General features: G+C 31.9%; 4 protein-coding genes and 1 long non-coding RNA gene across 6 annotated transcripts in view; 4 read left to right on the top strand and 1 right to left on the bottom strand.

Moving 5' to 3' along the window:
- The first annotated feature begins 4,729 nt into the window (after positions 1–4,729).
- On the top strand, positions 4,730–10,399 carry LOC107618000 (casein kinase 1-like protein HD16). Its single transcript, XM_016319908.3, has 16 exons — positions 4,730–5,590; positions 6,428–6,559; positions 6,662–6,735; positions 6,824–6,893; positions 7,062–7,117; positions 7,220–7,291; positions 7,515–7,609; positions 7,726–7,792; positions 7,896–8,025; positions 8,106–8,324; positions 8,423–8,556; positions 8,830–9,004; positions 9,159–9,249; positions 9,334–9,491; positions 9,592–9,780; positions 9,922–10,399. Exons 1-16 carry the CDS (start codon positions 5,186–5,188, stop codon positions 9,979–9,981), a joined length of 2,127 nt encoding a protein of 708 aa, XP_016175394.1. The 5' UTR covers positions 4,730–5,185; the 3' UTR covers positions 9,982–10,399.
- An 861-nt stretch (positions 10,400–11,260) lies between these two features.
- Positions 11,261–16,646, bottom strand: SHH1 (SAWADEE HOMEODOMAIN protein). The gene is made up of 10 exons (XM_016321320.3): positions 16,317–16,646; positions 15,456–15,585; positions 14,737–14,822; positions 14,583–14,628; positions 14,356–14,494; positions 13,619–13,682; positions 13,229–13,280; positions 12,588–12,731; positions 11,966–12,085; positions 11,261–11,494 (listed from the first exon to the last, which is right to left on the bottom strand). The coding sequence occupies exons 2-10, from the start codon at positions 15,477–15,479 to the stop codon at positions 11,396–11,398; spliced, it is 774 nt and encodes a 257-aa protein (XP_016176806.1). The 5' UTR covers positions 15,480–15,585; positions 16,317–16,646; the 3' UTR covers positions 11,261–11,395.
- A 5,187-nt stretch (positions 16,647–21,833) lies between these two features.
- On the top strand, positions 21,834–22,347 carry LOC148543566 (uncharacterized). Its single transcript, XR_015899365.1, has 3 exons — positions 21,834–21,985; positions 22,076–22,130; positions 22,219–22,347. It is a non-coding gene; the product is annotated as an uncharacterized LOC148543566 (long non-coding RNA).
- Positions 22,348–38,418: 16,071 nt separating this feature from the next.
- On the top strand, positions 38,419–40,462 carry LOC107614829 (FBD-associated F-box protein At4g10400-like). The gene is made up of 3 exons (XM_016316961.3): positions 38,419–39,383; positions 39,783–39,932; positions 40,020–40,462. Exons 1-3 carry the CDS (start codon positions 38,463–38,465, stop codon positions 40,287–40,289), a joined length of 1,341 nt encoding a protein of 446 aa, XP_016172447.1. The 5' UTR covers positions 38,419–38,462; the 3' UTR covers positions 40,290–40,462.
- Positions 40,463–71,590: 31,128 nt separating this feature from the next.
- Positions 71,591–72,089, top strand: part of LOC107614826 (F-box/FBD/LRR-repeat protein At5g56420-like) — a 2,177-nt gene continuing 1,678 nt past the window's right edge. The window contains exon 1 of one of the 2 annotated variants that reach the window (XM_016316959.3): positions 71,591–72,089. This exon is cut by the window's right edge and continues 480 nt beyond it. In XM_016316959.3, the coding sequence (XP_016172445.1) occupies positions 71,691–72,089 (399 nt within the window). In that variant the 5' untranslated portion in view covers positions 71,591–71,690. The other variant, XM_088498338.1, reaches the window with a different exon arrangement.

Below are 72,089 nucleotides of genomic sequence, written 5' to 3' on the forward strand. Positions count from 1 at the left end.
GAAAAAGTTGCCAAACTAATTTAGCAAGTAAAGATATATTAACACACGCAGGATCTCTAACACCCAGGCCACCAAATTTCTTTGGAGTGATCTCGGTCCTCCAATTAACAAGAGAAAGACCTCTACCATCAACTTGACCCTTCCAAAGGAACTGTCTCATCATAGAAGACAATTTATCGCAAACCCAATTTGGAAAAAAAGATACCTGAATATGATAGACAAGAATGGATGTTGCAACAGAATTGATCATGCAAAGTCTCCCTGCTTTATTTAGAAGCCTTCCTTTCCAGTTAGCTAATCTTCCCCTCACCTTTTCAATCACTGAATGAAAATAAGCCCTACTGGTACGGGAATGATTAAGGTTAACTCCAAGATATCTTCCTAAGTCTAAGGCAAAACGTATTGAAGAAACACTAGTAAAAATATCTCTTCTACGAGCAGTCACATTTTTAGAACAAAAAGCTTTAGACTTTTCAAGATTCACTTTCATACCAGATGCCTTGCAAAAAATATTAAGAGAATGCATGACCATTTGGATCTGACTCTTTGTAGCTTGACAGAAAAGTAAGAGATCATCTGCAAACATCAAATGAGAAAATTTTGGGCCACCCCTAGTGATAGAAACTGGTTTCCACACACCCTCGACCACCTTATGAGATATATAGCAACAAGTCTTTCCATACAAAGCACAAATAAGTAAGGAGACATTGGATCTCCCTGTCTAAGCCCCCTTCTATGAGCAAAAATATCCAATCTATTCCCATTCCACATAATAGAAAGAGATGATGCACGAACATAATTCATAATCAAATTAACAGTGATGATAGGAAAACCAAAAGCAATGAGAGTACTCTCCAAAAACCTCCAATCCACCCCTATCATAAGCTTTTTCAAGATAAATTTTAAAAGCAAGAGTACCTTTCTTGGATTTTGTGTGCTTCATGAAATTCAGAATTTCTTCGGCCACAATAATATTATCAGGAGTACCACGACCCGGAATAAAACCTCCTTGTAAAGGACTAGTAATATCTGAAAGAAAAGACCGAAGTCGATTAGTCAATACTTTGGTGATAATTTTATAAACAACATTACACAAGTTAATAGACCTGAAATCCTTCATAAAGATAGGGATATCAATTTTAGGAATAAGCACAATCAGAGTTTTCATGATGCTAGGATTTAAGTACTCTCCCAAAAAATCGTTCCGGATAATATTTCAAATCTCAGTGCCTACTATCTCCAAATAATCTTTAAAAAAATAAGATTGAAAGCCATCTGGACTAGGAGCCTTAAAAGGGCTCATACTAAATACTGCTGACTTGACTTTCGCAAAAGAGATAGGGTCAATTAACCTAGCACAAGCCTCGATGCTTAGAGTGGGCATCGGAACATCCCCTAAACAATCAACCTCAACCTCTTCCGTTGTACCAAAGAGATTCTTGTAAAAAGAGAGGGCTTCTTCCTGGAGAATATCTGGATCAGTAGACCAAGACCCTTCTCTAACATATAATCCATATACTCTATTATGGTTTCTACGCACCAAAATTTGAAGATGAAAGAATTTAGTGTTTCTATCCCCATACTTGACCCACTGCTCTCTAGATTTCTGGTACCAAAAAAGTTCCTCTTACAATAAAAGCCTATTGTAATCTTCCCTCAGTTCAGCTTCTTTAATTCTCAGAGATAACACATCGGTAACCTCCAAACGCCGTTGAATCTGATCAATCTGATATTCCAGCTTACTTTTTTTGCACAAAAATATTTCCAAAATTCTTTGAGTTAAAGTCCAAAGAAGCCTGTTGAACCATGTTAAACCTTTTAGTAATGCCTCCAAACTCTTGATTTCAAGCCTTACTAATAACATGTTTATAAGAAGGATGTGTTGCCCACGCAGCTTGGAATCTAAAAGGACGAGAACCTTTCACTCTGTGGCCACCATGACAACAAACTAAAATAGGACAATGATCAAAATGAAGCCTGCTAAAAATTTCAGAATAATCCTCAGGAAACATTGTCATCCACGCCTCATTAACTAGAGTTATATCCAACTTTTTAGCCAAGTCCCTGCCAGCCTGAACTGCTCTATACCAAGTATATCTCCTACCAGTCACTTTAAGATCAAAGAGCTCACAGTCATCTAGAGTAGCAGCTAATAGACTAGCTCTGTGAGAAGAAAAATAAGCACATGTACTCTCGTCTGGTGCCACAATCTCATTAAAATCACCAACGGCCATCCACGGTCCATTATGGCATGAATTAATAGAACACAAATGATCCCAAAGCATACTTCTTTTTTCGAATTGAGGACTCCCATACACTGCACTACAAAGCCAAACTAAGTTACTCACACTCACTTTCACTGTGATACATTGGTCAATTTGGTCAATAACCACACAAGAAGCATTAGCGATAGAAGATAAAAACCAAATGCCACCCCAGTGTCCTACTGCTTCCTCAATACCAACACAATGAAAACCCAACTTATCCCAAAAATTCCTCAAATTATTAAACATGGTATAAGTCTCAAAGAGAAAGAAGAAAGATGGTTTATATATTCTCATCAAATTTTTGCAAGGCATACGGGCCATCTTGTTAGACGCATCCCTCACATTCCAGGCTATGATATTGAAACTATCCATAAAAAAACAGCAAAAAGGGAGCTCCAATAACAAACTCGAGACTCAACATGATGTCCCTGTCTTCGACGATCCTGCCTTTAATGGACTCTCAAGTTGCAGCACAATTTTCTCCGTCGAAACTTGCGCCACATCCGCCGTCGATGCTCCATCCTTATCTACTGGTGAATTCTGCAAAGAGTTCGGGCGAGGACGCTTTCGCACAGTGCCATTTGTTGTTTCACCTTGCTGCTGATGATGAACATTGTGCCGAGTCCCCGAAGAAACCACACTAACCGGTTTTCCAATATTGATGCCCCTGCTTAATTTTACTTTGGAGCCAGTAGCTTGTGTTGTACGTTGGTGATTAGGCCTTGTTCAAGTATTGGTAGCCTTGTTAGGAGTCTTCTTTGCTTTTAGTTGGACCTGATGGGTGCTAAGAGAAGGCTTTTGACCCATTTTATACTTTCCTTTCCTAATCACTTGAGTCCAGCCTTCCAAATCCTCATGTTGTGCATGGTCTACATGAACAACATGCAAATCACTCTCCACCAAATCCGGGACAGCAACATTTACAGTCTCATCTCAAAGATTCTTGCCAAAATTAAAACTTGCCTTTTTCACATGCACTGGATTTTTTGAATTTGAACTTTTTGGATGCTTTGCTACATCGCCGACCACCTTGGCATTAGCTCCTCCTCCCGCATTGCTGTCAGTCTTGCACACCTTCATATCATGACCAAACTTGAGACAGGAGCCACAAATAAGGTGAAAATTTTCATATTTAACCTCATATTCAACACCTTCAACAAGAATCTTCTTAGTCACTGGCAATCCTAAATCTATTTGAACACAGGCTCGAGCATATCGTCCTCTTTCAGCTAATCCACACTAAAGTTGATCCAAAACAGTTTTCACTTGATCTAAACTCTTGATCCCAAGGCTTCACAGCCACATAATTTCCCTCGATCATCCATGGACCTCCTAAGAGAACCTTTTATCGCTCCTTAGCCACATCAAACTTCACAAGAAAGTAGTCAAACCCCACCTCCCTTAATCTGCCATACCGTTCGGAGTTTATGAGATAATGCAGTGTAGCTATAATGTTTACCTAGCACCTTAATTACTATAGCATCCTTATAAGGTTCTGTCAAACAATTCTTAGCTTCTTGGGTAAACGTGACACTCGATTCGATGGCAAGAGATCTCCTTACTTCCCAGAAACTACCGCAATGTTATTTTCAACGAGTAAAAAAGTTTTAGCAATCTTAGAACCCACAACTTTGTCCTGGAAAGAAACCTTTAAAGGCTTAGAAACCCCTCCCGATGATCCTCCTTTTTCTCTGATGTAAGTCCTCCCCCGCTCTCCTCCTATCTCTTCCGCCGATATTATTGGTTGTCTCCCCGTGTTTCATCCTCAAAGTCTCTTTCCTGTTCATCTTCGATTTTTAAAATTGTACAGAATACAATATTTTTTTAAGAATAGTATTTTTTGTTTTAAGAATTGCAAATATTTTAAAATAATTTATATGCATAAGTAATTAGTCTCTATTAGTCTATATAATACAAAATTATGATTAACAACATATGGATAGAAAATTTATTTATTTATTTATTATATATAAATCAAATACAAATAAAAAAATCTTATTATCTCAATAAAATCATTCTAATTTTAAATTCTTAAAATAATTTTTTAGTGAGTTTAAATTTTTATGTACTTTTACATTCTTAATATAGAAACATTTTATTCACGAATTTTATCATATGTTATTAGATCAATATAAATAACTAATTTACATATATAACCAATCAAATAACAAATTTGAATAAACAATTCTATAAAAGTTTTATAATATTAATAATTAAAATTTATTTAATTATTAAAAATGTTGTTATTTGTTTATAGAGTTTATTTTATAAATAATTTTATATAAATACTTAATTTTATTTATGGGTTAAAATAATATTTAAAAAACAATTTTAAAATGAATTATTTTTACTGAAATAAAAATACAAAATATTATTGTGTAAAACGATTTTAGAGAATAAAAATAAAATTTTTGTAAGATAAAAAAAAGGAGAATATATATAGCTTTCGTAAATTTGCAAATAAACAAATATAAACATCGTGTTCTGTGCACCTGCAAGTACACTCTCTCTCTGTCTCTCTCTGTATTTTCTCTCTCCTCTGCGATCGGTTCTTACTTCTTCCCTCACTCCGTGATCGGAACCCTAAATCTTCCGTCACGATCCCATTTCGCGCGTAGATTCCACTCTTCAGAGTACCCAACCCGCCAACAATCCCATACTCAACCACATTCCTCTCTCTCACCTCCTCTTTTCAACTCATCACTGTTCTAGAAGATTCCCACGAGAGACTAACATTCCCTTTTCGGTGTGTCCTGATCGGAACCCAAAAGGGTCTCAGAAACACGCACAAATTTCATAACTTTTCATATACCATTTTCTCTGTGGGTGTGTGTGCTGTTTTGTGCGTTTGTGGTGGCTTTTTGTATGTCTTGTTTGGGTAATTTTGAGAGAAGAGGATGAGATTTGAAGGATGAACGATGCCTGTGCTGCGTAGCGGAGCGCGCAGGGGCCGGGCAGCAGTGAAGAAGAAGAAGCAGCAAGAACAGCAGGAGGAGCCACAGCTACAGCCACATCAGCAGCAGAGTCCAGTGGTGGAAGAGGAAGCGATTGCTACGAGAACAAGGAGGCGTCGTGCAGCAGCGGCGGCAGCAGAGGTTATTGTGCCAAAGAATAGCAATAAAAGGAAGGAGGAGGCGCAGCTGAAGGTCAATGAGAGGGTAGTTGTTGGGAAGGAAGAAGAGAAGAAGGGAATTGAGGTAGGTGAAGGAGCCGATAAAGAAGAAGTAGGAGAGAAACAGATGGATGATTTCGACAGCGGCGGCCGCAGCAATAAGGCCAATGCTGGTGAAGATGAGGGCAGCACTGCTCCCCTTCCAGAGAAGGTTTGTTACTATTTATGCTTCTTGTGTCTCTTTGGATTATATAATCCAATCAATATGCATGTTGATCAATTTGTTTTTTTTTTTTCTGCTTGATCAAAATCCATCATTTCTTGAATTTTAATTGTGGTTTATTATGCCTTGAGGTTTGAATATAGTTATGTTTCATGATATCGGATACTATGGTGCATGGCAGGGTGTTCTTCAAATTGTTATTAATGTGTAAGTAACTGTTTAGGGTGGCTAGTAGTCAGGGAAGACTGAAACTCAATCTCTTTGAAAACTTCCTATTTTAGTCATTCTAGTTTTGATGATAGTGACACCTTTGTTTTGGTTTAAAAGTTTTCAATCCATTATTTCACTTGCCTTTTCTCAACTTATTGTGATTGTGTATTACTTTTGGGGAACAGTCTTGATGAATTCTCTTTGTTCGGTCTTGATGTCTTTTAAACTGACGAATCTGCATATGATGGTGGCTTGCTTCTTGAGTTTGTTTTCGCAAATCGATAAGGCATTCATACAGTCTGCATCGCAATTGTGTTACTGTAAAATGAAATTATCTGTGCTGATGTCACAAAAAAATTGAAATGATGGTTGCTAACAGTTGTTTCTGCACTCAGTTAGGGTCTTCAATTCTCCCTTTCTTTTGTTTTCTTAGTTCATCAGAGGACGGGAACTGTCTTTTGTTTAATTTTGTTTTACTTATCTTGATGCGTCATTCTATTTTAAATTTCTCCACACGGTGTTGCCTAATAATTAAATAATTATCCGCAAAAACATAGATGACTACTTTTGTTTAATTGATACCTGTGTACTAATCTTTTTGTCACTATGGCACAGATTCAAGTAGGTGGTTCCCCTTTGTATAAATTAGAAAGAAAACTTGGAAAGGGTGGGTTTGGTCAAGTATATGTTGGTCGACGTCTTACTGGTGGAAATTTGAATGAGAGAACTGGACCTGGAGCTGTAGAGGTATGCGCATGCTACCAACCTTGGGTGATAAGTTGTATTTTCACTTTTAGTTGTGCAAGTAATTTTAATTTTTGATATGACAGTTTAAACTTTTGTTCTCAGGTTGCATTAAAATTTGAGCATAGAAGTAGTAAAGGATGTAATTATGGACCACCATACGAGTGGCAAGTGTACAAGTGAGTGCTAGTTTTGACCTCTGTATTTTCTCTTGGCTCGGTTTGTGTACCTTGCTTCTTTTTCAATCTTTTCCCTCTGCTTGCGCAGTACTCTTGGTGGCAGTCATGGTGTGCCTCAAGTACATTACAAGGGCAGGCAAGGTGACTATTATGTTATGGTATGTTTTCGGGTCGTATTCTAGAGCTTTTTTTCTCAATTATTACATTCTGTTCTATAATTTTGAATTTTCAATGGTGCTGCAATATTTCCCTCATCAGTGTTTGCCTTTTTTTTTTTTTTTTTACTTATGAAGAGTCTGTTTGACTTGAGGAATTCATTTTTTCAGGTTATGGATATGCTGGGTCCGAGCTTGTGGGATGTTTGGAATAACAACTCCCACAGGTAAGTGCTTTGGAAAATATTTGCCTGATGCGTGTGAAACCGTGTTTCCCATTGTATTTTTGAGATTCATTTGCCATTCTAATGTGTTTTTTGGTATTCCAGCATGTCCACTGAAATGGTCGCATGTATTGCCATCGAGGCAATATCCATCTTGGAGAAGATGCACTCTCGAGGGTAATCTGTCTATCATCCTTCCTAAACATATTCCTATCAATCTATGTAAACCTAGTTTTTAGTATATTTATTCATTTTATGAATCGACAATTTGGTAGGCAGCTTCTGTAGAAGCTAGATCGATTGCTTTGCTATGCTTTATGTTATGCTTCGCTTGTTTTACTGTCATTCATGTTAGTAATTGAAATTGTGTTTCTTAAACTATATGACTGCTAATTGGCAGGTATGTGCATGGGGATGTGAAGCCTGAAAATTTTCTGCTTGGTCCTCCTGGGACACCTAATGAGAAGAAATTGTTTCTTGTCGATCTTGGTTTGGGTATGATGTAACTGTTGACTACTTACTCATCTATTATACAATGATAACAACCAAGCCTTTTCCCTTATGATTTTGTTAGCTAATTTACTTACTCATCTATTACTCACATTTAACAGCTACTAAATGGCGAGACAGTACAACGGGTTTGCATGTAGAATATGACCAAAGGCCAGATGTTTTCAGGTATTGATAATTGCTTTTGGATTTTGTTGGAAATGCCATATTGTCAAAGGTTTCTATGTATTTATATTAACCTATACCTTCTTGGTTTCTTATGTTATTCCAGGGGCACAGTCCGTTATGCTAGTGCAAATGCCCATTTAGGGAGAACTGGAAGCAGGAGGGATGATTTGGAATCTCTAGCTTATACACTGATTTTTCTTCTTCGAGGTCGTCTTCCTTGGCAGGGTTTCCAGGTTAGACAGTTTTTAAATAACTTAATATCATATCCTAATGCCCAGCTTTGTAATGATGGACCTTGACATCCTTTTCATAGGGAGAAAACAAAGGATTTCTTGTTTGCAAGAAGAAGATGGGAACACCTCCGGACAGCTTATGTTGCTTTTGCCCCCAGCCTTTTAAACTATTTGTTGAACATGTTGTGAACTTAAAGTTCGATGAAGAACCTAACTATGCAAAATACATTTCTTTCTTCGATGGAATTGTTGGTCCAAATCCAGATATCAGGCCAATTAATACAGAAGGAGCACAAAAGGTAATGGTTTTATTATTCTTTTACCCTTTTGTTGCTTTATATGCATCCAAAGTTCATAATCTAATAGACTTGATATTACTATCTTTTTTCCCTTGAAGCTCATTGGTCACAAGAGAGGCCGGCAGGCAATGGAAGATGATGATGATGAACAACCAAAAAAGAAGTATCGTATGGGTTTGCCAGCAACTCAGTGGATAAGCGTTTACAATGCTCGTAGACCTATGAAACAAAGGTATATAGTAGTATGCCGAAAATTTTGTCGTCTCCCTTGTATGATTCTATGCATAAAAATCAGTGGCGAGCATCTGTTTCCCCATCTGTAAGATTATGATGATGGCAAAGACACATGTCATCTAAGTTAATCAATCCGACACGCCTTTTGTGTGTATTTGCTGAATTGTATGTTTGATTTAATCAGACTCTTTTTAAATAACATAAATTAGATGATAATTATCCTATTAGAATGGAACTTGATGCACAAGGAATGATTGTCCTTGTGTTACAGATATCACTACAATGTGTCTGATCAAAGGCTATCCCAGCACATTGAGAAAGGAAACGAGGATGGTTTATATATTAGCAGTGTTGCTTCATGTCAGAACCTGTGGGCCTTAATAATGGATGCAGGAACAGGTTTCACTTCCCAAGTGTATGAACTTTCCTATTACTTTCTCCATAAGGTAACTTTCAATATGTTGCTTTAAATTCTTCTTGTGAATTCTTAGAATTTTCGGTTTAGCATCGTATATGCATGCTTTTAGAACTGTTAATGTTTATTGCTTTAAGCAACACATGCTTAATAAAGAGAAATTAACCGTCTTGGTGTGTTTTAAGGAATGGATCATGGAGCAGTGGGAAAAAAATTACTATATCAGCGCAATTGCCGGAGCTGCAAATGGAAGCTCGCTAGTAGTGATGTCTAAGGGTTAGTTCCTCAAACAAGTGTAGTTGCTGATGTGTTGGCAATTTTCAATTTAGTTTTCTGCTAACAAAGATCATGGATTTCCAGGCACACAGTATCTGCAGCAATCATACAAAGTTAGTGATTCGTTTCCTTTCAAGTGGATCAACAAAAAATGGAGGGAGGGATTTTATGTCACTTCAATGGCTACTTCATTGAACAGATGGGGAGTAGTCATGTCTCGTGGTGCAGGATTTTCAGACCAGGTCACCATTTGATTTTCAGCTTTGCATACCGGTAATTCAGTTGATAATGCAACTTCTTAGCGTGATTAACCGACCTTTATATTCGTCTCCGGGGTTTCAGGTGGTTGAGCTAGATTTCCTGTACCCTAGTGAAGGGATTCACAAGCGGTGGGATTGTGGATACCGAATCACCTCGACTGCCGCAACATGGGACCAAGCGGCTTTTGTCCTGAGTGTGCCCAGGAAGAAGCCTGTGGATGAAACTCAGGAAACACTTCGGACTTCTGCCTTTCCGAGTACGCATGTCAAGGTGGATTATACTTTCATTCGTGCTCTCTCTCCATTACTAGAACCTATGTTATTATCCTCACGGCCGTACTGTGCCTGTGCCGCTACGCCATTACTTTTCGTTGCAGTCTCTGATTCAACTTCTATAATTGGTTTCTTACAGGAGAAGTGGGGGAAGAACCTCTACATTGCTTCTATATGCTATGGACGTACAGTTTCTTGACCCTGCATGTGTCAGTTGTGGTTCTGGTGATTATGGCTGTTCTGCTACCACGCCCCAACTCGAACACGGTGAAGATATGTGAAGTGACACGATTGATGATGGCGCAGTGCAGGCTCCGAGAAATTTTGATGGCGACACGAAAAAGGGCTTAACATTGTTTGTAGGTAGCACATTATCTTGGGTTAAAAGTAATATCTGAAAGTTGCCATTGGGGTGGTAAATTGGTTCATGTCAAAATATCAGTTAATGTTATGCAAAGGAGTCACCTGTTTTTCTTCCCCTTTAATGTGATTTTACTTACCCTGTTAAGGACATGTTTATATAGGTTCATGGTTATTCCATATTTCCACTCCAAGTTTGATCACGAGATCGATATATAATAGTAAAGCTATTAATAGGCGTGTTTGGAAACCAAAAATTGTTCATAAATTATTTTCATTTTAATATTGGGACGGCTGTGTTTCTACGAATATCAATTAATTTTAATTTAATATATTATTGTGCAAGAATTATACAGTTAAATTATATATATAGAGAGAAAGAGAGAGGTAAAAGAAAACGTAAGAGTATTTTGATGTAGTGATAGTGTAAAATATTTTATATAATTTTACGTAATCAATGAAAATAGTAGTTACTTTTTGCTAACTAGGTAATTCGTTATTAGATGCATGTGTGAAATTGTTCTGAATTTACAATGTATCAAAAGTAAACTCTAATAAGATTCTTTTTAATTGAGCAGAAATATTTGTTACATTGTTTATAGCACTAAATATCAAACTAGATACTAAAATAGTTTTATACTCTAAAAAAAACATGGCTGTAATAATTTACCTATATATATGATGGGGATAGATTTGGGACACGGAAGACACACCTTTATTCTGATAATAACATCTTGCAATAATAATAGACATGTGTGTCCACCAATGGTGTGACGTTTTCTTCGCCAAACAATTATGATTGTGCAAAGTTGTCTAGAAAATGGGCTACACTGTTACCTCCACGCTTAGTACAAGTATTCAAGCACTAATCAATGGGAATTCGGAACAAAAAAGGACAACGCAGACATTGCATATGTTCCTACCATATATGCCGGAAAATGTTTCATATGCTAGATGCTACACATCCATGTGATTGATCATCCTTTTCTGTTGTAATTAAATAGCATTAGATTTGGTCTGCTCTTTAAAATTGTAATCATAAGTAGCTTAGACACGAAGTTTATCTTTTTTGCTTGGCCTAAGCCACCCATAATATTATTGATCACTTATAATTTCTCTATCCAAAATTTGTTGATGCTAACCAAATAATATTTTAAAAATATTCAAACAACATCCTTGGATATAACATAACAATATTACCATCATAAAGAAAGAAAGGAAGAAAGGGAAACACAATAAAATTTGGCTCTTATTCATCCCCATAGGTCCTCTAGGGGATTTAGGGGGATTTCTTCAGGGACATGTTCCTCTTGTGTAGGTCTACAGCATAACCTGTTCCACGAAACTCCTTCCTGTCACATGTAAAATAGAAGGATTCAACCACCATATGAAGCAAAATTCGACAAGATTAGTTTTCATGCACCCATGATGTCATCCAATAGAAATTATGGGACTTGACATACCATGAATCATGATAAACTATTACACACGGCACCCCTCGATTTTTCATGCCTATGCTAACCTCATATTTATAAGAAATGTTAGTGTCACATTTTAAAAAATACAAATGTTTCAAGTTTCGCATAATTTAAATGTCAGTTTTAAGTTGGCGTATCGTTTTACAAATGAAAAAGTGTCGTGTGTAACATGCTTAACCACGGGAGAAGTGAATGTAATTTACCGAAAGAATAAATCATGTTGACAATTCCTTTGATTTTGATTGGATAAATTGTGTACAAACACATTTCAAGATTGACAGCATGACTGCTTGTGATATGGGAGAGTTTTGAGAATAGCATTGAAAAAAGAAAAATTGAAGTTACCTCAGTTTTATCATGAACATAACGAACAATGAAGATACACCTACAGTCTGTAGGACCATGGAGCCTTCTGAGGACTCTGACAACACGAGCATCAACATAGAGCGCATAATCATCTTTTTCCTGTGAGGAAGAAGAAACAGAACAAACAAATGCCAAAGAGAGAACTTATAGATGAGTTTTGATGTCTGTACACAAACAATGACTTAGCAACAATTCAATCATGTCACAAGCAAATTGCATAAGATAAATTGAAGATGTAAATATGTTTATAGTCCATATAAATATAAGTAACTTTGATTTTATCACCTCTAGAATTTTCTTTTGAATTTGGTCTCTCTTTTCTTCTATTGATAGGTTCTTAGTCCTGCTCTCTAGATCTGATGTTATCATGTTTATAAGGATCAAAATAAGGTTTGAAAACATGTATATTGACCAGAACAAACTTGCATTCATTACATAGATATTGTGAAGTATTTATAAAGACTACAATTTTGAATGGTCGGGGCTAGAGAGAGAGAGACCAAAACCAACGCAAAATTCTGGATGGATCAAAATTGAAATGACCTATGTTTAGAGTTAACCTTAGCTTGAAATAGAATGAAATAGCTATAGTTCCACTTACCAGGAAACACAGTATAAGATCTCCATCGTTGACCTTGTGACACTCTGAAGGTTCTAAAGGGATGGATCTCTCACGCACCCCCTCTTTTACATTAATCCACTCATCCTGCTCCTTACCAAATCCGGCATATCGAATACGCACTTCCTTAAATGTACGTAGCAAGATCCATTAACTTTAATAGGTTAAAATCCGCAAAATCCAATTAAATTGCACACATAAGCTAGTAGAGCTATCAGAAGACAGCAGGATATAACTTGCAATTTTTCCCTACTTCACATATGACATATGTATACAAACAAAATTTGCATAGATCATTTTCTGACTTTTGCATCCCTTTTTCCAGTGAAAAAAATAACCCAAACAAAAATAGCCTGTTGTTATGCACAAGTTGTTCGAAAGATACTATTGGAGCACACACTGACTAAAACCAAGGTAAATTTCAGTTTACTCGTTAGTTAATTTAATGGAAGGAAACACATCCGTGTACCTCCCACTTAAAAGTTGATAGATATTTTCGAGTAAAAGAAGGCAATTATTGCAGGTGTGAAAGGAACTATCACTCCTCTCTCAATTACAACTTTTAAATAATGCGTCTCAGTTCCTAAAGATGAAAAATACATAAACATATAGCAGAATCTTACAAGTTCGCCTGTGCTCAAAACTCTATAGTTAAGGAATGATGCAACATCATGCCTGTAATTAAGAAATCAAAGATATCAGAAAACAAACTGACGAGACAATAAAAAACCCATTTTATGAAGGAAAGAGTAGTTTTAGCAGTACTTTTTAAAAAAAAAAGGGGGGGGGGGGGGAGGAAAAAAATCACACCTTATAATTCTCAAATGATGAGTTTTAGGAGAGGGGGAGAAAGACAGACTCATATTGGATCGTGCTCTAATAGAATTCCAAAACAAAATTCACCCACACCTTACAATTCTCTTATGATCCAAAATGCATAACAATGCCACACACATTACAGATAGTTAAACACAAGACAAGACATGCATATCAATTAGAAGGTCATTCCTCACCATGCAACATCTTTTGAAGACCTTGCCTCAAATGTCAACTCTGAGATATCTTCTGCTCGTTTGCCTGACATTATAATCATAAATTCTAGTTGAATTGAGAAACGTATAATGACTGAATATAGGGCATAACTCTGTTAATCATCACTTGTCCATTTAGGTTGTCACTGGATCCTATCCTTGCTGAAGTTAATTGAAAAAAGAAACTTTATAGAACTTATGTTGTCCTGTTTAGTATTAATTTCTATAGTTGTTCCTTAAATCTGTCTCAACAAAGCTTCACATGAATGACATCACCTTACAATGTGCACAATTGTTCAGTGATTTCATTTCACATTAATAGAAATCAAGAGTCAGAATTTAGCAGGGAGAGATCTGATCAAAGTACTATTCAGAAAAAATACTTTAGCACTGTAACTTGATATGAGGCAAAACAATAGGAAGTTCAATGTAATATAGAAACTGGAAAGTGTAAATACTAAAAACCCTTATTGATATCAAAAGAAACAAATAACCACAGCAGATTCTTAATATTATTATTTAACTGACAGGTTGTAATACAAAATAATAACATGTAAATACCATTATTGTTCCTAACTTTTTTAAGCTTTGGTAATTGGAGGAGCTAAGAGCAACACAAATCAGGTGAATCCTTTGTTTCCTAAAGAAATGATAGCATGATAAGAATTTTTAGGCTTCACATATACGACTTTAAGAACATAATGAATTTAAGTGAAAACCTTTTGCATTTGAGGAGCTTTTCTGCCCATTTCTTAACACGGATGCTTCCGAAAGATCGATATATAGGTTCATTGAACTGGTAGTGGAAGCAACATTAGTCTCTGACTCTTTCAGTTTATTTTGAAACCAATGCCGCACCTAAACCCCAATGCAACAAATTCATCATTTATAACATCCTCTGCATGAATTCCAAAACATGTATAAATGGTAAAGCAACTGTAACAACCTGTTCCCAAGTTAAAGAAGCTTTACCAGCACGTCTTGATGAGGAACTGCAACATAAAAACAGCTCAATTATGAAATATCAAGTAAAGTGGTAAACGTAGCACAAATTCCTCTTTATTTATTCCTGTAGTTAATACAAGACTGTAATTAATCACCTAAAACTTATGGCAACCGACTTGCAGAAATTCTGGTCAACTGATTTTTCTCCCATCTCCTTATATATTCTCTCCAATTCATTGACCTATGCATCAGTGGCCACAGGAACATAATAGAGGAAGAGGGCATGGTTTAGTCAATATAAGCAAAACGCAGCTAACAGCACCAATATAAAGTGGAACACAAAACATTCAAATAATGCATCATATCTTTTAAAATAAGAAATGACCGTACATAACAGATAACACATCCATAATTCAAAGGGTAAATTATACTGAACTCCAATAAGAATTGGTGACATTACACCCGACAACTCTCCATTCGTAAGAATATACATTGACCTCAACTGAAATTTAGGTTACATGATACTCAATACCTTTAGATTTTATATAACGTGACACTAGTCTCCGCTATAAACATGACTAATCAAGTAGTGTCATGTAAATATGTAATATCACATAACCTCATGTTATGAAATCATGAAGTTTTATATTAATACACCCCTTTTTCACAAGAGCCTGTTTGGGCTTAAAGCATGAAAACAATGCATAGGACCACCCATATTGGGGAACATACAACAACAAAGCCTTATCCCACTAGGTGCGGCTATTGGGAACATGAATGGTTTTCTATCTAATGACTCATGGGAGGCCCATGTAATTTAATAGTCTGCTATGGAAGATAAAACTCCTCAATACAAAGTGAAAAGGGACATTACCTCATCTATGGAGAACCTATCCATTGATGCAAATGGTAACAGAAATGTATATAGACAAAATCAGCCTTCAAGTTTAGGCTTGCTTCAAATTGGTTTTCAAGAATAACAACAGCGAGCAAGGTTGGAATTCCTGCCATATACATACACATCAAGCAAAGAGAAAAAAAAAAATTAGAATAGCTATACCTAATATCACAGTCCCGTACTCCCGTAGAATACAAAATTACATAGCTAATCAGAATTTTACAAAGACATTTAATCATATATTGTTAAAGTTTAAGAATCAATTATAATCAAACAACCTCCAAACATCAGATTATAACCAAACAAAACTCAAGTTTGCAGCGTTGCACTATCATAAAATATTAGAATACAGAAAATCAACGTCTACATAAAAACAAGCTGCATTAAAAACTTTAGGGCAAAAATCAAACAAGTAATTCTAAGAAATCCTTTTAGCCCTTTAAAAAAAATAAAGCAAGCTCATCACTCATCAGATTCTGACATTGCCGTGAATTAAACTATATATCTAGTGGAACCGAGCATAGGAATTGAAATGACAAATTGAAAACCACTTAAAAAGAGGAAATGATGATATCCACAAATCATCAATTGCATTGCCATTTCAAATACAATTTCCATGCCCTCAAATTGCTTCATACACTATGTCACATGTCCTCAATAGACATACATTCTCGAATGGTTGCAGCTATATGTGTCACCTCCTAAACCTAGAATCACACTCAAACATTGATAAATCAAAGAAACCATTTTCCCCTAAACACGAAGCTTAGTTACTCATAATCCTTTAGATAATTCAATTCAATATAATGCGTTTCGATAAATGGAGAAAGAAATTACCGCCAATGGAGAATTGAATAGAGAGAGAGCTGACTAGAAGCAGAGGGTGAAACCGTGAAAGAGGGAGAATGGAAGTGAGAGAAGCGATGGAGGGAAACAAGAACGGGAAACGGAAGCGCAACAGAGGGCGTTAAACGGAGGCAGTGAAGGTCGACGGCGGAGCGACGAACAGCGACGGTGACGCAGAAGGAGGAAAAAAAGAAAAAGGAGAAAATGAAAATAGATGCAAAAGAAGGAGGAGGAGAAGAAGAAGGCGTAGAAGAAGAAGGATTAAAAGAAAAAAAAGAAAGAGCAGCCAGTACTCGGAACGCATGAGTGAAAAAGTAAAACAGAAATATTGGATTTGATTCATTTAGTTACAAATATTAATTACGTGGTTATTCAAATTTTCTTTTTATGTTTTCATACTAATGAATAATGATGATTGCTAATTTTAAGTACATATCAAATAATTGATTTATTACCTAGCAAATAAACTCCTTAATGAATAAAAAGAGAAGGAAAAACAAAAATATACAAATTACAAAAGCTTTCATCATTTTAGGGCAAAACAAGTGTAATAACCCATGTTATGAACGTGATAAAATTAAAATTAAAATTTTAAATTATTTTGTTAAAATTAATTTAAATTATAATTATTTTATTAATAAAAAAATAACATATCATGTGTTGTTCATTTTTTTTAATTTGGTATTAAGTATATCAACTTTAATAGTGAGCATGTGACGACGCGACGGGTGCGCGGCCATGAGTCCATGACAAGCATGACTCAACGGATTTGTTTTTTATGCCATTAAATGATCGCTAGGTTTATTCACTTATTTAGATTTAAGGTTATTTGTGGGCTTTGTTATAACAGGCAACAGTTAGACTCCAATTATGATGAGTTTCACGATCTTGGTCAGGAGAAGAGGGGAATTGTTAGGTAGATTTATGAAAATAGACGAGGTAGTTAAATAGGTGGGTTAATAAGTTTTTTTATTGTGATTGTATTTGAAACTCAATTAAATGAGTTGTGCCTGTATTTGTATTTGTAATATCTATTTAGTTTAATTTTTATTTTTATCATATGTTACAGTTAATTTTAAAATATTTATTTAATACACCATGTGCTAATACTAAGAATATTTTTCAAAAAAATATACATAATAATAGATATAATATGATTACAAATATAAGATAAACAAATATATTAAATAAAAGGTTAAACTAATATACTTATCAATGCATTTGTTAAGTTTTGGAAATTAGAGAATAAGTATGTATTCGATTATTTGGTAAATAATTGAATATTTGGGTTGCAAATTAATCTCACAGTGTGTATCTTATTTTTTTTTTCATTTCTAAATAAAAGTGGAAATTAAGAAAAATAAGTAGTAATATATCATGAAAAAAGATAAAAGATTTTGCATATGAATAGATAATTATTACAAAACAAAATCTCGTTGTGAAATATTAAAATTTTACATCCTGCAAATTATGAAGATCAACCATAATGTAATGACCACTTCTCCCTTTTTTGATCATGATATAAGCTATTCTTTTTCGGTCAAGAGTCCAATAACATCTAATTAAAAAAATTGAATTAAAAGTATTAAATTAAAGACAAATAAATGAATAATATAATAAATTGCTTATAAATTAAAGAGATTTTATCAATTTATTTTATACCAAACGATAAAATTAACAATATATTAATAAAAGGATATACCTTTAAAAAAGTATAATACAATTTCAAACATCTTTACTAAATAACTCTTGATTGAACAATGGATTTTATCACACTTTAAAATAAATTAAATAAATTAAATATAAAAACTATTAACACTTATAAAGCTATTAAAAATATTTATAAATTGGACCTAATATCACTTGAAATAATCATGAAAAATAATCAACTAATATTATCATCCATTAGAACCATTTATATGTAAGCCGTCTTGCTCTTATCAAATTTAGATGTGACTTTCCATAACTTTTTAATTATTACTTTTATTTTCTAAACTTTTTCATCACATAATATACCATAGGTAATACTATTGATAGAATCGTAGTTAGTAGCCATTAGGTATGAAAAATAAAAAACAGAAGAAAAATTATGTCTGAATTATAAATTCTGTAAATGATAAATAATTATAAAATATCACTATTACTCAATGTATATATACACACACACTAATTGTATACGACAATAATTAGGTAATATTTTCAACAGAGATACTTACTACACTTAGGTAAAAATTATGTCGTTACATTTTATTAACCTTTATGATTAATTTAATGGAGATACTTGCTCAGTATATATATTATCTAAGTAGTTAAAGAAGAGAAAAAAGATATAATATTAAATAAATAAATAATTGTCAAATAATATAGAGTAAAAATTTCGTATATACCATAGGTAATACTATTGATAGAATCGTAGTTAGTAGCCATTAGGTATGAAAAATAAAAAACAGAAGAAAAATTATGTCTGAATTATAAATTCTGTAAATGATAAATAATTATAAAATATCACTATTACTCAATGTATATATACACACACACTAATTGTATACGACAATAATTAGGTAATATTTTCAACAGAGATACTTACTACACTTAGGTAAAAATTATGTCGTTACATTTTATTAACCTTTATGATTAATTTAATGGAGATACTTGCTCAATATATATATTATCTAAGTAGTTAAAGAAGAGAAAAAAGATATAATATTAAATAAATAAATAATTGTCAAATAATATAGAGTAAAAATTTCGTATTCTATAAAAAATGATATAATCTCCAATGTATTCATTATATAAAATAAGTAAGTTAAACTTATTATCAAAATTTAAACATAACTAAGAATTATTATTAGACGTATAAAACTTTTAATAAAGATTATTGTTAATTTATTCGGGCCCAATTATTAATTATTTTATTATTTATTTACAATAATTTTATATAATTGATTAAAATAATTGTCATATAAAAAATAATATTTATTATTTGTAGTTTTTTAACTTAACTTTTTTTTTCTTAGTTATACGGAGAGCAAATAAAAGTAGAAATAAAAATAACTTAAAACCCGAAGAAAGAAAAAAAAACTTCATACTAAAAAATTTAAAAATAACATATTAAAGAAGAATAATCGTAATATATCAATTGAGGTAACAATTTAAATTTAAATTAATCTAAAAGTAATTTAATCAAATACCAATATTAGAATTAAATTACTTAAATAATATTTAATCTATTCTAATCCTTAGACACATATATATTAGAGTCATTCTTGTAATGACAACCAACTGAAACAACACCATAAGTTCGAACATTTAGAATTCATGCAAATTCAGACCATTTACAAGTGTAATAACCCGTGCCATGCACGTGATAAAACTGAAATTATAATTTTAAATTATTCTATTAAAATTAATTTGAATTGTAATAATTTAATTAATAAATAAATAATAAGATATGCATTGTTCGCTTTTTTTAAATATAGTATTAAATGTATTAACTCGAATATAGCTATTAAGTGTATAAAAATGATGTTTGAATTATGAATTCTCTAAATGAAATTATCCCGTTTAAAATATTTAAATTATGATTTCAATCATAAATTATAATTATGATTTAAACATTTTTTTATATAATATTACATTTTTTTCTTCATTTTACTATTAATATGTTGATATTGCAAGTCTAAATTACAGTATTTTACTTAATCTTGACTGAAAAAGAAAATAGTTACGTGTTTCTATCATTTAATTTATTTAATACACAATGTGCTAACACTAATGATATTTAAAAAAAATATATTAATAAAAATAGATATAATATAATTACAAATATAACATAAATAAATAAAATATATAAATAAATGCGAAACCAATATGTTTACCAATGTCTTTGTTAAATTTTATAAATTAGAGAATAAATTATGTATTCGGTTGCTTGGTGATCACATAGATGATCAAGTAATTGGATTGTAAATTGATCTCATAGTGTATATCTTATTTTTTTCTCATTTTTGAATGAAAGCGATAATTAAAGGAGTAAGTAGTAATATATAAAGAAAAAAAATTTGCACCACAACACATAATTATAACCTAAAGAAATATTCATATTAAAATTTTACATACTGCAAATCATGAAGATCAATCACAATGTACTGGCCACTTCTCTCTATTTTTGACCATGATATGAGTTTTTCTTTTCTAGTCAAGAATCTAATAACATCTAATTGAACAAAAAAATTGAATTAAAAGTACCAAATTAAGGACAAATGAGTGAATAATATAAGAAATTATAACTTCGAATGTGTATAAAATAAAAAGAATTTACTGATTTATTTTATATTAAACAATAAAACTAACAATAGTATATTAATAAAAGGATATACCTTTAAAAAAGTCACAATACAATTTCAAATATTTTCATAAATAAACGGTTAAAATTTTTGTTATCGATAAAATGATGCTATTATACAATTTTTTGGCAAAACTTAAAATCAAAAGGAAAATAATTTTGTGTGGGTTAACATAAATTAATTACGTACGAAATAAGTAGAATCGTTCATTTGTTTGTTTCAATAGATCAGCATGAGCAAGCAAATTAAAATAATTATCCAGAATTTTACGATCATCGACCAAATGTACTATATCTGACTCCATCTTAAAAGATATTTTGCACGTGTGTACAGTCAGAAGATATATTCCGCTTGATTTCTCGATCTCAAAATTTGAGAAGACATAGACTTTTCTTTCTACCAGAGGCGAAAGCCTTTGGAATTTGAAGAAGGAGAACATGTCTTTTTGAAAGTTACACCAACCACTGGAGTGGGAAGAGCTATTAAGACCAAGAAATTGAATCCCCGTTATATTGGACCGTTTGAGATTCTGAAGAGAATTGGACCAGTAGCTTATAGAATTGCCTTACCGCTGTATCTTTCGAATTTGCACGATGTATTTCATGTATCACAGCTTCGAAAGTATACTCCTGACGCAAGTCATGTTCTGGAACCAGAACCAATCCAAGTAAGAGAAGATCTAACACTTCCGGTAATTCCGGTAATAATTGATGACACCAGCGTTAAACGATTACGAGGAAGGGAAGTATCATTGGTAAAAGTAGCTTGGAGTCGAGTTGGTATCGAGGAACATACCTGGGAGCTCGAATCAGATATGCGAAAGGACTATCCACATCTCTTTTCAGGTAACTAGATTTGAATTTTGAGGGCAAAATTCTTTGTTAGGTGGGTAGAATGTAAACCCCGATTAAATTAGTAGATAATTAGTCAATAAATTAGTTTTTAATAAGGAGGATTAAAAATGTGAATATTATATTAAATTAGGGTAGAGCTCATTGAAACGAGAATTTTGACACTAATTTCGAAGAAAACGGTCCAAAATTGGACCGAAAGGACCGAACCGGTTGAACCGGACCCGAACCGGGCTATCGGTCCAACCGGACCAGCCCTTTTAAGTGAACCCAAGCCCTTCGTCCCCATCATTCCAACAGAAAAGAAAGCTTCCAGGGGAGGGAAGGACGAGAAACATTCCCGTAACCCTCACATAAATTTCCGATCCCCGTAACTTCTCCGTCCGAGCTCCAATCGCCGCACCGTTTGCGGCCACGCGTCCACCGCGTCGAGCTCTACATTTCTACCAGAACAATTTCACTGGTAACTTGTTTAATCACTCTCAGCCTCTTTTCCCCCAATTTTCGAATTTTAAGTGGGAATGTTGAATTTCTTTGATTTCTGATGTTTTAGGATCCAATTAGCTTGAGAAAAACGTTCACTCTTGCTTATGTGAAGCTTGGGTAAGGTGAGGATACGATAATTTTATTTTAATTTCATTAAATTTAAGCTTTGAGTATTAAATTGGGTATGTATGTGTTATGAATGTGTATTAGGTTGAAAATAAATAATTGGAGCTTGAAATTGTGAATACTGGAACTTGGAGGAAGCAGATTAGTTGAGGTTTTGAGGGCTGTGTTCTTTTAGGAAAATTTTCTTGGAATAATACTTGGGAATCGGCTAAGGTATGGTTTAGGTTTCTTGCATTTAATATATAATATTCTGTGAAAACTTAGGCTAGATGACCATAGGATAAGTTGGAATGCAGGTGTATATTTAATATTTAGTAATTTGTCGATGAATATAATTGGTTGAAGTTTATTGGATAATTAGTTATTAATTTTAGATGGTGAATGTTGTTATGTTAATTTGGAGAGAATTATAGTTGAATGTTATTGTTGATGAACATGGTTGGTTTGGTGCTTGTTGATTAATTAACGATTCGATGAATTATTGATTTGAGGTATTTTGTGTTAAAAGCCTAGGATTTGTGAACTATGACTCTTAGTTGAATTTTGGTTGTTGGATTTGAATATTGTATGAGTTTAATTGTTGATCTGAGGTAGATTTTTTGTGGAGATTGTTATGATAATGAGGAAGGAAATGTTGAATTGAAAAGAATACAGGTTTGGACCCGAACAGGGTGGCAAAGTCCGAGTTTTAGAGGAGATGCTGCCGAAATTTTATAAAAATTAGAGATTAGAGATTTTGTTTATATGATTATTTAGAAAGATTTAGATTCAAAGGTTATATGGTTTGATTTAGAGTTATTAAGAAAATGAGCATGTTTTAAGTTTGATTCATTTAGAAAAGAATGAATTATGTTTTGAATTGGAACTATTGATGGACGGAATGAGAGGTGTGATAATGAAGGATAAGGATTGAATATGATTGATGTATGATGATGAATGAAATGCGATTGAGAATGATGTTGATGTTGATGAATTATAATTGAATTATTTATATGGCTTATGAATTTGAATAATCTGAGATACGAGATTCCCTGGATTAAGTGCCGTGGCTTGCCACCACGTGTACCAGGTTGAAAACTCGATACTCTGTTGACCCTACGACGTAAGTGTGTGACCGGGCACTATATAAATTCCCGGGAATGTTACCCCCATTGAGTATTATTGATTATTTGAGAAAAAACTATGCATAGACTCTTGGGGATGCACGTCGGGGGACAGTCTAAGTACAATTCAGACTTGTCGGGTTGGCTGGATAACCGACAGATGAGCCTCATCAGCCATAGGACAGGCATGCATCATATGCATATTACTTGAATTACTTGCTTGTGCTCTAATTGGGTGTGCCTATCTGTATTTGCCATGCTAAATGTGTATTTGTTATCTGCAGTAGTTGTAACCTTCTTGTGTTTGCCTTTATTTGTCTATCTGTCTGTGAAATGCATGATGGAGTTGGAGGTATGGAGGAATGGCAAACTGGGATTTAGATTTAAGGTTAAGTTAAGTTAGGTCTAAATATCCTTAGTAAACCACCTTTTATGGCTTCTGTTTAATACTTTAAGCTCTATAATCTGAGTGTCGGCGTTCTAGGATTGCCTCTGGCATTCTCAGGACCTTATATATTATATGTGTGGCACCTTTACCATACTGAGAACCTCCGGTTCTCATTCCATACTATGTTGTTGTTTTTCAGATGCAGGTCGAGAGGCATCTCGTTAGGCATCTGGACTCTTGAAGCGGAGTGGTTACTGGGATATTTTGTTATGCTATGATGTATATATATGTACTTAGCTTTCTCTCCGCATGACTTATTCTTTTTGATCCTCTTAGAGGTTTATGGAGAGGTAGGATTGTGTATATGTACTTTTGGGTTTTGGATATGTATGTATATATGTGTAAATATTCTCCGGCCATTCTTGACTTCGCAGGCTGAGTCAGGAGCTTGTTATTTTGTATCTTTGGCACTCTATTCCTACTTCTGTTATCTTATGCTTGATAGTTATGGTTTTCTTAGAACGCAAGTTAACTCGTTCCTTGAGCGTTGCGCTTTTATCTCGCGATTTTTATTTCCCCTATTCTTCAAGGCTCCTAGCATATTATAATTCTTCTGCTATTATATGTACTCATTCTATTTTAGAAGTCGTAATACCACACCACCTCTGTTTTACGGCTTAAGCGTAAAGCTTAGTGTGATAGGGTGTTACATATATATATATATATATATATATATATATATATATCAATTGTTTAGTTAATAATTTTCTTATTTTTAGAATATATTTATTGTTTTAAATAATTCTAAATACTTCTTTATGTAGTTTATATATATATTAATTGTATGTAAATATATTTAAATCGTATATATTAATTAATTTTTTTGAGTCTACAATCATTCAATAATTTTTTTATTCTTTATTATTAATGTCATTGTATGTGTAATGTTTATAAATTATAATAATTTCTTTATTTATCTATACATATATATTAATTTTGTTAAATAATTCTAAATATTTGTTTATATATATATAAATTTAAGTCACATATGCTAATTATTTTTTTGTTATGATTATTTTTTATTCTACAATCAAGTAATAATTTTTTAATTTTTTATATCCATGCATATTCTCCAATCCCTTTTCATATGTATGATTAATAATTTTTTTTAAATGGTGATATTTTAATTTTTTTCTTTCACATTTTTTTTATATATTAGCAAGAAAGCAAAACCACGTATTGTGACTCTTTTTCCTTTTTCACGCCTTAATCTTAATTAATCAATCTTGTATCCAAAACAGATGTTAGTTAATCTTAATTAAACTTTTAATCATTCTAATTTATTGATGAATTACATTTCTCTTAAAACTAATTTAATCAACTATCAATATTAGAACTAAATTATTTAAATAATATTTAATCTATTCTAATCCTTAGATACATATAGATTAGAGTCATTCTCGTAACAACCAACCGAAGTAACATCATAAGATCGAATACTTAGAATCGGTACAAATTCAGACTATCTTTTTGTTAAAATTGTCAAATTAAATTGACTTTTATTCTCTTCAATGGCATTGCATTAATGCACCAAAAGACCGGTAGTTTCTAAAAAAAATACAATATGTTATAAAATTATTTTTAATACAAAAAGTTTAAGAGAAAAAAATTTAAATATAGTACCAATCTTTGAATTGCATCTTCAAGCTTGGCACGAATTTTTCAAAATTGAACCTAAATTGAGGAAATTCGATCTTATTATATGCTCCACTTCGAATATTTTTGGACAAACATAGAAAACGTAGAGGAGATGTGACTTGAACTTGACCTACAAAGCTCCTTAGAAACAATTGTCCAATCAAAAAAGAATAACAGATTAGAAAAAAAATGCTTTGATTCTTAGATTTAGACTCACTAACCACAAAGAAACACTATATATAGCCTTTAGTAGTACAAAAATAATTATAGAAATTAATTATTGCAATATCAATTTACCACTATGAACGTTAGTATCATATTTATAGCAATTAGAATTATAAATTTATGTTTAACTTTTTATATAATTATAATTAAGATATTTTTTAAATCAGTATAATTATGCATTATTTATTAAATACTAATTGTAATATAATTCTAATAAAGATATTTTTTAATATAAATTTAGAAGAGAGAATAGTGCCTTTATTTTGAAAAGAAAATAAATTCATGAGAAATTGACACCTTACTTTCATTAGTTGGGAAAAATCCAATTTTAGTATATTAAGTAGATTATTTTATATAATTATAATAAAGATATTTTTCTAAATTGGTATAATCATGCATTATTCATTAAATGATAATTGTAATATAATTATAATAAAGATATTTTTCTAAAAATAATTTTAGAAGAGAGAATAGTACTTTCAATACATGAGAATAGTACTTTCTAAAAATAAAGATATTTTCCTAAATTAGTATAATCATGCATTATTCATTAAATGCTAATTGTAATATAATTATAATAAACATATTTTTCTAAAAATAATTTTAGAAGAGAGAAGAGTGCTTTAATTACATGAAAATAATACTTTCTAAAAATAAATATATGTTCCTAAATTAGTATAATTATGTATTATTCATTAAATATTAATTATAATATAATTATAATAAATATATTTTTTATAAAATAATTTAGAATAGAGAATAGAAAAATTCATTTTGGAGGAAAAACATAGTCACGAGAGATCGACACGTCACCTTCATTAGTTTAGGGAAAATCCAGTTTTAGTATATTAAGTAGATAGATTTGTTAAATAAGCTTCATGATTTGCTATCCATGCAATGCGGCAAGGTATATAATTGCTACATTAAGAAACTAAACTGACTCTTATTTTTCCTCAATGGCATTGCATTGATGCAAATGAAGGCCGGTAATTTCTGAAAAAAAAATCATAATATGTTATAAACATATTTTAATTACGAAAAGTTTAAAATAAGAAAATTTGAATACATTACCAATCTTTGAATTGCATCTCCGAATTTGACACGAATTTACCAAAACTGAACTTAAATTGAGGAAATTCAATCTTATTATATGATCCACTTCAAAAATTTATGGAAAGACGTAGAAAAGCATGGAGGGAATGGAACTTGAACTTGGCCTACAAAATTTCGTGAAAATAATTTCTTAATAAAAAATCGAATTCCTCCTAAGAAAACTAACTTTACTCATATTCCATTAGGTTTGTCATAATATGTGAGTAGATCCAACCATGTTTCGGTAAAATAGAGTTTATTGTCCTTTCGTTGAATGCTTACATCCATGTAATCAGAATCCAAATCAGTGAATACAACTTGAGATGGTATTTGATGGATGTGGTGCATTGTAAACGATTACGGCAAAAATAATCGCACTAGAGCATTAGGTGAAAAGAATAAGTTGGAGTAAGAACAATCATTAAATTATTAAAAGAATAATATAATAGAATGAATATATAAAAAATACTATAAAAAATTATAAATTGTACCTTAAAAGGATCAACTTCGACGAAAAACGAAGAATATATTTTTATTCTATGAAATAGTCAAAAAAGAATAATAAATTAAAAAAATAAGTTAACTTTTAAATCTAGACTCACAAATCACAAAAAAATATTATATATAGCCTTTATTAGAAAAAATAATTATATAAATTAGTTATTATTAAGTTAATTTTTTTATTATTTACGTTATACATCGTATATTTGTCGTGATTGAATAAACCATTATCATATCATATACCTTTTTAACATGATTAGAATCATAAATTTTTACTTTTATTTTTTAAGGTAGATATCAATATCAACTTAATAGAAATTACGATTAATTTAAAATTATATTACAATGATTAAAAATTAAAATTATTGATAATTAACGTAGTTATGTATTAAATGCTTATTTGATGCATAATTATAAAAAAAATTTATTGACAATTAACATAATTATATATTAAATGCTAATTTGACGTATAATAATTGACAATTAATAACATAATTATGTAAAAAATAAAATATAACAACTAAAATTAAATTTGTTAACTAATTTAAGTTAATTATATAATGTTTGGCAATTATTTTTACATTTAATTATTGATATCTATTATTATTATTATTATTATTATTATTATTATTATTATTATTATTATTATTATTATTATTATTATTAATGGGTCATCATTAACGTAACAACTTGCCACTAATAAAATTATTGCATAATGAATGAGAATTAGAATTATATCAATATAATTAAATAATTAAAATATTTCTAATTGACAATTAGTTTAATAATGCATTAATATTGACTTTATATAATTGTAATAAAGATAATTAGTATTATGCATTATTTATTAAATATTAATTGTAATATTGTAATATAATTATAATAAAGATATTTTTCTAAAATAAATTTAGAAGAGAGAATAGTACATTTATTTTGGAGAAAAACTAAATTTATGATGAATTGACACCTTAATTTTATTAGTTGATAATGTATTAAATATTGATTTTATATAATTATAATAAATATATTTTTCTAAATTAATATAATTATAATAAAAATATTTTTCTAAAATAAATTTAGAATAGCACTTTTATTATTTGAAGAAAAAATCTAATTTTAATATATTAAGTAAATAAGTAGATAAAAAAACACAATCTTAAGAATTTCACAAAATAAATCAAGTAATAAATTTAATATTTTTTATTTGTTGTTCATTCGATTTTCGAAATTTTATTCTAACTCATTCGAACAATCAAACTCAATCTAAACATACACTTAATTGTAACGAGTGAGTCTCTCAACAAAAATAATTACATATATTATGTCTCCAACCAACTTGATTGGTATAAATTAAATAGTTTAACATTCATAATTTAGTTATCATAGTAATATGATCCAAGACATGTTGATATAAACAGTTGTACTAGGTTTATTTTTGTCCGAAAAAAAAAAAAGAACACGTTTAAATAGTAATCTTCCTATCCAAATAGAAAATTTGTTGAAGATTATTTGGAGCTAATCATATTACATGATTAATGTTGATCTTAATATGAAAATTAGCTCAATCTACTATAGAATTTGCTTTACCAAGAATTTAAACAAATTGAATATTCTATTGTCGAAGGATGATCTCTTGAATCTTAGAGACAATATCATAATCTTCATATTTGTTGAGACAATATAAATTTTGAAAAAGAATGAGGACATTCTAACAATTAACTTCACATATAAACTTTTTGGGATGTGATTTGATGCTCTCAAATTGTTTGGAGTTTTAGTATTGTTTAATTAAAAGAAAAAGAGAAAATTTGTATAGAATTTTAGTGCTCTTTAATTAAAAAAGACAGAAAAAAATAACAAGAGTTGTTACAATACTCCTTTAATGTTTGGAGTTTTAAAATTTCATATAAAACAAAAACCACTGTCAAAATTTAAAATTCAATTTAACATTGCGTTGATTTGGCTTAACATTTAATGCATATTAATAAGATCAATAAACAATTAATACAATTTTTTTGTAAAACTACAAACACATTAATTACAATCTCTAAAATATATTTTCAATTAATGATAATTATGATTACTATAAGGGTGAAGTATATTTTTTGTCCCTAAAGTTTGACAAAAGTTTCAAAAATACCCCTAAGTTTTATTTTGTTTCAATTTTGTCCCAGAAGTTTTTGATTTGCATCAAATATACCACTGACGGCTATTTTTTCAAAAAATTAAAGACCAATTCAACAACAATTTCATAAGAACAACCCTCAACACAAACAAATCAAGCATAATTTTCATGCATTATTGTTAGATTGATCTTAATTGTTTTGAAAATTTAGCCGTCGAAGGTATATTTGATGCAAATCGAAAACTTTTGGAACAAAATTGAAACAAAATAAAACTTAGGGATATTTTTGAAATTTTTGTCAAACTTCAAGGACAAAAAGTATACTTTACCCTTACTATAAAAAATTTAACATGCTCTATTAGTATATAAGTTATTAAGGTTATTAAATTAGTTCATAAAATCTAATTAATTAATAATTTTATATTTTATTTATTTTAATTATTTATTTAAAATTATAATTTATCTCATAAAATATTAAAATTTATCTTATATACTACCTTCATTTGTTTTTTAAAAATAATGAGTTCGTTCACGGACAAACTTGGTCTTATTTCTATATAATTTGGATCGTATTCGTATATTTTTATTAATCTAATTTTATTCATATATTTAAATATTAAAATTATAAAATTTTTTATTTAAAATTTAGATAGATATAATTTAAATTAATAATTTAATTTAATAAAAATAAACGTATTTGTATTATTTTTATTATCTTAAACAAAAGATATCTCTAACTATAATTTTTAGGTAAGATTTATTAATCTTTTCAGATATTATGTACCTATATATACACTCGAATGTTATTAATTTAAAAGATTACATATATTTATCTCTTTTGTTGAAATACTTAAAAGCCATACTTAGTCGCTTTTAAAAGAATAATACGAGAACGTTTATTTAAAATAAGATGAATATATTTATTTAAAATTTAAAAATTTTAAATAAATTTATTCGTGTTAAATTTAAAATAATAAGAACATATTGCCCTTTTAAATCTTTTAAATTTTTATTTTTGTCATAATTTTATAACAATTTAATATCAATCTAAAATAAAATAAATTCAAATTAAAACAAAAAAAATTAGTCCAAATAGAATTTTAATGCTGATTGACTGATTCTTTCCTCTCTTCTTAGTAATTTAATGTTGATTCTTCTTTCTCTTTTTAACCAAGGAGTACTAAAACTTTATACAAGTTTTCTCTTTTTATTTTAATAAAAGAGCACTAAAATTCCAAACAATTTTGGAGCATTAAATCACGTCCAATTCTTGAAAAAGAAAAAGTCAAAAAGAAAAAGAACATTAAATTATTAAGAAGAGAGAAAAGAATAACATTAAAACTCTATTTGGGCTAATTTTTTTTGTTTTAATTTAAATTTATTTTATTTTTAAATTGATATTAAATTATTACAAAATTATGACAAAAACAAAAATTTAAAAGAATTAAAATGACTAAATACTCTTATTATTTTAAATATTTTTATTTAAATAAATATACTCGTATTATTTTAAAATTAATACAAATAAATTTATTTAAAATTTTTAAATTTTAAATAAACATATTCGTCTTATTTAAAATAAATGTTCTCTTATTATTATTTTTTAAAGCAGTTGAAAATAATCTTTAAATATCTCAACAAAAAAATAGATATATAAAATCTTTCAAATTAATAACACTAGAGTGTATATATAGATATATATCGGAAGAAATTAATAAATCTTACCTAAAAAATATAATTAGAGATATCTTTTACTTAAGATAATAAAAATAATACGAATACGTTTATTTTTATTAAATTAAATTATTAATTTAAATTATATCTATCTAAATTTTAAATAACAAATTTTATAATTTTAAAATTTAAATATGTGAATAAAATTAAATTAATACAAAAAATAAAAATATACGAATACAATTTAAATTATATAAAAATAAGAATTAGTTTGTCCCTAGACAAATTCATTATTTTCGATGAACAAAAGAAAGTAGTATATAAGATAAATTTTATGAGATAAATTATAATTTTAAATAAATAATTAAAATAAATAAAATATAAAATTATTAATTAATTAGATTTTATGAACTAATTTAATCATTTATATACTAATAGAGCATATTAAATTTTTTATAATAATGATAATTATTATTTATTGAAAATATATTTTAGAAGTTATAATTAATGTGTTTGTAGTTTTATAAAAAAATGTATTAATTATTTATTAATCTTATTAACATGCATTAAATGTTAAGCTAAATCAACGCAAGGTTGAATTGAATTTTGAATTTTAATATTTTTTTTAAATTATATGCAATTTTAAGATTCCAAACATCAAACGAGTATTACAACAGTCACCAAATTATTTTTTTATGTCGTTCTTCTACGTCAAAGTAAGTCATTTTCAAACTGTAAACAATTTACATTTAAAAATATTCTAAGTTGAAATAGACTCAAAAAAATCCAAAATCCAATTACTACAAGAGTTTAAGAATCTCTAATAATGCATCTGAAACGAGCTATATCCCTATCAGACGATAAACTAACATTACAGTTAATTTTGTATAAATTACCTGACAAGAATTTTCAATTGAACAACTAACCAATATTTGAATAATTGTTCATGATCCACATACATTTGAAGATCGTTTCTAGTGATTCTAACATTGACAATTTGAATTACAGTTTATAAATAAGAGTTTATATAAAATTGATTTTGTAAACTTGATTTTGCAAAAAATAAGTTAATGTTAGAATGATTTATATCTAATAATCTTTATATCAAAAAAAAATTATAGTAAAGTAAATATTGTTTAGATTATACTACTCAAAATTACTTTTAACTAAAAAAATTACTAAAATAAACATCAACTCAAATAAATTTTTTATATTATCCTATAATTTCAATTTAGATATTTAAATAGATCTTATTAATTAATTTTATAATAAAATTAATATTTACTTACTAAAATAAAAATAACATATAAAAATTGACAAAATATATTTTTATATCAAAAACAAAAATAATATATGAAAAATATATCAAAATATACTTTATTAAATTATATTACTTATAAAGTTTTTAGTACTCTTAGTATTCTTTTATTTAATACTATTTTAAACTATAAATTTTAATTATTTATAACCTTATTATTAGTTATAACTAACTTTTTATTTACTTTGTTTCTTTAATGGTATCAATAATTTATATTATAACAAAATTATAATAATAAATTAATATACAAGATTTACACTTATAAATTTTAATAGAGTTAAACAAAAAATAAAAATTTTTTATACAAAACCAAAAATAAAATTTTATAAAAATATATTATTATATATTTAAAATATTTAAATACTAGAGAGACTACAAGCAAAGAAATAAAAGATAGAATAGATAAGAAAAAAATAAATTCAATCTTAACGTAATTTTTTAAACATAAAAGTTATAATTTCTAACTTCTTATAAATATAAAAGAAACGTTCAATGTACTCAAATATATTTCTCTTTTTTCTAACGTTAAACCAAACGCAACCTTTATAATCAGACAAAATTTATCTAGATTAAAAGTATCAATTCTCAATACAACTACGTTTTAAAATTCACCACAATTTAGCACTAGAATTAATTCTTTACCACGCATTCTTTACTAGGCAGTACTTTTCCAATTCACGAGCCAAAACTACTTGCCTCATCAATATTAATAATAGAAAAATCTAATAACTTACCGATAATTTTAGATTTCTCACATTTTGGGAAATATTTAACTGTTTCTTAAATTAGTCCACATCTCGAATATGCATTTGATGCGCCAAGATGATGCCAAAGCTAAATATTTCTGTCCAAACAGCCAAATGCAAGCAAGTCAAATAAAAAAATAAAAAAAAATTTTAAAATGATATGTTAGTAAAATAATAAATGATACTTTAATTACCTTTAAATTTATAACATTTATTATTTATGAGCTTCATTATCTTCATCTAAAGACTATCTTTATCCAAAGGTGATTAATATTTTTTCTAAACTGACAATATAACTTTAGAGGAGTAAGATCCCACAAAAAATAAGATTTAATTACTTTTTTGTTCCTTATAATTTCACCAAATTTACAATTAAATTTTTATATTTTTTTTTAATTAGATCTCTATATTACTTTTAATTTTATAATTAAATTCATTATTTTATGTCAAAAATGTTAAAATTAATGAACTAACTTAAATTTAATTAATGAGTCAACTTTTTACCACTAATGTCAATTATATTTTTTATATTATTTTGAATTCTATATTTTAAATTTTAAATCTTAAATTTATATATGAAATTTAATATTAAACCAATTCTCCAAAATAAAATTAAAAAAATAATTTTACAATAAAAAAATAATTAATATTGACTACTTAAAAATCAATTCTTTAATTTTTGTTGTATACGTTAACCTACTGAATCATTGCCAGTTATATAAATTATTAAAAATCATTTTAAATATCTTGTATCTATAACAATTTATATAAATTATAAATAAAACAAATTTATAATAAGAATTGATTTAAGATAATACGATAAATTTGCTTCCAATTTAATCCAATTGTCATAAGAAAATAAGTAAATAAATAAATAAATAATAAAATCATCACATTATTACACATTACATTTTATTTTTTTCGGTGACTAACACTACATTTTAATTAATACCAGTCAATATTATTTAAATTCTTCCTCAAATTAATAAATTGTTATGAAGTTATTATTACAACTATAATAAAATTTTTTCCATACATGCACCTTTCAAGAAAAATACTATATATATATATATATAATTTTTGTTAAATATTTAATTTTGATACAATGTCCGTAAAATAGTTTTATATATTGCGTTAAATTTAGTAAGGGTGAATGTGGATTGGATATAATCAAAATTTTGATGTTAAATTCGTAAATTTTGGCCATATCCGATCCACATTCACCCCTACATAATTGAACGCAATATATAAAACTATTTTACGGACCGTGTACCAAAATTAAATACTTAATAAAAATTATACATATAGCATTTTCCTTGAGAAGTGCATGTATGAAAAATTTTTTATTACAGTTGTAATAATACTTCATAACAATTCATTAATTTGAGGAAGAATTTAAATAATATTAACTGGTATTAATTAAAATGTAGTGTTTCATTATAAAATAAAAAGAGTAATGATGTGATGATTTTATTATTTATTTATTTATTTACTTATTTCTTTGTGATAATTGGATTAAATTGGATGTCTTATTTTTAATTTATATAAATTGTTATAGATATAAGGTATTTAAAATTGTTCATAATATTCGCATTTATTCCTAAGCAACATGTAAAACTATTTTACCTATCAAAATTAAATACTTAACAAAAATTTTACATATAGCATTTTCTTTAAAAAGTGCATGTATGGAAAAAATTTTAAGGCTTATTTTTTAAGCTTATTTTATTAAAAAATTAAAAAATTATTTTTTTATTTTTTTAAATATGTTTTTTAAATAATATTAAACATACTTTTTAAAATAATAAAAATAAAATAATACAACATATATGATAATTATTAGTTAAAATAAAATATAAAAAAAATATTTACTTATTTATTTATTTTGCGAATATACATATACATACGTAAAATTCACAATCTAATTCTATTACTTCAGTTTTACATCTATTTTTTTAATGTCAGAGAGTATCATTCCTAGCTACTACGAGACTATTTAAATTTCATCTCATTTTTTTTATGAATTTTTCAAGAGTACATGTTTTTTAAACAAAACTAATGTGGCGACGTTGAAGAATTTATGTTATCTATACTGTTCAATATTTAGCTTTTTTTTAACTGTCTTTCTCATTTAAATTAAATTAAGTTTTTTCACAATTAAAATTTTTTATCATCGTATATATTCTTCCCAAGTACCGGACACAAACCTTAAAGTTGGCCTTTTTTATTGTGAAGTTTGTTGACGGTGCGGTAAACCTTAATTACAAGTTCGTTTTTGAAAATTAAGGTTGGCTTATTTATCTATTTTTTTTGTAACTAAATATTTTTTATTTTATTTTAATATCAACTATTCAACTATAATACTCTTCTGTCTCTTAAAATTTGAGGTGTTGACTAAAAAAATATTAATTCTTAGATTTTTTCTTATTAATTATAATGTATAAGTCAACTTAAATATTAATTTAGTATTTATATTCTTTGTATTTAATTTTAAATACAAAGAATATAAATACTAAATTAATATTTAAGTTGACTTATACATAATAATTAATAGAAAAAAATCTAGGAATTAATATTTTTTAATTAATACCTCAAATTTTAAGAGAGAGAAAGAAGTATTATAGTTAGATAATTAATATTAAAATAAAATAAAAGATATTTAATTCCAAAAAATAAATAAACCAACTTTAATTTTCAAAAGCTAACCTGTGATTAAGATTTATCGCAGCCGTCAACCAATTACACAGTAAAAAATTTACGGTGAACAGGTTTCTGTGTCTCTGTCTTGGGAAGAATATATATGATGAAAAAAATTTAATTCTAAAAAAATATAGTTTAATTTGGATGAAAAAAGCAGTTAAAATAGCTGAATATTAAACAGTACAGATAATTTCAATTCTTCAACATGACTGATAACGTTATCATTGACTCTGTCAAAAAAATACGCAAAAATATACAGTAATAAATCACATTAGTTTTTTTTAGAACATGTACTCTTGAAGATTTCATAAAAAGAATGAGATGAAATTTAAATAGTACGCTGCAATAATGCAGTAAAGATGATACTCTCTGACATTGAAAAAATAAGTTATAAAACTTGAGTAAGTTGACGACGCTTATAAAATCTATCATTTAAAAGGTGGCTGAAAAAAAAAAAGGTTGTAAAACTTGAATAGGTTGACAGCGCTTATAAAATCTGTCATTTGAAGTTGGCTGAGATATTGCGAACTTCAACGTAATTTATAATCCAAACTAAATTTACAATTTATAATTAAATATAATTTACATTTATAATTAAATATTTTTAGTAATTAATAATGGGTTGTTTTGTTTGTATACAAAACATTTGTTAATAATAATAATAACAACAATACTAATAATAGTACTTTTTTTTCAATTTTATTCATATGCTTTTATTTATTCTCATTCATTAATAAATAGTTTATAATTTAATTATTATGCATCTTAAAAATACATATTAAGATTATTATAGTAAAATTTTTAAATATTTTACTTTATTAAATAAATAAAAAACGTATTAAAAAAAAGTTAAACTTCGTAATTTTTTATATAAGTTATTTTAATTCTTATTTTTAACTTTATCTTACACACAATTTAAATTACATTAGTGATTAAGAAAAAGTGTGAGCGTGTGTTTGGATAGAGAATTATAAATTTTTTAAGATAATTTAAAATACAAGGTAATTAAATTAAATTAATTTGCTTGTAGTAATTTAATTTTTTTTTAATTTGGATAAACAATTAAATAATTGGACAAAAGAAAACCAAAAGTGAAAGATATGCTTATATTTTCTGTTATAATTAAATAAATTTATAAACTCTATCTTAATAGATATAGGAGTTAAATCTCTCTTTTTTTTTTTAATAATAAAAACACCTTGTTAAATTCTTTTAAAAAATCGAAAAAATGACTTCTATAAATATTAAAAAAAATAATTTTGACTAAAGAAATTTTAAAAATAAAAATACAAACTAAATAGATTATCAACTTTTAGAATAAACACTCAAATTAATCCTAAAAAAATTATATTTGATATTTTGACCTGCTAATTTTTTATTCTTTAAAGGTTTTAAAAAATTATTCTCATTAAACAAATTGATCTATCATTCGCTTTAAACCAATATTTAATGTTTATATTGATAAAATAAATTTGTAATAAATTTTATTATAATATAATTAGATTCCAAAAATACATTTTAAGGTAAATTAACTATCTTTTAATACTAAAGAGAAACCAATTTATCTAATAAAACTTTGTTGAGAACCAAAACTTCTAGAATATTTTAAAGATTAATTTGTATATTTAATATAAAAGTTTTTGAAATATTTATAATGTAAAATAACTATGTTAGATACACATTTAAAATTAATTATTATCAAATTTATTATTTTATAAAATATATATAAAAAATAAATTAAATAACACATGCATTCATATATAAATATATAGTAATTAATTTTTGGTGTTTATATAATATTTTAAAAAATTTAATTTTGATGCACTGTGAGTGTAAAATAGTTTTACACGTGTATTTAATTACGGGACAACGCATCAATAAAGATAAAACGCTTCATATTAGTCGCGTGAATAGTCATCTAAAAAACGGATGCGATTGCATAACTGTGTAAAATGTCTTACACGATCAATACATCAAAATTAAACTATATTTTTAAATGTAAAAGTATATAAAAATGAATAATGATATTTGTTAACCAAGTCCAACCAAATTAGTTTAACATAACTAAAATCGGCTATGACTAATATTATTCCAAATTTTATTATTTAACTTAAGTAGACTTTTTTTTTTTACCAAAGATATGAGATTCGAACCCACAACCCCATTTGAGCTATTATTTGGTTCATAAAAAAAATTTAGATGTATAACATTATTAAATAAAAATGACATTTTTTCAAAAAAAGGTAACATTAGCTAGTATTGTAATAGACTTTATTAGACTTAGTTTGGTAAAATTTTTTAAAAAGGTGTTTATGTTTTTTAAAAGTTTAAACTCCTCATTTTTTATTTGATAAATAAAAAAGATCATGTGCTTGTACTTGTAATTTTTAAAAGATTAGAATACTTTTAAAAACTTTTAAAGTTGGATTGTGCTTTTTAAAATTTAAAAGTCTAATATAACCTTATATGTTAACTAATTTTTAAATTTAATGCTTATATTTATGTCTATTATAATATTTTTAATTTTTAAAAATTATTTTACCAAACGTAATTATTATTGTTTTATTTATTGAAAGCTATTTTTAATTTGATTTACCGAACATAAATGTTACAACTTTTTAAAAAATTATTTTTTAAAAAATTAGTCTTAGTCAAACCATTTTTATATTATAGGTTCTTATATATAAATACACCCATTGTGTTGATGAAAACACACATCTCCTTTCTTTCCATGTCTTATTGACCTTAAAAGAAAACCATGGTGGAACCACCATGGCAGCCAAAACAGCTAAGACTAGAGAATAACAACACAGATAGGATCAGTGCTCTCCCGAACACTGTCTTATGCTACATATTATCCTTCGTTCCTACCAAAACCGCCGTGAGGACAAGTGTTTTGTCTCCACGGTGGCGCCACGTTTGGAAGGATGTGAAGACCCTCCACTTCTCCGATGACTCACATGAATTGTTTGACGAGACCGGGGAGTCCTTCAAACGTTTCTCTATATTCGTAAACAATGTTTTCAACCTGCACAACGATCCGCGTGACATTCACGCGCTCCGCCTCTCTTGCGGCCACTCGAACAATGATCCTCTCAATGCTAGCTCAGTTGCGGCGTGGGTACGCGCCGCGATTGGGCCAAATCTCGAAGAGTTTCACCTTACGCTCTTTTGTAATGATGCGCGCGGTTTCGTGGTGCCACATAACATTCTCTCTTGCAGCAAACTTGTCACGCTATCCTTGAGCGGTGGTGTTCACTTGCTGCCAAAACAGCCCCTAACGGTTGATTTGGTGTCTCTTAAGATACTTTCCTTGGACATCGATGATGTTGATTGGATCGATGGTATTCTTAGTAAGTGTCCTCAGATTGAAACCTTGAGCGCGTGCTTCACACTGAGGCAGCCAGTGAGGGTTTGCTTGCCACTCACACTGAAAAAGTTGAAGTTTGCAATTAAGAATCAAGTTGCGGCCGCGATTGAGATACACGCGCAGGGACTTACGTACATTAGTATCGCCCATGCTGCTAACCGTTTCAGTTACAGGGTTAGTGAAATGAACAACGTAAGGGAAGTGAGTCTCAACATGTATGCTACCCATGAGCCTATTGATGTTTTGATCAGGATTCTCATTGCAGTACGCAGAACAGAGATTCTAGCTCTTCATCGTTTCACAACAAAGGTAAAATTTATTATCATATTCCCAACCATAATTTGCATATTATCAACCAAATTTTGATATTATCTTGCCATTTTAATGTTTGTTTATATGTATATATATTTTTAATCATATGTTCTACCTATCCTCTAAAATTCAGTTATCAATCAGTTAATGCACATATCAATCAATGCCAATAAATTATAACTCAAATAGTAGTCTTTCTATACTCACCTAAGAGGATGCGAGTTCGAATTTCTCTATCTTCAATAAAAAAAAATCAGTCAATGCACATAGAAATGTATAGATTTAACTAAATGGTCTTTTTATGTAACATTTTTTTTCATGTGGTATTTTAGCTATGTATTTATAATTTAATTATCATTGTAACATGTTATTTTTTTCCCTTTTCACCCTAAACAGTGGTTGCTTCGTGCCCAAGTTCCAGTCTTTCCAGACTTTCACCACTTGATTCGTCTAGAGGTTGTTCTTCCGTGGTTCAATTCAAGTTTCCTGATGAGCTTGCTTAGCAAATGTCACAAGCTTCAAGAACTGAAAATCGAAATTGATGAGGTTTTTTATTTCTTCCATTTGACATTATCATTTTAGTTGTATTATTAGGTTTGAATCTTATGAGTGGTTTTTGTCTCTTGTTTTCAGGAGCTACCAATTGTTTCACAAAGTTGGATGAAACCAAGAAGAGATCTTCCTTGCCTTGCATCATACTTGAGCTGTTTTCACTTTGTGGGATATAGAGGAATTCATGATGAGAGCAAAATTGTTGGGTATATTCTAGAAAGAGGACTTCTTTTGAGTACAATCATTATTGATCTTGAAAAATCTCTGGATGACGATTCAAAGAATGATGTCCTCATGAAGTTGTTGGCCATGCCAAGGGGCTCTCCATTGTGTGAAATCAACATTTGCTAAGCTCATTGGATTTATGTACTTCTTTAAAGCATGAGCTTTGCAATTTGTTTGAGAAATAATTGCAAGTTTTCTTACTAGCTAATAAGAATACTCGGCCTAATTTATGTGTGTAGGGCTATAAACTTTGGTTGGAGTATTTATGTATCTTTATCTTTTTAAATCAAATTATGTTTGGAAACTGAAATTATCTATTGCTTCTGGTTTTTTTTTATGTTAAATATATATCAGAAAATGACTAACATATGGTGAAGATTTTCGTCTAACTGTGCACATATTGACTGGTAACTAATTGTGCACATATTGACTGAAGAGTTAGTTAGTTAATTGAGTTAGATTTCGACTAATTGTATTTATCTCTAGCTACTAGGTCCACTTAGATAGAGTATATATACATAAAACGTGTAATGTGTAAGGTTGCTGATCAACCATTTTTTCATCTCCTCTGTAATTTTTCTCTCTAACACTAATGAGAATCAGATTACAGAATTTCCTCTCTTCCACATTTCACTCTAGAGTCACACACGATTAAAGTGTTCAAGCTGATCAAAGTCACCTGGTCTTAATGTTTCTGATTGTTCCTTAGTATGTTTGTCCTAGATTGAAGAACTAGTTGAAGTAGGATTTTTATTAGAGGGATACATTCTTGTTCTATTTAACTTTTTGGTTGATCTTAAGGGATAAAAATAATGATATTTACAACCTTGATGACGGATAAGGTGTTAACATAGTAGTAAGTGTGATTCAGAGTTCAACTAAGGAAATACATATCATTTTTAAGGTTTTTTTACCAAAATGCGCACCTGAAAAACATTAATTCCCAAAATGCGCATGGATGAAAATGTTTCTGCAAATGCGCAGCCCCAACTCGCAGCCAGCAACCACGAAATGGAAATGATATAGACATCAAGGAGGGTGGCCACGAAATGGGATTATGGCACTGACACATTTCGCAGCCATGAGTTGCTCCCTCCATTTCGCGGCTGCCCTCATGGAAATGGCATGCCCATTTTGTGTGTGGTTTCCTTGACATGGCATGCCCATTTCGTGGGCACCATAAAGGAAATGGAGTTCATTTCCATTTCACGTGCAGCTGCCACAAAATGGCGATACGCATTTATAGAAACATTTTCATCCATGCGCATTTTGGGAATTAATGTTCTCCAGGTGCGTATTTTGGTAAAAAAGCCTCATTTTTAATATAGACTTCTTCTTTTATCTTTTCCTTGGCTCTGTTTTGTTTGGGTGTCTCTTTCTATAAATTCGGTTAAAGTAAACGGTAATGTTAACCAGAATTCTCTTAGTGGATCAGTAGATTTTAGTTATCTTATTAACAATTCGAATAAGTATTGGATGAAAGGTTGCTCTAAAAAATTAAAAAATGCTAGTGTGTATTCTTTAGGCTAAACATCATATTATTTCAAGAAATTTAATCCTTATTTGAAAATGTCGTTTTCATGATTTTTTTTAGACGAATTGTTTAGATGCTTTTTTTATGGTGTGACATAGGAAGAAGATTGAGGATATTATCCTAAAAAGGAATTTAGTAAAAAAGATTCAAGAGTCTTTGAGTGGAAATTAAAAGACTTACATCGCCTTAATTTAAAGGACATCTAATCACGTAACTGATTTTATGGCTAAAAATACTGCTTTAAATTTGGAGAAATCACTATAGCTTTAAAATGGTCTTCATCATTTCATTTGCTTAAATAGGAATTAAGCCAATTAATTTAGTTTTGTTTTCTTATTTTTTCTGTTTTATTTTTCTTTTTTTTTTTTTATGTGTAGACACAAAAAATACTATAAAAATATATATTTGTGTATATTTATACATATATATTGATTTACACATATTTTTCGTTAAATTATCAATTATCTGAATAATCAAATATGCAATAGACGATCTTGTTTATAATAATATAATAATATTTTTATAAAATGTAAAATACTTATTTTTATATACAATATATAATTGATTAATTATTAATTTTTTATGTACGTATAATATGATTAAATTTAAATATAATTAATATCTTTTGTTTGGAAATATGGCACATATAATAGGATGGAAGTGAATTTTTTTAAATTTTTTTTAATTGTTTAGTAAAGTATAATTTTTTATTATTTAAATTTTTTTTATTATATTTTTTCTTGATCCTACTTAAAGAATATAAAGCAAGATGTTGAGTTAAGAAATTAACTAATATGATTAATGATGACAAACATTTGATTATTGGGCTGGTTACCCAATTAGTTTTGATTATTTTGGTTAAGTGATGCAGGCAAAAAATAAGTGATGTAGCAGCCCAATGTTAAACAAACGAAATCTGTTGGTGGGCTGAATGGTAAGTGAAAATAAACCAAGCCCATGTTATCCATCTCAAGCAAAATTCTTCAAGAAGCAAAGGCAAAGAACCAACGGGCTGAACTTGAGTAGAACCCAATCCAAGCCCGATTTGATTTCAGCAAATCCCTCCATCTTGCTTTCAAAGCAACGTTCTTTTTCTCTGTCTCAATCAAATCACAGAACCAAGAGAAAGTGCTTAGCTCCTAAGCTATTCAAAGAAAAGGAAAGAAAGAGAAGGTTAGGCAAGAAAGGTTGAGGTCAAATCAACCATTTCAAACCAAATCAAACTTAGGTAAAGGTTAAAGGTAACCAATTTCCTATTACATGCAAACTGCTTTCTTCTCTTCTTCCCAACTCTCTGCTCAGTCCGAAATGGGATACAAAGAAAAGTTGTTTTCTGTTTTTCATTGCTGTGTATCTACGGTCACAAGTGATTCTTGGGGACCAAGTAGTTTCTCAATGGCTCAGATTCGGTTTACCATTGGAAAACTATTGTGGTTGCTGTTTTACGGCTTTCGGTCAACAAGAGAAGGTCAGAAGCAAAGTTTCTACTCTGAAGATTAATGAGAAAAAGTGAGTTTGTGGGTTGGTGAAGTATAGTGCTCAAGAAATTGACCTAGGAAGAAGAACCCAGCAATATGCAAGGAGATAAAAGAGGTTTGCTGTTCATGCAGAAGCTAAGGAGAGAAAACCAGAGTTTGGTGAGTTTTGTTCTGTGAAGAGTTCCCTGAAGAAGTTCCTCTACTTGGATAATACTTTCTTTCAAAGAAGCATTCAACCAATATTGAAGAACCAAATCAGAGGCTAACAAATCTGGTTTATCACATAGCAAAGAGGCTGTTGTTGAAGTCAATCTCCTTCATGTTTTACAGATTGTAATTTACTTTTTAATGTATATCTTTCTATAATTTCTTGAGTGTAAAAAGGCATATTGAGAGAGCTCAAGTAAAAGCCTATGAGTGAAAAGAGGCTGAGTGAATCACTTGAGAGAAAAGCCTAGAGTTATTTTAGATTTCTTTAGGTATGTCTGTGTCTTGTATCTTGTACCTGTGAGGTATCCCCTTCTTAGTTGGGTTAGCACTAAGAGTGAAGAGTTAGGTATTAGCATAGCCAATGTCAAGTTAGGTTAGAACTTGAGTGTGTAAGGATTGTGTCAATCCTGTGGAATTGGTGTATGTAATACTTTTAACTATAGCGGTAATTTCTCCATTGTTGTGGAGGAGACTGGACGTAGGTTGCATAGCACAAGGCAACCGAACCAGGATACATGCTGGTGTTAGCTTCTCTCTTCTCTGCTGTGTTTTGTTTTCTAATATTCATGAGACAAATAAATTGTCTCATAAATTTTCCGCTGCTGAGTTCAAACAGAATCAGAATTGAAACTTTGTTTTAAAGGGTCATTTCAGTAACTTAAAAGGAAGGCATAGATTCAACCCCCTTCTCTAAGCCTACCACAACCTTCAATTGGTATCAAGAGCTAAGGTCTCAAGAATCAAGCTTAACCGCTTCGAGCAAAGATCTAATGGCGAACAACTTAGGCACAACCACAGTTGCCTACACCCTCACTGAAGGCCAGTCAAACAACCGGCCACCATTCTTCAATGGAAAGAACTATGCCTACTGGAAAGAGAGGATGAGGATCTTCATCCAATCCATTGACTACAACATATGGAAGATTATTGTGAGCGTCCCAAGATCCCAACAAAAATAAGTGCTGATGGAGTGGTGACTCCAAAAGAAGAAGCTGAATGGAATGAAGATGATAAGAAGAAGATGGAGCTGAATGCTAAAGCCATCAATCTTCTTCACTGTGCTATCAGCTTTGAAGAGTACCGAAAGGTGTCTAGATGCAAGACAGCCAAAGAAATCTGAGAAAAACTCCAGGTTACACACGAAGACACTAAGCAAGTCAAAGAAACGAGGATTGATATGCTGCGAAAAGAGTACGAGATGTTCAACATGAAGGATGGAGAAAGCATTGATGAAGTTTTTGAGAGATTCTCAATCATAATCAACAACCTTGATGCCATGGGTACAAACTACACAGAACAAACCCTAATGAGAAAACTCCTTAGAAGCCTCACAAAAGAATGGAAAACCACTGCCACTGTCCTAACCGAGAGCAACAACCTAAGCCCTATAACTTATGATGAGCTGAGAGGAAAACTCCTTGCCTATAAAACCACACACACAAACCCGGACTTAAAGAAAAAGGGAATAGCCCTCAAGTCAAAAATAGAACCAAAAGAAAGTGAGTCAAGTGATGGTATTTCAGATGATGAGCTTATGTTTTTTGTTTGGAGATTTAGAAGGATGATGAATAACAAGGGCAAGTACAAGGGTTCAAGCTCAAAGGAACACAAGATGGACTTGAGCAAAGTGACGTGTCATCATTTCAAGGAGGCTGGACACTTCAAGCTAAACTGTCCAAAGCGCAAGAAAGAGGACAAAGAAAAGAAGGAAAAGAAGAGAGTGCTCATGGCAGCTTGGGAGGATCTCGAGAACGACTCAAATGAAGAAGAAGACTCTGAAGATGAAGACAAAGACTGTTTCATGGCTGGAAACAATAATTTTGATGAGGTAAATTACTTTGACTTGTCTATGGATGATTTACATGCTATTATTGATGATCTCACTTTAAACACCTCAAAACTGCTTGACAAGTACAATGAGTGCAGATTTGAAAGAGATGTGTTAAGAGCTGAAAATGATTTTTTAAAAGAAAAAGTGAAGGAAACTGAATGTGCTTTGGACATTATTGAAGAAAACAGATTTCTAAAATCTGAACTTGAAAAATTAAAAAGAAAGCACATTGTGGATCCTTCTCATGAGTTAATTGCTGAAAATGAAAGATTAAATGACATGATTAAAAGACTGAATGGTGACTTAGCAAAATTTGCTCAAAGTTCTAGTAACTTGGACAGATTACTTGCAGGCCAAAGACCATTATTTGAAAAATATGGTTTAGGTTATATAGTCAAGGAAAGTGCAGTTTTCGATGATTCCTCTATAAAATTTGTGGCTTCTTCATCAAATACTAAATCCACACCAAACAAATATGGTATTGGACATGTTCCAACATTTGAAAAAAAATTTGATGAAGTATACACAAGTGAAACTGAACCTTCACCAAGAACCGAACCTAGTTCAAATAGGCCAGGTTTGGGATACTTTTCGAAAAATGAGGTTGCTTTCAAAAAACTACCATTTTACAACAAAACCTCATATTCGAAAAGTACAAAAGTTTAACAAAATTCTGGTGAAAATGCTTTTGCAAAGAGGAACAATTTTAATAAAAATCAGTTTGTCAAAAGAAATGCACCTCTTCCAAAAACCAGAAAATTTCAACCCTTTAATCATTTCCAGCAAAATAACTCACCTCAATTTCAGCGATACACATAAGAAAATTATTGTGTTAATTGCAAGAAAATTGGTCACTCATATGCACAATGTTTCATTGAAAAGAGAGTTGTGGGAAACAAAGTTTACAATGTTGTTTGTTTCAATGCACTTGGGCAACCAAGGTGGATTAACTTCAAAGGATCCAAATTTATTTGGATACCTAAGGTTATTTGAAGCTTTTCATGCAGATTTGCCTAGCATCCAAGAACAAAAATGATATGTGGTACTTGGATAGTGGATGCTCAAGGCACATGACTGGAAGGTCAACTTACTTCATCAAACTAAACAAGTATGATGGAAGTTTTGTGACCTTTGGAGATGATGGTAAAGGTAAAATAATTGTTGTTGGAAAAGTAGGTAATGAACAATCTACTTTCATTGATGATGTATTTTTGGTATGTGGTTTAAAACACAATCTTTTGAGTATAAGTCAGCTGTGTGACTTAGGATATTTAGTGACTTTCAAAAGGCTTGAATGTTGTGTTATAAATAAAAAGACAAATGAAGTGCTTTTTGTTGCCAAGCGTTTTAATAATGTGTATGGACTTACTCTTGATGAACTAAAGGATCAAAATGTAGCTTGTTTTCACTCTAAAGAATCTAAAAAGTGGTTATGGCACAAGAGATTGGGCCACGCAAGTATGTTTCAAATAAACAAACTTATAAAGAAAGAATTAGTAAGAGGTCTTCCTTTGATAAAGTTTGACAAAGACATCACTTGTGATGCTTGTCAAATGGGAAAACAAACTAAAAGTTCATTTAAACTAAAAGAAGGCATCTCTACTAATAGGCCACTTGAATTGCTACACATTGATTTATTTGGTCCAACATGAACTCAAAGCCTAGGTGGTAAACATTATAGCTTAGTGATTGTGGATGACTACACTAGGTTTGGTTGGGTTTTATTTCTTGCCCAACAAAATGATGCCTTTTCGGTCTTTGAACCTTTTTGCAAGAAAATTCAAAATGAAAAGGATTTGAAGATCTCTTCAATAAGAAGTGATCATGGAACTGAATTTGAAAATAATTTATTTGAATCCTTTTGTGAGGAATTTTGAATATCTCACAACTTCTCTTGTCCAAGAACACCACAACAAAATGGTGTGGTGGAAAGAAGAAATAGAAGCATACAAGAAATGACAAGAGCTATGCTTTGTGAGAGCAATGTTCCAAAATTTCTTTGGGCTGAAGCGGTTAACACAACTTGCCACATTTTGAATAGAACAATCATAAGAAAATTTTTTAAGAAAACCCCTTATGAATTTTGGAAAGGTTACCCACCAAACTTAGACTACTTGCACATCTTTGGATGCAAATGTTTTGTTTTAAATAACAAGGATAATTTGGGTAAATTTGATCCAAAGGCGTATGAGTGTTTATTTGTAGGATATTCTACAACTAGTAAAGCATATAGAGTTTATCATCAAGATGCTAGGATTATTGAGGAGTCCATACATGTTACATTTTGTGATACTAACTTGGTGCAAAGTATTTTGGAAGATTGTGATGCAGGAAATCAAGCTCAAAAGGACGTTGAAACTGTGCAAAATCAAGAAAATGGAAATTCTATTCAAACTGAACCAGAAACTACAGTTGCTGAAAATTCAAGAGACAATTCCATTTTGTCTCATAAATCTGAAGGAAATCTTGAAGCCAGCAGCACCCAAACTCCCTTGGTATCTGAATCTGCCTCCAAGTCCACCAGACCTCGTGAATGGAGATTCTTGAAGAATTATCATGAGGAATTTGTCATTGGGACGTCTCTCATGGAGTTAGAACTCGGTCTTCAACAAGAAAAGAAAATGAAGGAACAAACATTGTCCTTCTCTCTCAAATGGAGCCTCAAAATGTTAAGAAAGCCCTTGGTGACCCTTCTTGGGTAAAGGCAATGGAAGATGAGCTCCAAGAGTTTGAGAAGAACCAAGTTTGGACATTGGTTCCTAGACCAAATGGAAAGAAAGTGACCGAAACCAAATAGATTTTTCGGAACAAGTTAGGAGAGGATGGTAGCATTGCAAGAAACAAGACAAGGCTAGTGGCACAAAGGATATGACCAAGAAGAAGGAATAGACTTTAATGAATCCTTTGCCCCTGTTGCTCGAATGGAAGCCATAAGACTTCTCTTAGCTTATGCTGCGTTTTGTGGTTTTAAATTATATCAAATGGATGTGAAATGTGCATTTTTAAATGGTGTGATAGATAGGGAAGTGTATGTGGAGCAACCACCAGGTTTTGAAAATAAAGAGTTTTCCAACCATGTTTTCAAATTATCTAAAGCTCTCTATGGTTTGAGACAAGCTCCTAGAGCTTGGTATGAGAGACTTAGCACCTTTCTCTTTAAAAATGATTTTCAAAGAGGCACCACAGACACTACCCTCTTTATAAAAAATTCTGATGATTCTTTTATTCTAATCCAAATATATGTTGATGACATTATTTTTGGATCAGCCAATGAATCCCTTTGTACTGAATTTGGAAAACTCATGACAAGTGAATTTGACATGAGTATGATGGGTGAACTTAATTTTTTCCTTGGGCTACAAATTAAACAAACTGAAAAAGGTATTTTTATTCATCAAGAGAAGTATGCCAAGGAACTAGTTAAGAAATTTTGTATGGAAAATGCCAAACCCATGGGAATTTCCATGCACCCTAGTTCAAAACTAGATAAGGGAGAAACTGAGAAAGATGTAGATGAGACTAGGTATAGAGGAATGATTGGCTCTCTCACGTACTTGACTTCCTCTAGACCCGATATTGTGCAAAGTGTTGGATTGTGTTCAAGGTTCCAATCCAAACCAAAAGAAATCACATCTTTCTGCAGTTAAGAGGATCATTAGATATGTTCATGGCACATCCAATTTTGGTTTTTGGTATCCTAAGATTGATGATTTTTCTGTAGTTGGTTATTGTGATGCAGATTTTGCTGGTGATAGAGTTGATAGAAGGAGCACTTCAGGCTTATGTTGCTTCCTTGAAAAGTCCTTAAATGTTTGGTCAAGTAAGAAGCAGCCAACAGTGGCTTTATCCACTGCAGAGGCTGAGTATGTAGCTGCTTCTTCTTGTTGTTCTCAGCTTATGTGGTTAAAAACACAGCTTGCTGATTACAAATTAAATACTGAAAATATTCTCCTATTGTGTGACAATATGAGTGCCATTAATATTTCTAAAAATCCAGTTTTGCACTCTAGAACTAAACATATTGAAGTGAAATTTCACTCAATAAGAGAACATGTTCAAAAAGGGGATATTAGCATCCAATTTGTTAAATCAGAAGAGCAATTGGCAGATATTTTCACTAAACCACTAGCAGAGGACAGATTTTGTATGCTTAGGACTAGTCTAGAGATTTTAAGCCATGAACCATGATTCTTTGTTTGAAAGTTGCTGATGTGTTTGTTGGAGTTTTTGTCTCATAAACAAGTATGAGACAATTCTGGGCAAGTGAAGAACATTCCCCTTTAATCAACATGTTTTGGGCTTGTTGCAAGTGAAAAATTAATCTGGGCCAATCTCAAATCAGATATGGGTGTTCCTATGTGTTTCCTTAATTCAAACCACCTCTGGGCCCAATATGAATGTTACATTTTTTATGTTTGATATTTGTTTTTGTTAGCTTGTGTGTTTCAAATTTTTTGTCCAAAAAGGCTTTCAGGTTGATTTAATTTTTTGTTCAAAAAGGTTTTCAAAATTTAAAATTAATTTTCTGTTTTAATTTCAAATCAAATAAAATCTTTCTTTTTTGTGATGTCAAGTTTTATCAAGTCATATCAGAAAGTGATGCAGTTGCATGGTTTGTGAAAGTTTCTCGTGGGTACGGTTACCAACACTCCCTCTCTTCCCTCCATTAACTTCTCCTCAACTCCTCGGTTTCCTCCATTATCTTTACTACTTCTCTTCCCTCAAAAACCTGAAACTAACCAAATGAGGAAGAAAGTTCTTGCTAAAAAGCCTCCTCGTGAGAAAGTTTACAAGTTTCCTACAAAACCTTCAACTCGCTCTCAAGACCGAACCTTCACACCCTCACCTTCTCCTCCTATCTCTCCTCCAAGAACTGACCCCATGGCACGAACCAAGAATACTCCCAGATATCCTGCCTCTGCCAAGCCGACGCCACCTCCAAAGGCTCCTCCCTCAAAACCTGGCTCTTCAAAACCAAGCTCTTCTAAAGGCAAACTTCCGGTGGCTGAGGAACCAGTTCCCGAGCCAACTCAGCCTAAATATAGGTCGGTTCCTGTGCGTTCTCAAAGAGGTAAACCTCATCCTCCTCTCAAATCTATTAGAGAACCAGACATTGATCCTTTTGCTCATAAATCCCACTTCATGACGTCACACTCAAATTATAATCCATATAGATTTAGGTCAGCCATGAACAATGATTTCTTTGAAGGAGTTATTAAGTACCGTACCCTGTGTCTCTCTTTTCTTGCTGATACCAACTTTGAAAAAGAAAGATTTTCCTTTTGTTGAAAATCTGGAATTTTTGGATTGGAACCATCTCTTTAAAATAAAAAAGCCTGTTTATCTTCTGTTGGTTCAAGAGTTTTATGCAAATCTGACATATCATGAAGGGATTGTTCACTCTTATGTTAAAGGTCGAGATATTATCTTGAATAATGAAACAATCAGTGAAGCATTGAAGTATACTGATGTTGGGCCTTGTGCTTATACTTCAGTTAAGTGGGATAAATGTGTTGGTGTTTCTTACAATGATGCCATGGCTAATATTTGTGAACATGTCTCCTTGATTGATGGCGTTACACCCACTCACAAAGCCCTAGGATATAAACGTGCTCAGTTGCACCGAATGGTCAACCACATCATACTTCCTCAAAGTGGTTCATATCAACGAGTTTCCTACACTGATACTCTTGTTTTATATGCTCTTCTCACCAAAACAGAAATTTCATTTGCATATTTGATGGTTAGATACATGTTTGACTCTGTTAGGAGTGAAAAAGACAAAGTACTTCCTTATGGCATGTTTCTAACTTGTATATTTGAGTATTTTGGTGTTGATTTGACCAATAAGAATTATGAAAATAGACATTCATATCTAAAGGAAGGTGGTGCAGTGAAACAGCAAAAAGAAACTACTCGATCTGAAAGAGTGGTTCTAGATGATGATGATGAAGAGTTCATTCCTGAGGAATCTCCTCCTCCTTCCATCGAGGGTACTTCCATCTCTACTGGCTAGAAATCCGCTCTGCTGAATGTAGTCAAGGATGTTGTTCAAGAGTTTGTCTCCCAATCTAATCACATGATTGCTATGAGCAAGGAACAAAGGAAGCTAGTGAGCAAGCATGAAAACTTCCTTCGGAAGTCAAGAGATGGAGTGGCTGTGTTCATGACATTCATTGACAACCTACAAAAGGATGAAGACCTTGCCACTGATGCTGATGAAGAAGTTGACTCCGAGGAGAATGGTTCTTATGCTTAGGATTGTCTCATCAAGCTGCTGCTGACTGCTTCTTTTTGTCTCATAAAAATTATCTCTTTTAGTTCTTTGGAACTTAATTTTGTTATTTGTGGATGACTGTATAACCATAACTACTGCTGCACTTCGGTTTAACTTATTTCATACTTTGGACTGTGATCTGACACTTTCTTGCAGGATTTAAGGTGCTGTTTTTGTTGATATTGCCTATTGTCCGCCCTTGATGACAAAAGGGAGAGTAAATGGCATGAGTGGCACTAGTAGCATTAACATGTGAATTTAATTTGTGATCTTATGATCGTTTAAATTGCTGCTACTGTTTTCTATGTTTTAAAAACTGAAGGTGCCAAATTGATTTGAGCATGAGAAAGTGTTTTTTCACTTTGTGCTAACTGCTGAGTTTTCTTTTGGCATGAGTTTGGAAACTTGCTTTATGATATGTTACTGTTTTGACCCTGTCCCTGATGTTTTAATGCATTGTCTTGGCTAAAGCATGATCTGTCATGAGCTATTAAAACTATCAATGTTTACTGCATCTTTGGTTAGGATATATCATATATCTGGTTCCAAATAAGTATATGTAAACAGGAAAGAAGAGAAGAGCATAAATCAAGGGGGAGCTAATCTTGAAAAGGAAAGGGAGACAACACTAAAGCAAGAAACATCAAGGGAAGTTTTCTAACTTCACTAAAATTTAATTCCTTTTGGTTATTGCTTAAATATGTTTTTCATCAAGGGGGAGATTGTTGAGTTAAGAAATTAACTAATATGATTAATGATAACAAACATTTGATTATTGGGCTGATTATCCAATTAGTTTTGATTATTTTGGTTAAGTGATGCAGGCCAAAAATAAGTGATGTAGCAGCCCAATGTTAAACAAAAAAAAAATCTGCTGGTGGGCTGAATGGTAAGTAAAAATAAACCAAGCCCATGTCATCCATCTCAAGCAAAATTCTCTAAGAAGCAAAGGCAAGGAACCAACGAGCTGAACTTGAGTAGAACCCGATCCAAGCCCGATTTGATTTCAGCAAATCCCTCCATCTTGCTTCTAAAGCAATGTTCTTTTTCTCTGTCTCAATCAAATCACAGAAGCAAGAGAAAGTGTTTAGCTCCTAAGCTATTCAAAGAAAAAGAAAGAAAGAGAAGGTTAGGCAAGAAAGGCTGAGGTCAAATCAACCATTTCAAACCAAATCAAGCTTAGGTAAAGGTTAAAGGTAACCCATTTCCTATTACATGCAAACTACTTTCTTCTCTTCTTCCCAACTCTCTGCTCAGTCTGAAATGGGATACAAAGGAAAGTTATTTTCTGTTCTTCACTGCTGTGTATCTACGGTCACAAGTGATTCTTGGGGACCAAGTAGTTTTTCAATGGCTCAGATTCGGTTTACCATTGAAAAACTTTTATGGTTGCTGTTTTATGGCTTTCGGTCAACAAGAGAAGGTCAGAAGCAAATTTTCTATTCTGAGGATTAATGAGAAAAAGTGAGTTTGTGGGTTGGTGAAGCACAGTGCTCAAGAAGTTGACCTAGAAAGAAGAACCTAGCAATATGCAAGGAAATAAAAGAGGTTTGTTGTTCATGCAGAAGCTAAGGAGAGAAAACCAGAGTTTGGTGAGTTTTGTTCTGTGAAGAGTTCCCTGAAGAAGTTCCTCTACTTGGATAATGCTTTCTTTCAAAGAAGCATTCGACCAATATTGAAGAACCAAATCAGAGGCTGACAAATCTGGTTTGTCACATAGCAAAGAGGTTGTTGTTGAAGTCAATCTCCTTCATGTTTTACAAATTGTAATTTACTTTTTAATGTATATCTTTCTGTAATTTTTTGAGTGTGAAAAGGCATATTGAGAGAGCTCAAGTAAAAGTCTATGAGTGGAAAGAGGCTGAGTGAATCACTTGAAAAAAAAGTCTAGAGTTATTTCAGATTTCTTTAGGTATGTTTGTGTCTTGTATATTGTACCTGTGAGGTATCCCTTTCTTAGTTGGGTTAGCACTAAGAGTGAAGAGTTAGGTATTAGCATAGTCAATGTCAAGTTAGGTTAGAACTTGAGTGTGTAAGGATTGTGTCAATCCTGTGAAATTGGTGTATGTAATACTTTTTACTATAGTGGAAATTCTTCCATTGTTGTGGAGGAGACTGGACGTAGGTTGCATAGCATAAGGCAACCGAACCAGGATACATGCTGGTGTTAGCTTCTCTCTTCTCTACTATGTTTTGTTTTCTGATATTCATGAGACAAAAATAAATTGTCTCATAAAATTTTTACTGCTGAGTTCAAACAGAATCAGAATTAAAAGTTTATTTTAAAGGGTCATTTCAGTAACTTAAAAAGAAGGCACAGATTCAACCCCTTCCTTCTCTAAGCCTACCACAACCTTCACAAGAGATCACACTTTACCAAATAATTGAAAAAAAAAATGAAAAAAATTAGATGATTCATTTCCCATATATAAATCTCTGGAAAAGTTTTATGATAAATTCATATATTTTTCTGGAAAATAAAATATTAAACAAGTCTAAGAAAAATTTGAAAAAGACTGAATAAGTAAAAAGAAAATATCATGTAAGTTGTCAGAGAACTAACATACTAGAATTATCCGTAAAGATTTGTAGCTTATGATATTATCATTCATCTTAAATACTATAATTACAATTATATATATTTTTAAATCATTTATATTTTAATTTTATTTATCTCATTTTCACTAACAATAAAATAAATATATATATAATTTAATTATAACATAAATAAAATATTTATCTCGTTTATAGTTATAAGATCATGTTATTTGACAATTAAAATAGATATAATTTATTTTAATTTGCATTATATCAATTTAATTTAAGTTTTGATTATTCTACTTGTCTTTATAGTTTTGTGAAATTTTTACTTAAGTTCATATATATTTTTTTCTTTTAATTGAGTCCTTGTACCAAAATTTTTTTTAGTTGGGTCTCTATACTTTTTTTTTCTCTTTTATTTAGGTTTCTGCACTAATTTTTTTTATTGGATCCTTATACAATTAAACCAATTACTATAAAAAGGACCTAATTGAAAAAAAATTTGGTGCAAGGACCAAATTAAAAAAAAATATAGGGACCTCATTGAAAATTTTTTAAAACTATAGGTACCAACAGAATAATTAAATCTTTAATTTAATTCTTTAATATATCTAATTTAAAATGTTATAATTTGCATGTTAATTCTGCATATAATAATTTATTAGTTAATGATAAATTTTTACATAGAGTTTAAATTTACAATGGATTAGTTCTTAGTATATCATATTAAAAATATTATGAAAAACAAAAAGTTATAATTTGCATAATTACATTATATCAATTTGAATTTATTTTTTAATCCAATCTAATTCAAATTATTGTGATTTGATTGGATTATTTTATATCCTTTCAAATTTTATAATTTTTTTGAGGAGTGCTACACATACAAGTCATTTTTGTTTACAAGTCTTACAAGTTGGGCCTAACATGCGCGTTACTGAACCATCTTCGCGTGTTTCATTTTCGTTTCCTTTTTTACGAAGAAGAAGAAGAAGAATGAGGAGGAGGACGGAAGAAGAAGAAGCGTGAAAACGGCGTGAATATAAATGACTTGTATGATTTGTATAGAAAAGCGTTCTCTCTTTGCCTTCGATCTCCTTCTGTTTTTTTTTATTTTCATGGTTTCTGAAATCAAGCTTTGAAATTGTTTTGAAGATGATGGAACTTCAGAAATACACCCGAACGATTACAAAAATACACCCAAACGATTACAGAAATACATCCAAAGGATTACAGAAATACACCCAAACAGTTACAGAAATAAACCAAACGATTACAGAAATACACCCAAAGGATTTAAGAAATACACCCAAAGGATTTAAGAAATACACCCAATATAGGGAGAGACAGTATATTTCTTCTTGAAATCAATACACCCAAAGGATTACAGAAATACACCCAAAGGATTACAAAAATACACCCAAAAGATTTAAGAAATACACCCAAAATTCGTTGAAGTACACCTTATGCATAATTCAGAACTCTTTCTCTTTTTCCTCCTCATCTTCTGCTGCTTCTTCTTCTTCAAAAACGATTTCAGAGCTTGATGTCAAAAAACAATGAAAATCGAGAATAACGAAGAAAGAAAACAAAGAGAAAAGCACGTAAATGAAGAAGAAGAACAGGAAGAGGAAGAAGAACATGCAGCAAGAAGAAGAAGAAGGAGAAAGAGAAGGCAAGAAACGTACCTTGAATAATGTTTCTTCGTTTTTTCTGGTGATTTTGACGAAGGAGAAAGAGAAAACGAAAAGAGGAGAAGAAATTTCAATAAAAAAAGAGGGAGGAAGAGAAGAAAAAGAGACACGGAGAAAGAAGAAGAAGAAGAAGAAGAGGAAGAGAAAGAGGAAGAGGAAGAGAAAGCACGAAGAAAGAAGAAGAAGAAAAAGAGGCACCAAAAAAAACGTGAAACGGCGTGTTTATAAATGATTTGTATGACTTGTATGTAAAATCACTTGTATGTGGAGAATTACTCAATTTTTTATTATTAATTCTTTTATAGAATTGAATTATATCCGATTCAAATCGATAATGTTAGAGAAGAAAAAAAAACTGCAACAATTAATAAAAATTAAATAAGGCAAGTTCGGGCTCATTTTAACTAAATTTTTGTAGTTATCAAATATTTTCAATTCAAATTTTAACTTTTAAAAAATTTATAATTAAAAAATTCTAAATCATTGATTGATTTTTCAAATCCAAATAAATCCTAGTCACAAAAAAAAATTCAAATAAATCGAGGCAAAATAAAATATAATAATTTAAATGTAATCAAATTAAAAAAAATTCAAATCATACAATACCATTTATAATCATCTTAATCAAATCTATATAATCAAAATCAAACAAAGAAACACCATAAACCCTTTGACCTGAGTTTTACCCTCTCTGAGACAAAAAGAAAGCGAAACCATCAACCACGAAGATGGATAGGATCAGTTTATTACCGGATTCTATCCTTTGCGACATTCTCTCATACCTTCCAACAAAACAAGCTCTGACCACCAGTATCCTCTCTCGTAAGTGGCGCTATGTTTAGAAGGATCTCCAAGTCCTTGACATAGATGATACACCCTTTTGGTGGACTTCGGAATAGGAAGATCGATTTAATTTGAATGTGAATGCTATTCTAGCTCAGCGCAATGCAGATTATCCCATTGAAAGGTTCCGCCTCACTTGTTATCAAATTTCAGAGAGTCTCATATTATTAACATGGCTTAATGCCGTCATTGGTCCCCATCTTCAAGATCTGCATCTCAACATTGATCTAATGTTTGGAATTAATTTGCCTGAAGCTATACTCACTTGTCCATCACTGAAATCCCTTGCTTTGAAACGTGAGTCTTATTTGTATTGTTATCGAGAGTTTCCAAATGTTTATCTGCCATCCCTCTGTTAGATAATGTATTAGGACCTGATATTTATTTATTTCTGTTTTATGCTTGTGTATGATTCAGTTAATAGGGTTAAAGTCATTAGTGGCCTCAGAGGCAAGTTAATCTTTTTTGTTCAGCTAGTTTCTATTTTTAAGGAAGTGGAGTCCTATTCTTAAGGTAGTGGAGTGAGTGGTTAGTTTTTTTTTTTTTCTGTTATTGTATTTAACAGTTTATTGAATAGTGTTAAAATGTAGTTTTGCTTCTTCAGTTCTCTAGTGTTCAACTCTCTCTCCCTTTTTTTTTCTCTGAACATACAACAGTTCGAGTGTGAGTTCTGCAAATTCATTGCAGGACAGTGAGTGAGAGTGTGTGAGGATTGAGTGAAACAACAACAAATTGGTATCAAGAGCCTTAAGTATCTTAAGGGCTGTGGTGATGGAAGCTTCATCAACAACTATTGGGCTAGCAGGCATTGCTCCTCCAATCCTTGATGGGAGCAATTATCATGTCTGGCAAGTGAGGATGAAAGCATTCCTTGAAGGAGCTGATCTGTGGGAGGCAGTGGAGGATGACTACGTGGTGCCTCCATTGGTTGCCAATCCAACTGCAAATCAACAAAAGCTCTACAAAGAACGTGTGACTAGAAAAGCCAAAGCAAGATCTAGTCTCTATGCTGCTGTTACTCCTATTATTTTTAATAGGATTATGAGTCTAGAATCTGCAAAAGATATTTGGGATTTTTTGAAGAAAGAATATGAGGGCAATAAGAAGATTAAAGGAATGAAAGCAATGAACCTTAAAAGGGAGCTAGAAAGAGTGCAGATGAAGGAAAATGAATCAGTTCAAGAATTTGCTGATAAACTCCTAGACTTAACCAATAAATTGGCACTGTTGGGTACTGATCTTGGAGAGGAAAGACTTGTCGAGAAGCTCCTGTGTTCTGTACCTGAAAGATTTGAAGCTACTATAGCATCTCTTGAGAACACAAGAGAAATCTCAGAGATGCCATTTGCTGAAGCAGTTAGTGCTCTTCAAGCACAAGAACAAAGGAGGGTACTGAGGAGAGGAGATGAGCCAGTTGAAGGTGCAATGCAGGCTAGGGTGAAGCATGGAAGTGGTGAGAAGAAGAAGCAAGGCAAGCAGTTTGGTGCTTAACAGACCAGTTTTAGTTCAAGTGATGCACAAGTGAGGAAAGGGAGTGATGAAGCCTGCAAACACTGTGGAAAGAAAGGTCATTCTTTCTTTAGGTGTTGGAGAAGACCAAATGTAGTCTGCAGGAAGTGTGGGAAGATGGGGCACATAGAGAGAATCTGAAAAGAAAAGAGCTCTCAACAAGGAGAGGCTCAAGCAGCTGCAGGTGAAGTGGAGCAATTGTTTGCTGCTTCAGGCGTTGTGTCTCAAGTCTCACGTGATGGATGGCTGGTGGACAGTGGCTGTTCCAATCACATGTCAGGAAATGAGGTAATTTTCACTAATATTGACAGATCAGTCAATACTAGAGTGAGAATTGGGAACGGTGATCATCTAGAGGTTGAAGGAAGAGGCAATGTGTTACTTGAAGGCCCTGGAGGAGTGAAGCTGATGTCTGATGTCTACTATGTTCCCAAGATAGATCAGAATCTTCTGAGTGTGGGACAGTTAGTTGAGAAGGGTATGAAGATTGTGTTTGATAAGAATGAATGTGCTATTGCAGATGAGGAGGGCAAACTCTTGTTTAGGATCCCTATGCAGAACAAAACATTTGCATTCGATCCTGCAAGCAAAGAGAGCAAAGCTATGGCATGTGTGCAGGGTCAGGAGGAGTTGTGGCATAGAAGGTTGGGTCACTTTCACTATAAGGGATTGCAGTTTATGCAGAGGCATGGTTTAGTTGAAGACTTGCCTCAGTTGGGAAGTGAAGTGTCTGATTGTGAAGTATGTCTGCAAGGGAAGCTAGTAAGGAAGCCATTCCAGAAAACAAGATGGAGGGCCAAGGAGAAGCTTCAACTGGTTCACTCAGATGTTTGTGGGCCTATGCCTGAGGAGTCACTGAACAAAAGCAAGTACTTTGTGACCTTCATTGATGACTGCACAAGATTTTGCTGGGTCTACTTTCTCAAACAAAAGTCAGAAGTTGATGAAGTATTTCTGAGGTTCAAACAAGAGGTGGAGAATGAAGCAAATTGTAAAATAAAGACAGTGAGGAGTGATAATGGTGGTGAGTATACCTCAAAAAGGTTCAAAGCCATCTGTGAGGACTCTGGCATAAAGCAGCAGTTTACAGTTCCTTACACTCCCCAACAAAATGGGGTGAGTGAAAGGAAAAATAGAAGCATTGTGGAGATGGGAAGATGTATGCTACAAGGCAAACAACTACCCAAGAGCTTCTGGGCAGAAGCAGTAAATACTGCTGTCTTCTTGTTGAATAGGTTACCAACCAAAGCTCTCAACAAGCAGACATCATTCGAGGCATGGCACGGGTACAAACCAAAGGTTAGTGGACTAAGAACATTTGGTTGTCTATGCTATTACTTGACTCCTTCAGTCAGTAGAGACAAGCTTGATCATAGAGGTGAGGCTGGTATCTTTGTAGGGTATAGTTCTCAGTCTAAAGCCTATAGAGTGTATTGTCCTGATGCACAAAAGATTACTGTGAGTAGAGATGTGATTTTTTGTGAAGATAAAAATTGGGAGAGGGCAGTATTTGAAAAGAAAATAGCTGACAATATTGTAGTTGAAGCTAATGTGCAGAATGAGGATGAGTTAAATGAGGAAGCAGATCTACAGAATGAGTGTGAGCTGATTGAAGATGAATTGATTGATAGTTTGCCTATGCGAGGTACAAGACCACTGGCAGAGGTCTATGCCAGATGTAATGTGGCTCTCCTAGAACTAGGAACAGTTGAGGAAGCAAAAGGAAGTGTGGAGTGGGCCTCAGCTATGAAAGAAGAACTGAGCATGATCAACAAGAACAACACATGGCAACTTGTGTCTAAGCCTGATCACAAGAAGACTATAGGTGTCAAATGGGTTTTTAAGACAAAATTGAACCCAAATGGCACTGTGAACAAGTATAAAGCCAGGTTGGTTGTGAAGGGATATGCTCAAGTGAGTGGGGTGGACTACTCTGAAACTTTTGCTCCGGTTGCTCGCATGGATACCATCAGATTGCTACTAGCTGTTGCTGCACAGAAAAGGTGGACCATCTATCAGCTGGATGTGAAATCAGCTTTCCTAAATGGTGACCTATCTGAGGATATCTATGTAGACCAACCAGAAGGATTTGTTGTTAAAGGCCATGAAGACAAAGTGTATAAGCTGAGGAAAGCCTTGTATGGGCTGAAACAAGCTCCCAGGGCTTGGTATAGCAAAATTGATTGTTATCTGCATCAGCTTGGGTTCCAGAAGAGTCTAAGTGAAGTCACTCTGTACTACAAACAGAGTGAGAGAGGCCTTGTGGTGGTGTCTATCTATGTCGATGATCTGCTTGTTACAGGAGAGAAGGAGAGTGAGATAGTGAAGCTGAAGGTAGGACTGATGAAGCAGTTTGAGATGACAGATTTGGGGAGAATGTCTTACTTTCTTGGCATGGAGATTCAGCAAAAAGAAGGTGAGATATTTATCTGTCAGAGAAAGTACATCAGAGAGGTCCTAAAGAGGTTTGAAATGGGAGAATGCAAGACAGTCACTACTCCTGTTAATCAGAAAGAGAAGTTAAGCAAGAGTAATGTGCAGGATTCTGAGCATGAGAATGTGTACAGAAGTCTAGTAGGCTGTCTAATGTATTTAACAGCTACTAGGCCTGACATTCAGTATGCAGTGAGTATTCTATCGAGGTTCCTTCATTGTGCAGCTAAGGAACATCTTACTGCAGCAAAAAGGGTGTTGAGATATCTAAAGGGGACTCAAAGTTATAGTGTGAAATTCAAAGCAGTTCCTGAGATGAAGCTGGTTGGCTTTGTAGATAGTGACTGGGGTGGTTCGGTGGAAGACATGAAAAGCACAACGGGTTTCTGTTTTTCACTTGGATCAGGTTATTTTTCCTGGAGCTCAAAGAAGCAGGAAGTTGTAGCACAGTCTACAGCTGAAGCTGAATTTGTGGCTGCAACTGCAGCTGCAAAGCATGCAGTATGGCTCAGGAAGTTACTCTGTGATTTGCGGCTGCAAGAGAAAAGATCAACTGTGTTGTATGTGGACAATCAAGCTGCAATTGCAATTGCTCAGAATCCAGTCTTTCATGGCAAGACTAAACATTTCAAGCTGAGATTCTATTATCTGCGTGAAGCACAACAGGAGGAAGAGGTGGAGCTGAAGTATTGCAAGACAGATAATCAGATAGCTGATGTCTTCACCAAGCCTCTTGCTGTTAGTCGATTTAGTCAATTGATTCATGAAGTTGGAATGTGTCCAGGTCTCTAATCCAAGGAGGAGAAATGTTAGATAATGTATTAGGACCTGATATTTATTTATTTCTGTTTTATGCTTATGTGTATGATTCAGTTAATAGGGTCAAAGTCATTAGTGGCCTCAGAGGCAAGTTAATCTTTTTTGTTCAGCTAGTTTCTATTTTTAAGGAAGTGGAGTCCTATTCTTAAGGTAGTGGAGTGAGTGGTTAGTTTTTTTTTTTTTTTTCTGTTATTGTATTTAACAGTTTATTGAATAGTGTTAAAATGTAGTTTTGCTTCTTCAGTTCTCTAGTGTTCAACTCTCTCTCCCTTTTTTTTTCTCTGAACATACAACAGTTCGAGTGTGAGTTCTGCAAATTCATTGCAGGACAGTGAGTGAGAGTGTGTGAGGATTGAGTGAAACAACAACACCCTCAAAAACCTAGAGTTGGATACCTTCTCTGTGGATTCCCAGCAAGCTTTTATCCGACTGTCCTGTTCTTGAAAATCTTAAACTCTTTCTACAGAGCAACGATTTTTCTTCTGCTTTTTATGTACCCACAATCCATATGCCTCGCACATTGAAAAGTTTAATCTTTGAAGATAACAGTACTGTGTGTAATGACATTAGCTATCGTGTGATAGAAACGCCATTTCTTAAAGGAAAAGTCTAGGGGGCCAGCAATTTTATTGCATTTTGGCCAGCATGTAACCAGCAGAGAAAGGTAAGCCATTGGATGAAATCTCACACCAATCTCACACCATCAAATCATCATTGATGACTAGTTGATGGCTACCAATCGCAAATGTTGCTGACCCCTAGCATTGCTCTTTCTTAAATACCTCGATGTGAAAATAATTGCGAAATCTAAGTTACAGGTTTCGTTTAGCAATTTTTCTAACATGATAGAGGCACATCTTGATATTCTTCATCATGGTGTTAAGTATGTTGGTTGGGTGTCCGACCTTCTTCATGCACTTTGCAAAATAAAATTTTTGGCATTGAGAGGTCACACAACACAGGTAACATGTTTATTTAGTGTAATTATAACTGTAATTATAAATTAGAAATTATAACTAATATATACTTATATTCTATATAGTGCTTATTTAGTGGTCAAGCTTTTAAGTTTTCAGAATCTTCCAATTTGCTCAATCTAGAGCTTCATGTTCCAAGTTTCAATACTAATTTCTTGCTAAACTTCCTTCATAATTGTCATGTGCTTGAATCTCTGGTGATTCATGATGTTAAGGTATGAAACTATGAATACATTTCAATTTAAAATTAGTATCTCTATTTGTTTTTTGTTGTTTGTCTGAGTCTATTGAGAAGTGTTATTTTTTGTTATCAGGGAGTATATTTACGCCCGGTGGAGGATTATGGGTCAACACCGCCAACCATGGTTCTTAATTGTGTGACATCACATCTCAAGAATTTTGAGTTTAGAGGATATCGAAACTCTTCACATGAGCGTGAATTTATTGCATATCTTTTACAAAGAGGTTTTGTTTTGAAGACAGTGACAATTCATCAATTCATCTTAATTATTATTTCGACCAAAAAACAAAGTACAATATTATCAGAGAATTAGCTGCTATACCAAGAAACTCTACAACATGGCAACTAAATTTTACTAATCAAAGTGTGTTTAATTTTTCCAGAGATAGCAAGATTCAAATTTGTGATCTTTAAATGAGTATGAAAAGACTATATCATTAAAATTATAGTTCGTTAGCACCAAAGTGTGTTTAATTGGTGACTAATATTTTATTTATGTATATATAATATCATTCAATTTAAATATAATTAGTCTTTTTTGTTTAAGAGATATAGGATATACAAGTCTTTGAACAAAATTTGTAATAAATTTATAGTTTTTTTTAAATAAAATATTAAACCAGTCTTGTAAATTTGTGAAGGATTAAATAAGTGAAAAAAATCAATTAAGCTGTCAGAAAATTAAAACGTTAGTATTATCTATAAAAAATTGTAGCGAATGATATCGTTCATCTCTTATTATTATAATTATATTTTTTGCGGACTAATTTAACACATTTTTTTTAAGTCTATTGCAAAATTTTAAAGGATTTTATTTTAAATAAGTAAATTAAATTCTATGTTTACAATTATATATTTTTTAAAATTAATTATATTTCGGTATTTTTAATATTTATCTTGTGCGCACTAACAACAAAATAAACATAATATATAACTTAAATATAGTATAAATAAAATGGATTTTTTTCTGAAATAAATAATAAAATTAATATTTTTAAAAATAAGTTATTTCAATTTTAATTTTCGAAATGCGTTTTCTTTTTTAAGATGAGTTTATCGGCGAACTTTTGTAATTTTATAGAGTTTGTCGCACCATAGATGACGGCAACAGCCTTGGCATTTAGGAGCACCTTGATGTTGACGGATGCATCCGCCCTAACTATGGGCATAATGAATGTCGCTATGACATGATAATCCAAACTCCTGTGGTCGCTGGAGATAGAGGTGGCGAGACACGTATGAGGTCCGTTGTAGCGTTTGACTTCCTAAATGCCCTTGCGCTGCCGGAGACTTAACCGAATCAACCACGTGCACCCATTCCCAAACTCAGTACACTTGCCCACATACCGGCGATAGTCAGACTCAACTACCTTGTACTGTACTCCTCGGCGGATGCTGTAAGTCTTCACACTCAACAGGGCCTCATCTTTATCCTGAAATTGCTGACAAACCTGGAACTCTGTCATACTAGCAGACCCTTCCGCATCTCTAGAGCCAAATCCAGCAGGCTGCCCAGCAACCCCCTCCTGGCGCATGGCATCCAAGTCCAAAGATGAAAAATGTGGAGGGTACTGCTGTGTGCCAGAGATGGAACCACCTGCAGCCCCTCCCGGTTCACTCGCTCCGATATCATCGCCACTGTCATCAGCAATCGTATCCGGCTCAACATCATCGCCCTCTGGATCATCAAAGAATGCGTCACCAACACCAGCCGGTGCAGCACACTGTACTGAGGTCGGAAGATATTCCCATGTTCCAACCTCGTCGCCAACATTGCCGCTGAGATCAACAGCGAACGAAGGGGAGGCGACAGGCTGAGTGGGCGGCTCGTACGCAGGGACGGAGGAAGAAGCAACGGCAGGTCTCGAGCTAGAACCGGCCACCGTGGCTAAAGTGTTGGTATTCCGGTTCGAACCCCCTGAACTGGATACCACGTCAACCAACTTTGCCAGCAGCTTTGGTGTCCTCACCTCGGGGAACTGCCGGCGACAGTGAAATATGACCTGCAAGTCGTCATCACTGCCGATCGTGAAACAGTCATACTTCACGAAATCTTGTAGCACCGTGGTTGGAATACGATAGAAAAATTTCTTAACCCTTTTCATACCTTCCAGTCCAAGTTTCAGCAGTACAGAGCTAACAATGTCATCATAACTCGTGGTAGGCCTCACGATAATACAAAGAGGATCCTTATCGGTGAACTTCACACCGGACCGAGTTTTTCTCTTAATCGATCATCTGTGGTGAACCAACACTAGAAAACTATCCTCACTAGCCATCTCAACCCTCTAATGAGAGCAACTCACGTTCACCTCATATATATACAGATCTCCTTCACAGTAATTCGAATCAACATCATTCGCACTATATATATATAATTCGAATCAATATATTTCGAATTATCTATTGTTACCAAAAACAAGTAATTCGAATCAAGATGATTCGAACTACCTCCAGCATCACTTTTACTTAGTAATTCGAATTGATATAATTCAAATTATGCTTGTTTAATTCGATGCAAGTTGTTTCGAATTACTTGGATGCATGGCATGTTTGGGAATAATTCGAGTTCAGTCAATTCGAATTATTAACGAATGTAATTCGAGTTTACTTGATTCGAATTACATTAAAGTTTGCTTTGGTTGAATGGTGTATCAGATTCGTATTTGGTTGATTTGTGTATCAAAATTCCTACCTTGGCTTAAATAGGTTTTTTACCCAAATTTTAACGACAAAAGTGTGTTTCTTAATTGGTAACTAATATTTTATGTATATATAATATGATTGAATTTAAATATAATTAATATTTTTCGTGTAAGAGACTTAGGATATACAAGAGTCTTTGAACAAAATTTGTAATAAATTTTTAGGTTTTTTTTTGAAAAAAATAAAATATTAAACCAGTCTTGTAAATTTGTGAAGGATTAAATAAGTGAAAAAAAAAATCAATTAAGTTATCAGAAAATTAAAACGCTAGTATTATCCATGAAAAATTATAACAAATGATATCATTCATCTCTTGTTATTGTAATTATATTTTGCAGATTGATTTAACACATTTTTTAAGTTCATTACGGAACTTTAAAGGATTTTATTTTAAATAAGTAAATTAAATTCTATGTTTACAATTATATATTTTTTAAAATTAATTATATTTTGGTATTTTTAATATTTATCTTGTGTGCACTAATAACAAAGTAAACATAAAATATAACTTAATTACAGTATAAATAAAATGGACTTTTTTTAAATAAATAAAAAATTAATATTTTTAAAAATAAATTATTTCAATTTTAATTTTTGAAATGCGTTTTCTTCTTTATAATGAGTTTGTCGGACAAACTTCTATAATTTTATAGAGTTCGTTGTACCCAAATTCTTTGCTAAGAACAAAATTCAAAATTTTAAGTCATTATTATCGACTCTAATAATACATAGCAGTACACAACAAGTATGACTCTCTAACATGTCTGACGGCAATAAAAACTATTATTATCGTCTTCAGAAATAAGCCATAGTTAACAAAGATCTTTTTTATTATAAATTAAAAAAATACGAGTTATTCCTGTGTACTTTTGTGTACTCCTATGTACTCTAGAGACGATAATAATGATTGTCCTTGTTCGTTGTGAAACTTAAGAATTTGAGTTAGCGAATTATTTTTGAGAAGACGTAGTGAAATTCGCTGGAGATAAAGCGAACTCTATGAAAATAATGGAATTTGCCGGAGGTATGGCGAAAAAAATGTATCTTTGAAATTAATGTTCAAATGATTTGTTTTTGGAAATAAATTTCTTTTATTTATTTCAGAAAAAAATCTAAAATAAAATATATATCTCATTTACAAGATCACAATAATTAAAATAGATATAATTTATTTCAATTTAAATTTTATCAATTTAATTTTATTTTTTAATTTAATCAAATTTGAATATTTGATTCAAATAGTTATAATTTGTATAATTACATTATATCCATTTGAATTTATTTTTTAGTTCAATCTAATTTAAATTATTGTGATTTGATTGGATTATTTTATATTTATTCAAAATTTATAACTTTTTATTACTATTCTTTTGTAGAATTGAATTAGATCCTATCTAAATTTAATTTTTAAAATTTTTATAATTTAAATGATATCTATACGTATTCTGAATTAAAAGTTTTATAATTTAAAAATTTTAAATCATTGATTGATTTGTCAACTCCAAATAAATCAAGTCAAAATAAATTCAAATCATATAATACTTTTTATAATAATCTTAATCAAGTGTATATATAATCAAACTCAAACAAACACTATTCTTTATTAGTAGAAATTGGTTCTCCTTTGAATCCTAAAAACTAGACCAGAGTCCCCCTCTTTGGATATAAAAAGAAAGCGAAACCATTATTATCGTCTCCAAGAATACATAGCAGTACACAATAAGCATGATTCTCTAACATGATCGACGGCAATGAAAATTATTATTATCGTCTCCAAATATACACATATATATAGAAATAAGTCATAATTAACAAAGAGTTTTTTATTATAAATTAAAAAAATCATTATTTAAAAAAAAAATACGACTTATTTCTATGTATTTTTGAGTACTCCTAGATACTCTAGAGACGATAATAATAATGGCCATTATTCGTTACGAAATTTAAGAATTTGAGTTAACGAATTATTTTTGAGAAGATGTAGTGAAATTTGCCAAAAATAAGACGAATTCTATAAAAATAATAGAGTTTGCCGGAGGTACGGTGAAATTGCCACAAATTCAAAAAAAAAATGTATCTTTAAAATTAAAATTTAAATAATTTATTTTTGGAAATAAATTTCTTTTATTTATTTCAGAAAAAAAAAACCTAAATAAAATATATATCTCATTTACAAGATCACAATAATTAGAATGAATATAATATATTACCATTTAAATTTTATCAATTTAATTTTATTTTTTAATATAATCGAATTTGAATATTTGATTCAAATAATTATAATTTGCATAACTACATTATATCCATTTGAATTTATCTTTTAGTTCAATCTAATTTAAATTATTGTGATTTGATTGGATTATTTTATATATATTTAAAATTTAAAATTTTTTATTATTATTTTTTTGTAAAATTGAATTACATCTGATCCAAATTTAATTTTTTTTAAATAATTTTATAATTTAAATGATATCTATACAGATTCTAAATTAAAAGTTTTATAATTTAAAAATTCTGAATCATTGACTGTCAAGTCAAAATAAATTCAAATCATATAATACCTTTTACAATAATACCTTTTAGATATCTATGCAGATCGGCTTGCTGCCTCTCTAGGGGGATAGTAATCTGTTTGACTTGAAGACTATTGGAAGACAATTTTCTTGGTACAGAAGGGTTAAAAATGGTGTTGAGGTGACGAAAAAATTTGATCGGGTTTGTATCAATAGTGGCTGGCTATCTCTCTTTCCAAGAGGCTTACGCAGAAATTTTAAATAGGCTTCAATCTGATCATTGTCCTATCCTAGTACGCTGTACAGGTCGTCCCCAACCGAAAAAGAATAGACCTTTTTCGGTTTATTGCAGCTTGGGCAACTCATCCGGGGTACAGAAATATTGTGAACCAGTCATGGCAGGCTGGCTACAGAGAGATGCACGGCAAGCTTTCAGAAGTGCAGAAGAACTCTTTGGAGTTTAATTCTAAAGTGTTCGGCAATATTTTTGTTAGGAAATGCAAATTGGAGAGACAGATTAATTTCCTTCAGAAGCGACTTGAAGTAATGGAAGATTTGTCTATGCGGCAAAAAGAAAAACAGCTGATTGAGGAATTTAATAACACGCTTGTGCAGGAGGAACTTCTATGGTTTCAAAAATCCAGAGAGCAGTGGGTAAAATTTGGGGATAGAAATACCAAGTTCTTTCATGTCCAGACTCTTGTGCGGAGAAAGCATAATAAGATTCATAGTCTCTTTCTTCAAGATGGGGTGTGGGAAACGGACCCGGATGTCCTTAGAAGGGAAGCTGAATCCTTCTATAAACGCCTATTCTGCCAGTCGGAGGATGTAGACTTAGATTTTCTTGGTGATGTGCCACTGCCTTCCCTGAATGATGAAGCCTGTTGTAGCCTCACAGCGCCAGTTACTCTGGAAGAAGTTAAGTCGGCTGTTTTCAGTATGCATTCTTTCAAGGCGCCGGGCCCTGATGGGTTTCAGGCTTTCTTCTTTAAAGAATACTGGAAGATTGTTGGTTTTGATGTTTGGACTATGGTTCGTCATGCGTTCTCTGGTTTGGATATGGATCCAAGGATGATGGAAACTCTTGTGGTTCTTATTCCGAAGGTAGAAAACCCGGTTTCCATGAAGGATTTCCGACCAATTAGTCTCTGTAATGTGGTTTACAAAGTTATAACGAAGGTCCTGGTCAATAGACTTCGTCCCCATCTCAAAGAGATTATTGGGCCCCTTCAAGGAGGGTTTATCCCGGGGAGAGGAACCCCTAACAACATCATTGTAGCACAAGAGGTTCTCCATTTCATGAAGAAGACAAAGTCAAAGAAAGGCCCCCTGACCTTTAAGATTGATTTGGAGAAAGCGTACGATAGAGTGGATTGAGGATTTCTGAAACAAACCCTGGTGAGTTTTGGCTTTCCTCCTCCGACAGTCAATCTGATTATGCGTTGTGTCACTGCTTCCTCACTGTCTATCCTCTGGAATGGGGATAGATTAAATAGCTTTACTCCGAGCAGGGGTCTTAGGCAAGGAGATCCTATATCACCGTATCTGTTTGTGTTGTGTATGGAGAGATTGTCCTGTTCTATTAATCAGCAAGTTGATAAGGGCTTGTGGAAGCCAGTTGCGGTTTCTAGAGGGGGTCCAAGAATTTCTCATTTGATGTTTGTCGATGATTTGCTTCTTTTCTGTAAAGCTGAAAAACAGCAAGTTCAAACTGTAATGGTAGCTTTGGAAAATTTCTGCAGAGCCTCTGGGATGAAGGTTAATGTGGAAAAATCTAAAGCGCTATGCTCCAGGAATGTTTCAGCGACAAGAAAAGAGATTTTCACTGGAGTCTCCTCCATCAGATTCGTTCAGAACTTGGGCAAGTATTTAGGGGTGAACCTTAATCACTCTCGGGTGACACGCGCAACTTTCAACGATGTTTTGGACAAGATTCGGGGAAGGCTAGCCAGCTGGAAAGGAAGATTGCTTAATAAGGCAGGCAGACTCTGTTTGCTCAACTCGGTAGTGACTGCGATTCCTACTTATCGCATGCAAGTATCTCTCTTCCCTAAAGGGGTAACTAATAAGATAGAATCCATGATGCGAAACTTTCTATGGAAGGGTCAAGCTGATGGTAGAGGCCTGAATCTAGTTAACTGGAAAGTGTTGGTCACTCCTAAGAAGTTTGGAGGTCTGGGAATTAGAGATCCTTTTTGTGCCAATATTGCTCTTCTTGGAAAACTAGTTTGGCAACTTTTTCACCATCCCAACAAGCTATGGGTTCAACTGTTGACGGAGAAATACCATTCTTCTAAGGATGATTGTTTTAGTCGGTCTCGAGGAAGGGGATCTTATGTTTGGAAGAGTATATGTCGAGCTTGGGATATCCTAAAGGAAGGTTTTAGTTGGTGCATTGGGGATTTGGAACAGAACTTTTGGTTTTCTAAATGGAGAAGAGAGGGGCGACTGTGTCAGGAGATGGATTATGTTCACATTTCTGATTCGGATCTCAGGATCTTGGACCTTTGGTCATTTGGACAGTGGAACCTTGAGAATATCTATTCTCCTCTGAATCAGTCTCTGCAGAGCAACATTAATTCTTACAACCCAGATGTTCAAGCTGGTTCAGAGGTCGGTTGGTGTTGGACTGGTGCGGCCTCAAAGGTTTATGATGCTCATAGTGGTTATTTATGGCTCAGTAAGAAGATGTTTAGTTGGGAGGATAGGGGTAATTGGCTTTGGCTTTGGCGTCAACATGTTCCGGAAAAGCACAAATTTTTGGCCTGGCTATGTCTTCGGGAGGCTCTTCCTACTGCTGCATTTCGTTTTAGAAGGGGCATTTCGCACACGGATAGCTGTCCACGATGTTTCTCAAGTCAGGAGTCGGTTTTACATTGTATTCGGGATTGTCCAAAAGCCCAACTTGTTTGGCAAGCTTTAGGGATCTCCGATCAACCAGTGGATTTGATGAGTTGGTTCTTACATAATAGCAAACAGCGCCCTTTTAGATTCTTTTCTGGTCTCTGGTGGATTTGGTGTTCGAGAAACAACGAGATCTTTCATCCTCACGAGCATTGGACCACAGACAAGGTGATTGGTATGGCTTTGTCCTTAGAAAAGGAGCTCCGAAATATTTTTGAGTTGCAACGACTATCTATCCCCTCAACCATTAGTGGCTCTTGGATTCCCCCTCGGTGGGTACCTTTAAGATTAATTGTGATGCTAGCTATCCTGGCAGTGGTGCTCGAGTTGGTTTTGCTTGTGCTAGCAGAGATTGGAAGGGAAGGTGGCAACGAGGCTGTCTGGGAACAATTGAGAGTCGTAGCATTTTGCAAGGAGAGTTGTTTGCTATTTGGAGAGGCTTTCTTTTAGCATAGGACTCGGGACAAAGAGACATTATATGTGAGACAGACTGTGTGGAGGCTTTTACTATTGTCAATAATTTACAAGATTGCTCTGGGTTTACTGATCCTTTGGTGTTAAAAATCCGAGATATCATGTCTTGGAAATGGCGTGCTGATCTTCGGTTGATCTTGAGAGATGCAAATACAGTAGCAGACATCATGGCAAAGACTGCAATGAGGACTATTTCTCCCCAAGTGGAGCTTCCATTGCCTTGGAAAGAATTTGAGAGTAGTATTCAGCGAGACTGCCTTTCTTAAGTAGTTTCTTGTTTTTTTTTTCTTTCTTAGTTTTTGTTTATTTTTTTTTAAGTCACCAAAAAAAAAAATCAAGCTCATAAAAATAAATAAATAAATAAATAAATAAATAAAGCTCATCAAAAAAATAATAATCTTAATCAGATGTATATAATCAAAATCAAACAAACACTATTTTTTATTAGTGAAAACCTGGTTCTCCTTTGAATCCTAAACCCTAGACCTGAGTCTGACCCTCTCAGGAGATAAAAAGAAAGGGAAACCATCATCAACCACGAAGATGGATAGGATCAGTTCTTTACCGAATTCTATCCTTTACGAAATTCTCTCATACCTCACAACAAAGGAAGTTGTGATCACCAGCATCCTCTTTCGCAGGTGGCGCCATGTTTGGAAGGATCTCCAAGTCCTTGACATAGATTATACACCTTTTTGCTCCTCTCTGGAATGGGAAGATCGATTTGATTCGTATGTAAATGCTATTCTAGCTCAGCGCAATGCAGATTACCCCATCCAAAAATTCTGCCTCACTTGCAATAAAGTTTCAGAGAGTCTCGTCTTAACATGGCTTAATGCCATCACTGGGCCCCATCTTCAAGAACTCTATCTCAGCGTTGATCTACCAATCAAGCTGCCTGAAGCCATACTCACTTGTCCATCACTCAAGTCCCTTATTTTG

This window comes from Arachis ipaensis, chromosome B9 (assembly GCF_059453495.1).
Source record: "Arachis ipaensis isolate K30076 ecotype BB chromosome B9, ASM5945349v1, whole genome shotgun sequence".
Lineage (NCBI taxonomy): Eukaryota > Viridiplantae > Streptophyta > Magnoliopsida > Fabales > Fabaceae > Arachis > Arachis ipaensis.

Bases quoted from the DNA above. Each gene is read 5' to 3' on its own strand.
- LOC107618000 (XM_016319908.3), top strand. From the start codon at position 5,186: ATGCCTGTGCTGCGTAGCGGAGCGCGCAGGGGCCGGGCAGCAGTGAAG. The intron at 7,793-7,895 runs GTATTGATAATT...ATGTTATTCCAG, and splicing joins CAAAGGCCAGATGTTTTCAG to GGGCACAGTCCGTTATGCTA. The intron at 8,557-8,829 runs GTATATAGTAGT...CTTGTGTTACAG, and splicing joins CGTAGACCTATGAAACAAAG to ATATCACTACAATGTGTCTG.
- SHH1 (XM_016321320.3), bottom strand. From the start codon at position 15,479: ATGGATAGGTTCTCCATAGATGAG. The intron at 14,823-15,455 runs GTAATGTCCCTT...ACTGATGCATAG, and splicing joins ATAGGTTCTCCATAGATGAG to GTCAATGAATTGGAGAGAAT. The intron at 12,086-12,587 runs GTAAGTGGAACT...TCTTCCTCACAG, and splicing joins ATCTTATACTGTGTTTCCTG to GAAAAAGATGATTATGCGCT.
- LOC107614829 (XM_016316961.3), top strand. From the start codon at position 38,463: ATGGTGGAACCACCATGGCAGCCAAAACAGCTAAGACTAGAGAATAAC. The intron at 39,384-39,782 runs GTAAAATTTATT...CACCCTAAACAG, and splicing joins TTCATCGTTTCACAACAAAG to TGGTTGCTTCGTGCCCAAGT. The intron at 39,933-40,019 runs GTTTTTTATTTC...TCTTGTTTTCAG, and splicing joins TGAAAATCGAAATTGATGAG to GAGCTACCAATTGTTTCACA.